A 70,782-nucleotide genomic window follows, 5' to 3' on the forward strand; every position below is an offset into this window, starting at 1 on the left:
GAGGTCAAGCCCGAAGTCCTGAGCCTTGTCGGGGTAGAGCTCACAGGTGTTCTGACCATCTACTACAGTGTAACGAAGAGTTCCAAAGCCGAGTGGCTTGCGGTGGGCAGGGTGATGCCCCCCGCGGACACCCACGAATTGCTGGAACCCGTGAATGGTACCGGCCGGAGGGACTCTGCAGACGGGAAGGTTAAGGACTGTGAGACACGGAGGTGATCCTAGTCACAGGAGTCCTTGAAAGTGGCAGGGGCAAGCGGAGAGCCGGTCAGAGGTGTGTGACGTCGGAAGGCCCACGACTGATGGCCCCGCGGCACGGCCGCCAGCAGCCTGTGCGAGCCGGACCCGCCGCCCCCTTCCAGCCCGCAGGAAACAAAGCCCTGGGTTCCGCAAGCTTCCCGGAGAGGGGTGCGGCCCGCCACCGCCTGGATTTCAGCACGGTGAGACCGCAGCCGACTGCGGAGCCGGGTCCCGGGGAGTCAGCAAGAACTCCCGCCCGCAGGGCGTGACTGGGCTGGGGTGCCTCGGAGGGTCCGCTCTCGGGACCGGCGGACGCTCGTCATCGGCTGGTGACGCGCTCGGAGCGCAGCCGAGGCGGCTGCCCAGGGTGCCCCGGCCTCTCCGCGCGGCTTGGTTTTCTCACGGTCCGGTCACCGCGCTCCCCGAGGGAGCTGTCCAGGAGGGAGCTTTCCAAGACACCGAGTTAGAAGCTGCGAAAGTCCTTATGAGTCGGCCTGGAACTGTCGCCTGAGGGACAGAGAGAGCACAAGCAGGGGGGACGCGGGGAGAAGCAGGCTCCCCGCGGGGCAGAGAGCCTGAAGGAGGACTCGAGTCCAGGCCCCTGGGAACAGGACCTGAGCCGAAGGCAGATGCTCAAGGACTGAGCCCCCCAGGCCCCCCAGGCAAGACAGTTTATTGTCTGCAGACCTGAGAGCAGGCAGCTCGGGGGACAGAGAGCTGCCCTCCCTGGGGTTGGGGCTGCTTTCTTTCATGAACAGCTGTTCACGAGGGGGCAGAATAGTCATTACCTGAGATGACGGATTTCTTGAAAACAAACTTACATGCCTGTCTTCTGGTTACTCCCCCCCCCACCTTTGGTTAGGGGTTTCTAGTCACGGCACCCTAGGGAGGAGATTTTAGTATGTTAACGTAGCACAATCAAGGGATGACGGGAACTGCGGCCTACTTCGTCAGCCATCCTGGGCCTGGCCGGGGTCATCCAGTTTCTTGCGGCTTTGCTGTGGAGTGCGGCCAGGACCGGCCTCTGACCTTCCCCACGGCGGGTTGTGGCCGCCTCCTTGCTGGCCTCTGGGCATCCTGTTAGAGCCTCACTAACTGCCTTGTCTAGCAGAACTGTCACAGGGTCACTTCAGTGACATTCCATTAGGTGAGTCCAGATCCGCTGGGACTGGGCTACAGGGTGTGACCGTCAGGTCAGTCTCCCGGGCTATTACACAACGTAGGTCTCCTTTCTCTCAGCCTGTGCACCTTGGACTCTCTCCTGGGGTCTAGTTGAACTAGTAACTAGTGATTTTCAAGGTGGGTTTCCCTGGCAACCGGTGCCCTTCCACAGAGGACCTAGAGCTTTCCAAAATCACCCCATTAACATAACAAAGGCACCTCTGTGGCTCTCCTCACTGAGGAAATTCCAAGGACTGTTGGAGCTCTGCACCAGGAACACCACAAAGACCGAATATATATTTATCATTGTTAAAAATGAAAATCCCAGGCTCCAGATGGTGTCACTGAGGCCAAGTCACCCAACCTGGGCTTAATACCTAACCTGACTACAGTGTCCACCTCCCCCAGAAATGAAAGTCTTAACAGGTCCGTGGGGAATTTTCTGAAATGTACCAAAGAGATAATCTGTCACATGGGCCTTCTCCAGCCTCAGGAAGGAAGGTGACGTCATCCACCAATTAAGACCCTCTGGCCCCTTCTCCTCCGGGAAGGCTGACTTCTGTGGGGGTGGGCGGGTGTCTCTCAGGCACGCTACCTCACTAGTGCCCATCAGGAGATTCTCAATTGATTGGTTTAAGATTCTGTTTCTGGCAGAGCCAAAACTGTCCTTAAGTCTTGGTTTGGTGATATGGGGCTTAGCATAAGTGACTCCATTTGGGGCCTGTGTTTTGTTTTTTTTTTAAACACTATCCTATGGTTGGCCTTTAGGTTTTGCCCACAGGGAAGGGTGGTGTAGTCGGTTGGGACTGGAAGAAACTCTTTTTACTCGCCTACCATCCTGGAGATTCCTACACTCTGCCGTGGGCCTTTCCCAAAACAGTAAGGCCGCATCACATTTTGTAAATACTGTTGCAGAGGAATTGCACTGTGTGAGAATTGTACAATCCAGGACAGATTTGCAACAGGTCTGAGCTTCAAGTTTTTTCAGGGACTTCTCACACAAAAACCTGGATGTGAATGTTCTTATTGGATTGGACAAAAGACCTGAAGAGAGATCTCACCAAAGAAGATACAGAGATGGCAAATAGGCAGCCGAGAAAGGTTTCAACATCGTTAGCCACTAGGAAAAGGCAAATCACAAGCACAAGGACATGCCATTGTCTACCTATCAGAGTGGCCGAAATAGCTCCCGCCAGCCGGGTGGGGCTGCCGCTGGGAGTCTGAAGCCGTGCAGGCTCTCTGGAAAGCAGCCGGGCAGTTTCTTTAAAAACCAAACGTCCGAGTACCATACCGCCCAGCGGTCGCACTCCTATTTATTCCAGAGAGACTCAGGCTGGTATTTACAAAAACAAAACAAAACAAAACAAGAAAACCCTGTACACAGTGGTCTACAACAGCTTTATTCACAAGAGTAAAACTCTGGAAATGACCCCGATGTCTCTCAGTGAGAGGGTGTTCACAGTGGTAAATGCATAGCACAGAACAGGACTCATCAAGAGGAAGGAAGGGACGCCTGCCCTGGAAAACCTGGGCGGATCCCCGGAGAACTACAGTGAGAGCCGAAGCCCACCTCCACATCTCAACAGGGGACATGCTGGGCGAAGCCATTGACACCCCCCTCTCGAAATTGCCAAGCTATGGACATGGAAAAGCAGATCAGGGGTTGCCACACGGGGGAGAGGGGCAGGAGCAAAGTGGACGTGGCTAGGAAAGGTCAAATCGGGGATCCGTGATGGTGGTGAAGGATGGGTTTTGTACCTTGACTTTATCAGAATCAGTATCCTGGAAGTGCTGGTGCTCTGACGTTTGGCAGGATGTCACCACTGGGACCCCAAGGTAAAAGGGGCCTAGTTGGGATCTCTGTGTATTATTTATAACTGTGTGTGAATCTACAGTTGTCTAACAATTAAAGATTTAATTCAAAGAAGATGGAGTTCAGGAGCTGAAAAGGAGCCATTTCTAAAGGGTCCATACAGGAGGGGGAGAGGACAGTCAGAGACAGGGCCAGAGTGCAGAAAAGACTGGCGGGAGCGGCCGGAGGAGCACAGGAACTGCTCCAGGAAGGAAGCGTTGTCTGTCCTTTGCAGCCTGCACACAATTAACTTTAGGACCACAAAGAACAAGGCATCTGAAGGCTGGGAAGTGGAGGGTCCTATTCTCCTGGGACTGGAAGGCACACCTCAGCGGATCGGTGACCCAGGAAGGAAAGGAGCGGAGACCAATGCTTTTCCTGCAAGCTTGGGGGTGGGTGGAGGGCGCGTCTGGGCGAGAGTCGTGAGGGCAGGACGGGAGGCCTTGCGGTCTGTCTTTGCCGTCCGAAGAGGGACGGTTGGGCGTTCTGGACTCTGAAGACAGGGAGGGAAGGGAGAGCGATCGCAGACAGGGCAGAACAATGGGGAGGGCATTCCAAGGTCAGACGGCGCCCTGGAAAGAGGGAGCACTATTGACTCCTGGAAAGCGGGAGCACGGTTCCTTCGAGTAGAAGGAAGGCGAGACTGGGATGTGTGCAGAGCCGGAGGATGAGGGGGCGGGGGAGGAGGAAGGCTGGGGCAGGGTCCGGTCCCTCCCCTCCCGCCGCCCCGCCGCCGGCCCGCGGGGTTCCGGTCTGACGGCGCCGCGCCCAGGCCCCCGCGCCGCCGTCCCCCCGGCGGGCCTCTGTCGCGCGTCGGAGCTGCGGGGCTCCTCCTACTCAGCACCCGCTCGCTGAAGGCACGTGGGGCGCGGGGCGCCGCGGGGGCGGGGTCCCTCACGGTGACCTTCCTCGCCCCGGCTCCCCGGAGCACGGGTCCCGCCCGCAGGGGACTGGGGGACGGGGGTGGGGTCGGAACGGCCGTGGGGCTGCTGACTGCGGCCCCCGGCGGCTGGGAAAGCTCGGTGCGAGCGAGAACGGCGGGTCCGCGCGCAGGAGCGCGGGGCGGGCGGCCGGGGCCGGGCCGGAGCCCGAGATGCTGCGCGTCGCTCGGCTCGGAAAGGGGCTCCCCTCGCGCTCGCGGCCTCCCGCGCCCCTGCCCCGGGGCCACCCTCGTCCCGCACAGTCTTCCCGTGTCTTCTCTGTTTGGGAAAAAGGCCGCGCTTTTTCTCGGGTCAACGAGTATTTTCACATTTGCAGGCGAACTCCGTGTTTTCACGATTACAGGCTCCAAAAGACGGTCCTCCTGCCGAGACCCGGGATCGAACCAGGGACCTTTAGATCTTCAGTCTAACGCTCTCCCGACTGAGCTATCTCGGCTCCGCGCCCGGCCCCGCCGTAACGCGGATGGCTTCGTCGCCGGGGCCGGTCCACGCGCGGCGCGACGAGCGCCCGGACGGTAAGTCCGGCGGCCGGTTCCGCCTTGGGGCGCGCACGGGCCGCCACGGGCAGGAGGACGCGCGCCTCGGCGCCGTGAGGACCGCCGGGGCCGTCCCCGCCGCGGTGCCCCCTGGCCGGCCGGCGCGGGGAGGTGCAGCCCGCGGCGCTTGCGGACGCTGGAGGACGGGCCAGGCGCGTCCAGCCCATAGGCCGCCGCAGAGGACGGCCTTGCAGCCTCCCTGGTGGTCTAGTGGTTAGGATTCGGCGCTCTCACCGCCGCGGCCCGGGTTCGATTCCCGGTCAGGGAAGGGTCGTTTTTTTCCTCCCCCGCCGGTCTTTTCGCCGCCAGGCCGGGCGGAGGATCCTGTAAAGACTCGGCCTTGGGTTCTGGAAGAGTTAACGCCTCGTTTTCACACGAGGTGCCTTTTGCTTAGAAATTCTCCGACAGTGTTGATACTCCAAGTGTAAACGACGGGCAACGGAGTTACAGAGCGCGCCCCCCCCCCCCCCCCGGCGGACCGCGGTGCGGGCCATCTCAGGTCGGTTGATGGCCCCCGGGGCGGGGAATTTCGGACCGAAGCGGCCACCCGCAGGGTCGTTCCTCACCCGGCGAGCAGCCGCAGGACGGTTAGGAGAGGAGGGGCCGGGAAGTCACGTGGCGGCGGCAGCAGGTGCGCGCGGGGTCGCCCCGCAGCACCCCCCGCCCCCACCCCGGTCCCAGCCCCGCCCGGTCCCAGCGCAGTCCCGGCTGCCGGTGGCTGTAGCTGTCGGATCAGGGGTCCCGGGCGGGGAACTGCGGGGGACCCCCGGACGCTGGCGCGCGCGGCCCCAGCATGCCGGACCGCGCACCCGCGAACGCAGATTGTCACCGGCCGACTCTGTCCAGGCTCCGGGTGTCTGTGCTGCCTGGGTCCCGGCCGAGCGCCCTGGCCCGAGTCTTTGAGACTCCGTCCGTCTAAGCAGGGGCCACACTGCATTGCTTATTTCCTTCTCATTTCTCTTAAAAGTTCCAAGCACGTCTGACCTCTGCAACCCGCCACGCAAGCACCGTGGTGCCTCTCATCGCGCTTCACCAGCGGACGGGGACACGATCTGTCCATGACCGTGTTAAATGAAGCCGCAGTCTTCTGGTTAATTGCACATCCCCTGCCTTCCCGCCCCCCCCCCCCGCCCCCATATAAAATTCATGATTTCCAAAACCTCTGTGAGCTGGGACACTCCTTTGTCATCTGGTCAATCCTCTCCTTCAGTTAGTAACTTTGACACGTATAAGATTAAGTTGTCTAAGAAATTTGCCCATTGTGGACCTGGACACTAGCTTGGCACTGAGTGTATGTAGGAAACCAAAATCCACAAGGAGCAGTCTGGCGGGCGAACAGGGCCAGGACCCACTGTGCTAAGATACAGCTTAGGGACATTTTTTTCTCTGTGGAGAAAGAGTACCAGCTTATTAGAGAAGGAGAAAAATCATACAGCTTACAAAGGAGAGTCCCTTGTCTCTAATCTGATGAGCTTTATGTGGAGGAGTTACCAAAAAGAAAAAAAAAAAAAAAGCATTAAGCACATTCAGGTGTCCCATCCAGACTGCTTCCTAAAAAGAAATGTAAAAAGAAATGAAGCAAAGGACTGTTGTAAATACAGAGAAGACGGAATACGGCGGTGCTCGGGAAGCAGTTGCCATCGGCCTGGAGCCCTGATTTCCAGTGAGAGGTTAGGCAGAAAGGCACAGAACAGCTTCAGTATATCCAGCAAGTTGACAGACTATACTGTCTGTAGCTCGCACTTGGTCAGTCTTGCTGAATGAGTGAGTGGACTGCTGATACAATCACTTTCTCTCACCGTATGTCCTCATCGTTCTGTACGTTTCCCCCTGAGCTCATCATGCAGGAATGCAAACACGAGAAAGAGAAAACTGGTTCCTGGACTGATGTCTTGAGGGACCACGGTGAAGTCTGTGAAGCACCGACTCAACACCCAACAGGAGGGCACTCTTGCTCTGTGTCTCTAAGCCTAAAATGGTCACCAAGTGCCTGGTCTGTACCAAGCTCTGCCTATCTTGCCCTCAGAGATCCAGACCCCCTGGGAATATGCAGTCCCAACAGTGGAGCAGAGTCTGCTGCTGGGGTGAGGGATTGAGGGAGAACCAGACAGAGCCCAGGCGAGGACAGCAGACACCGCAGGTGAGGAAGGAGGCTCCCACTTGGGGATACATGGTGGAACAGGTAACAGTGAGGCTTTGGCAAGGAAATCGGGAAGGGGGTGACAGTGTTGCTTTTGCTCTCTTGATAGAAGATTCTCTCTCCCCAGGAAAGAACATCTGGGAATTGCTACAGTGTCGCAACTGAGAATGAGGAGACACCCGTGAATCACTTTGTGACCTTTCACATTACTTATGTATCTATTTATTTGTTTTTTGTAGCAACACGATCACTTGATTGAGTATTCATCCCTCTGTCCTCCCCCTCCCACCTGCTTCCCAAGGAAATCCTCAGTTTCATTCCACGAAGTCACTGGCTGGTTCACAGGCCACCTTCTCTCCACTGAAAGGAGGGTGGAAGACGGACAAACAGGAACCCGTCCCACACAGAGGGGCGTGTGGGGCTCTCTTGGGGCTCTGAGTTGTGATCCCGGGGTTGTTTAAAAAATGGAATGGGAAGAGAGAACGCCACGAGCAGGATGTGAACGGGTGCAATGCCACTGAACTCTGCGCTTACAAATGGTTAAAATGCTAAATTGTAGGTAATGTCTATTTTAAAGCACAACTTAACACAAGAGGCCCTGTCCTGGGCTGGGAGTAAGGGAGTTCCTGGCCCCGGTGGGGGCAGTCCCGTCACCCCCAGGCTGCAAAGCCAGGGTTCGGCCATCCGGGAGAGTCGCCTCCTCCGCAGGCGGATGGACGCTGCGACCGCGGTGCGGGCGCTCTCGGGCCTGCTGGGAGCTCGGCAAGCAACGCGCCAGGCCGCCACTTCCCAGGGGCGTCTCTGGCTCCCTAAGCCAGGCTGTCTGGTCCCACCGGGGGCTGTGCACGTCTCCCGAAGACGGCACTCCGGGGGAGCCCCGTGACCCAGCCCCCGCTTCCGCCGCGGCCTGGGGCTCCTGCGGGGTCGGCGGAGGGCGGAGCCCCGGCCCCTTCAGGCTGCGCGGGAGGAGCTCGGGGTTGAACCCCATCCGAGCCGCCTGCGCCGTTTTAGAGGCGGCGGAGGCCTGCGAAGGCCGAACGGCTGACCGTGAGGGCCGGAGCCGGGCGGGGCGGCGGCCCCGAGGACACCCCGCTTCGGGCGTCCGGAACCCCGCGAGCGCGGCCCGGGGCTGCGGTAGCCGTTACCGCGCAGAGCCGCCCCCCCCCAGCAGTTCGGGGGCCTGTGAGGAAGGCGGGTCTTCACCGTAATGGCCGCTCGCGCCACGGCCTGAACTGCCGACGGAGAAGCGCGGAGCAGCGACCGGCCCCAGCATCGGCCGCGGGAGCCCCGCGCCTGCGCAGAGGAGACGCGGCGTGCACGGCCGACGGCCTGCGCGGTGACGACAGACGGGCCTGCGCGCGGCCGCCCGGCGGCTCGGGTGGGCGGGGTCCCGGCGCGCAGTGCGCGAAGCCGGCCGCGGGTCCGGAAGCGGGGTTCGGGCGGGGCGCTGGTCCAGTCTCTAGGGGCCGAGAGGGAGACTCCGCACCGGAAGTGGTAGCGTGGCCGAGCGGTCTAAGGCGCTGGATTAAGGCTCCAGTCTCTTCGGGGGCGTGGGTTCGAATCCCACCGCTGCCAAGACTTTTCTTTCCTTCGCGCCCAGGGCGGCCGCGTCCTCCGGTCAGTTGTCCTGCAGGGACCGCTGTTTGCGCAGAGGCCGGAGAGGGCCGCCCGGGAACGTTCGGCCTGGAGGACGGGTCAGTGCGGGGCGGAGGCGGCGGGGGCGCAGTCCCACGGCCCAGAAGTGCTTCCAGGACCTCGGAGGGCGGCCGTCCTCTCGGCGCTCGGACCGAGCCGCCCGCGCCCGCGCCGTCGCTCGTCTTCCTGCAGCCGCTGCCGCGGCCTCACTTGCAGATCGGAAGGCGCCGGTGCTGGGCCCACGACTGCGGACCCCCTGCGCCGGGCGCCGTCCAGCCTCGGGTCCCACCCCCCCGCCAGCGCCGGGTCCCCCCAGCCTCGGGCGCCGTCCAGCCTCGGGTTCCCCTGTCCCGCCGGCGCCGGGTCCCCCCAGCCTCGGGCGCCGTCCAGCCTCGGGTTACCCCCCCCCCAACTCCCAGCGCCAGGTGCCCTCGCGCTCGGGGTGCCCCCCACCCTCGGTGCCCTCTGGCGTCGGGGGCCCCTCCCAGCGTCGGGTGCACTCCAGCGCCTACGTCCATCGCCCGCTCTCTCGCCCTCGACGGGCTTTTCTGCTTCCACTCGCCTGCCTGCCGCGTCTCTGCGACCGGCGCTGTGGGGCTCCCTGCCCTGAGCGCACCTTACGCACCCTTGGCGTCTCGTTCTCATCTTCCAGTCGTTAGCTTGGAGGCTGTTTCCTCCCGGAAGCCTTCCCTGGCTCCCCCTCTCCCTCCTGCCAGCTCCAGCGTTACAGTTGGGGGTGGGGAGGGGGTGTGGAGGAGGAGAGCTCAGAGCACCCCGCCCTCACCATGAAGCTCAGGGTCCAGTGCGGTTCCCAAGCATTAGGTAAGTTATTGTGCAAATATGGTATAATTTCTGCCAAAAAAAGATCGTTCTCTGTGTGTGGACTTCGAAGTTCCGGATTTAAGAGGATAGAGAAGTTCAAGAAGAGCACAGGCCGCATGCTGGCTGGAAGGCCGCGCACCCCGTTGTTCCGCGCGGTTACTACTGGAGGGATGGCCGGCAGGTCTTCACCGCGTCTGCTTCTGCGTGCAGGGTGGGGATCCTTATCATTTCCCTCACCAAAACCAATTCTCTGATTCTCTGCAGATACCAACAAATCACACAAGACTGTACCCCACTTTATTTATTTTAAGATTTTTACTTCTTGGGGCACCTGGGTGGCTCAGCTGGTTAAGCGTCTGCCTTGGGCTCAGGTCATGATCCCAGGGTCGTGGGATCGAGCCCCGCATCGGGCTCTCTGCTCAGCAGGAAGCCTGCTTCTCCCTCTGCCTTTCCCCCTGCCTGTGTTCTCTCTCTCTCTCTCTGTCAAATAAATAAATAAATAAAATCTTAAAAAAAAAAAAAGATTTTTACTTCTTAAGTAGTCTCTACACCCAAGGTGGGGCTCAAACTTATAACCCCAGGATGAAGAGGCACAGGCTGTAGGACTGAACCAGCCAGGCACCCACCCCAACTGTAACCCACGTTAGATAGCATTTACAAGTCCCAGATTTCCCTTACTTCTGACTGAGCAGCTATAAATCCGGGGTTACAAAGACCCCCTCCTCAGGTTGGATAAGAGGCCCAGGGCAAGCTAGGCGGGGGTTGGGGGTTCCGGAGCTTCCGTGCCCGCCCCAGCTGGGCCGCCTTCCCAGCACCACCATGCCTTCAGCATTTCTGAGGCTCTCCTAATTCTGTCACTTAGGTTATTATTAATTTTTTTAAATGGACAGTTTTATCGTGTAGACGTGACAGGTTGTAATCCCCAACCCCTCTCCCCTCCTGGGAAGGTTGGGGAAGGAGGTGATGCTGGACGTTCTAGGCTTCTAACTACGGCTTGGTCTTTCAACTACTAGACTCGTTCTGAAAGTGTCTAGGAATCTACCCAGCATGGCCTTGTTAGAATAAAAGACGCTGCTGGCACGCAGGAAATTCCAAGAGACGTAGAAGCTATGTCAGCAACTGGGGACAAAGACCAAATATATCTTTCTTCTTATTCCACAGAGTCCGTAACTGTCCTTTGTCCTGGACTGTCTTCCAAAGATATGCATATAAAGAACAGCCTTGGAAGACAGAGATGGTGTCTCTGGTGCGAAGGACTGGGGTTCTGAGCTCCCTGTGCCCAGGCTTCCTGTCCTGCGACACTACGCCCTCCGTGTGCAGCATCCGTCTGACCCATCCGAGGCACCTTGTGGGAATGGGTGCTTTTGAGGCATCTGCAGGGGGGCTGATAATGTGGCTCCTGTTCTTACCTGAGAATAAAATGTCCTTTATCTTGGAAGGGTGGCAGAATATGTCACTTTGGCATAAGAATTATTTCGAGCTAAAGGCACTTAACAATACAGGTGCAAGAAGGGTGATCTGACCCTGTCCTTTTCCTTCTGGAAAGCAGGAGATAAAACCCTTATGTGGAAGATGTCCTCCTTATGTACCAAGATGTAATTTTCTTAACATCCAGGGTAGGAGGTCGAAGCTGGAAGGATTCCTTACCGATCTTGTTAAAATAATTCTTCCTTTAGCCTCCTCATCTGTTTTACTTGTCCACCATTTCCTCTCTTTTGTTCAACCTCGTGTAAAAGCAGTTCAGTTTTGCCACTTTTCTGGATATTCGTTTCCTTCTGAGGGTTCACTTGTCATGTAAAACTTTCATGAAGTAAGTTTGTATGGTTTTCTCTTGTCCATGTCCCATGTCAGGCCCCGATGAAAATCCCGAGAGGGTAAGGTAAATTTTTTTTTTTTAAAGATTTTATTCATTTATTTGACAGAGATCACACGTAGGCAGAGGGACAGGCAGAGAGAGAGGAAGGGAAGCAGGCTCCCCACTGAGCAGAGAGCCCAACGCGCGGCTCTGATCCCAGGACCCTGAGATCATGACCTGAGCTGAAGGCAGAGGCTTAACCCACTGAGCCACCCAGGCGCCCCTCCCTTAGGATTTTGAAGGCATTACTCTGCTGTCTGTCATCTTCAAGTGCTCTTCTTTATTATTCCAATGGTAATTTATTTTCTTGTCCTTTATCTTTGACTTTTCTTTTTCCTGCCTGAAAACTCTGATGTCTTTCTTTTATCCACAGTATCTGTGCAGATGTTTTGCCATTCATTGAACCACGTGCTTGGCAGGCCTTTCCCTGTAGGAACCGATTTTCTCACACGATGAGATAATTTCCTGTCTCTCTTGATCATTTCATTCTTTTGGAACTTCTGCTAAATGGGATTCCTTCTCTAGATTTTTTTGTTTCCCTTTTATTTTATACTTTTGACAAGATATGCAAGTATAAACATTTTGAAGCACAATATCAAAATGAGCACTTTTGAACAGATCACTCAAAATGTAGAACTGCGGTGTCCAATATGGTACCCACGAGCTCCAGGTGGCGAGTTAGCACTCCAAACGTGGCTCATGTGACTGAGGAAGTGAATTTTTAATTCTATTTAAAATTAAAATTTGGGACGCCTGGGTGGCTCAGTTGGTTGAGCAGCTGCCTTCGGCTCAGGTCATGGTCCCGGCGTCCTGGGATCGAGTCCCACGTCGGGTTCCTTGCTCCGCAGGGAGCCTGCTTCTCCCTCTGTCACTCTGTCTGCCTGTGCTCGCTCTCTCTCTCTCTCTCTCTCTCTCTGACAAATAAATAAAAATCTTTTTAAAATTAAAATTTAAAAAGAACATTCTGCATTCTGTTACTGCAAAACTTTCTTTTTATTTATTTTTTTAGTAACATATAATGTATTTTTTCCTTCAGGGGTACAGGTCTGCGAATCATCAGTCTTACACAATTCACAGCACTCACCATAGCACACACCCTCCCCAGTGTCCATCCCCCAGCCACCCCAGCCCTCCTCCCAGCCCCCAGCAGCCTATCAGAAAACTTCTTAGTATGTTAGGGACAACTTGATTTGTGAATTTATTGTTTCAACTGTAAGTTTTATGAAACCCAAGTACAGACCTAAGTATAGTATTTCTAATGAAAATGTAGCTGTAAATGTAGAATACAGCAAAAGAAATACAATACTTCGTTAATATGTTTTTGATTGTATATTGAAATGATAGTTCGAACATAGTGGGCCACTTTGAAATACACAACTAAAATTAATTTCTTTTCATTCTTTTAACGAGGACCTTTTAAATTATGTTTGCGGCTGGCATTACGTTTCTGTTGGACAGGTCAGGGCTAGAATATTACTAAGACATTTGCGTCAACTTAGGTGCCCCTCTCCTATCCCATCACTGTGACTCCTTTTCAGAGGTAACCCCTATGCTGAACTGTTTATCGTTCCTTTACTTACACAGATAATGCACTTGCGAAGAGCTCCGCAATCAAGGTACGACTTGGTCTTCCTCGCTTCTGAACGTCATACAAACGGCACCAAAGTGCACGTCGCCCTCCGGGCCCTGCCCTTCCCGTCCGGACTGTCCACTCTCGACCCGCGTTCCTGTGTGGATAACGCGATTCGGTCGTTCACGTTCGTCTCCGCGAGGCACCCGTTGTTTCACTGGGGCAAAATCCGTGCTCCTACTTCCCGCTGCTGGACATTTGGGTGGTTGCGGGGTTTTGCGGTGACGAGCGAGAGCTCCGTGGGAGCCGTCGCACCGGCCGTGAGCGGAGCGCGCCAGCGCGTCTCGGGCCGTGTCCCGAGGGACGATCTGTAAGGTGGGGACCGGCCAGCTTTACGCGACAGCATCCGTTCGTTTTCCAGAGCGGCTGCGCGAGTTCACGGCCTCAGCCGCAAACACGGCAACTTCAGTCCAGGCCAGCACTCGGTGGGGCCCGTTGTTGTCGTCTTTCTCAGTCTAGCAGGAGTCTCGCGCTGTCCCTGTGCCGAGTTCCTTATCATGGAGACTGGACTCCTTTCTGTGTTTAGTCATCGCTGTTTTCAAATTTTCTGTGAAGGACTTCTTCATGCTTTCTGCCTTTTTTGGGCTTGTCTTTTGCTTATTGATTTAAAGGAAAATTTCTTTGAAGATTTTATTTATTTATTTGACAGACAGAGATCACAAGTAGGCAGAGAGGCAGGCGGGGGGAGGGGGAAGCAGGCTCCCCGCTGAGCAGAGAGCCCGATGCGGGGCTCGATCCCAGGACCCTGAGATCATGACCTGAGCCGAAGGCAGAGGCTTAACTCACTGAGCCACCCAGGTGCCCCTAAAGGAATTTTTATAGAAGGTCAAATCATTTTAAACTGCCACGATTCAACCTTTAGATACAGTAATTCATGAGACTCAACCAAAAATATTTATTTACCTATTTTTGAGAGACTGTGAAGGGGGGAGGGAGGGGCAGAGGCAGAGGGAGAGAATCCTAAGCAGACTCCGTGCTCAGCTCAATGGCTGATGCAGGAGTGGCTCTCCCAACCCCAAGATCATGACCTGAGGCGAAATCCAGGGCTGCGTTATCAACGGAGCCAGCCAGGTGCCCCCAACCTAAAATATTTTAGATGACAATTATTTGCCAAGTGTGTGTGTTCAAAATTTTTTTCAAGTCATGAGAAAATTGTATTTTCCCTCTTTTTGTGGTGAATTTGATTAAAGAAATTCATTTTAATCTAGCTGTATTTATCAGAAAATTTTCTTTAAAATTAACCTTTTTTGATGTCTTGAGAAATCCTTTCTTAGCCTGAAGGTACAAATATTATCCAGAGTTTACTCATAGAAGGATAAAAGGTTGCCTTTTGTAGGTCTTGGCTAGGAATTGCACCGCAAAATAAATTTTAGCGTCAGTTTGTCATTGTCCACAAAAACGCACCCTGGGGATTTTTTACTCAGGTCGCAATGAAGCTATTGATGAATTCTGGGAAGAGCTGACATCCTTATAACACCGAGTCTTCCCTCCACGGACACATACAGCCTTGACCAAGAACAGTCAAATCGGTCTTGAAGAAGAAAAAGAAATAGGACTTAGAGATTTTAAAGCTGTGGTAATTAACCAGGTCGGCGCCATGTGAGGACAGACAGTAGACCAAGGGAACAGAAGGAAAGGCCAAGACTTCGTGACATGACCCTCACAAACCCGTCTTCCACTTGGCCACTGTCTTCCTAGAACACCGCTGTGACCCAGACACCCGCTGGGGGGACTGTAGGCTCTCGGGTCTGCAGCGAGAAACCCCAGACGCTAGCTTCAGCTCCGGGAATCTTCAGCCGTTTTCTGAACATTTTAAAATAAAGAGTGAGAAAGCATTAAAGAAATTTCAGGTATTTTGCCTTGTGGAAAAAGAAGTGCTTCATTTGTCTTGAAAATTTCGAAAGACTGTTTTGTGGGCAGTGAGTGAAACTCGCTCTGGGGGGTTGGCAGGACACCCAACTGCTCCACGTGTAGAAGCCGCAGAACACATCTCTGCTCGTGGGTGGTTCAAAATCTGAAACCTGGATCTTATTCCACTTCTGAAAACCGAGTGAAGTGCACACTCCCTACTTCCGTTGTGAAGGTAAAGTGAAAACAGTCTCATTGTATCGATGTTCAGTGACATATTTCTCAGATTTTGCATTAAGGTGATGAGGTTAAAAATTTCTAAGTGGTTTTTTTTTTTTTTTTTTTTTTTTTAGAGAAGGAGGGAGACAGAGAGAAAGGAGAAAGAGGAGAGAGAGGGAGGATCTCCAGTAGACTCTCCACCAAGCGGGGAACTCAATCTCACAACCCTGGGATCGTGATCTGAGTTGAAATCAAGAGTCTGACACTTAACCAACTGAGCCACCCAGGTGCCCCTGGGATTTTCAATGTCTAATTAACAGCCTTGTTGGCTGTGGTTATTTATTTTAATTCTGTCTGTAAAAAATACTTGTAACGTTTGAAAGAGAAAGGGTGTCTGTTAAGAGATACTGAAAGACTTGGAAAGATAGATGCAAATTTCTCATACATTTGAAAGAGCATTTCATATATCATGCAAATAAATACAGCAAATTTTAAGAAATCAACACATTGACATTTTGATGTATTTATAACAAAGTGAGACGGGCTTCATGGTCTTTCCATATGTAAACTGTTACAGGAGTAGCGCATAGCTAGATCCCACTTATCTATGATTTCTAAATCTGCCCCGTCCTATCTTCCTTTCCCATCCCGGTCTCAGCAATTCTGATCCCACATGGAAAAGTACCATTCAGTCTTTAAGTTAAAACAAAACCAACCTTGCTAAAATTGATCAATATTTTATGAACTAAAACGTGCTCCGTGCGGAACTGAGCTGTAACCTCACATCTAAGAGATGTTGCAGGCGTACTGGAGGGGTGCAGGCCGGAGCCTGGCGGGGCGGGGTGTGTGTGCAGAACTTAGTAGCTAAGTGATCCTCTTTTTATGCCCTTACTTCCCCATCCTGTAGGGATGTTTTATGCAGTCAACGAGTTGGCACTGCACAGCCCTTAGAAGAGTGGATGGCATGCTCCGAGGCTAGGAGATACCTGGTATCATTACGGACCGGCATTCCCGACTGGCAGTGCAGGTGCTCGTCCCAACACCACCCAGCGCGGTCAGGCTCCGGGAAGCTCAGTCGGGGGCAGCAAGCCGGGAAGAACCAGGCTCCGGGGCGGAAGGAGAACGGAAAGCGCCACCACAGACGGCACCGCAGGGGCTGCGGGTCAAACCCCGCCTACGGAGGAGGTCGGACAGGTCCCGGGGAAGGGGGCCTTCCCACCCTCCCCGGGCGCGTGGCCTCGCCATCCTCGATGTCGCCTCTTCTTGTGTCCCGTGAGGTTCGCGCTCACCCTGAAGGCTTTCCCGCACTGCTCGCACGCATACGGCTTCTCCCCCGTGTGCACCCGCTGGTGCCCGACCAGGGCGGCGCGCTGGCGGAAGGCGGCGCCGCACTCGCGGCAGGGGTAGGGCTTCTCCCCGCTGTGGATCCGGCGGTGCTGCGTCAGGCCCGAGCGGTGGTGGAAGGCCTTCCCGCACGCGTCGCACGCGTACGGCTTCTCGCCGGTGTGGATCCTCCGGTGGTTGGTCAGGTTGGACTTCCCGCGGAAGGCCCTCCCGCACTCGGGGCAGGCGAACGGCTTCTCGCCGGTGTGCAGCCGCTGGTGCACCGCCAGGCCGTGCCGGTCGTGGAAGGCCTTGCCGCAGTGCGCGCACAGGTGCGGCTTCTCGCCGCGGCGCGCGCGCTCGGGGGCCCCGCGCCGTCCCCGGGGGCGGCCCGCGCGGCCGCACCGCCCACACGGGTAGGGCTTCTCGGGGGCGTGGGCCGTCGGGGGGCGGCGCGGCCCCGCGCGGCCGCCGCACTGGGGGCAGCCCGCGGCCGGCTCCCGCGCGTGCGTCCGCGCGTGCTTGCGCAGGTCGGAGCTCCGGCGGAAGGCCCTCCCGCACGCGCGGCACGGGTACGGCCGCTCCCCGCTGTGGATCCGGCCGTGCTTGGCGAGGTCCGAGCTGCCGCGGAAGGCCCTGCCGCACTGACCGCACGCGTACGGCCGCTCCCCGGTGTGCGTGCGGCCGTGCAGGGTGAGGCAGTGCCGGAAGCGGAAGGCCTTGCCGCACACGGCGCACTCGTGCGGCCGCTCGCCGCTGTGGACCCGCTGGTGCCGCCGCAGCCGGCTCGCGCTGCCGAAGGCCTTCCCGCACGCGCCGCAGCCGTGCGGCCTCTCCCCGCCGTGCGCCTTGCGGTGCCGGCAGAGCGCCGACGGGCTGCTGAAGGCCTTCCCGCACTGCGCGCAGCGGAAGGGCTTCTCCCCCGTGTGCGTGACGCGGTGCACACACAGCTGCTTTCTGGTCTTGAACGCTTTCCCGCACTCGTGACACGCGTGGGGCTTCTCGCCAGCACGGCCGCGCCCGTGGAGAAGCGCCTCCGGGTGCCAGGGGAAGCTCGGGCCGCGCGCGGCACCTGGGCGGGGGCTCCGTGCGGTCAGGGCTCGGGTGCGCGGGGTGCACTTGGAGTCTGCGCTCAGGTTGTTGGCGAGCCCCGCCCGGGCCCTTCCTTCTTCGCGGGTCCCCTTCTCCTCTCCCAGTGTCTCCATCCCGGCCGGGTCCCCTGCATTCTCCGACTTGACATCCTGGGCACAAGCTCCTCCAGGCTCAGGGCGCCCGGACAGGACGCCGCCGACTTCCCCACCCTCAGACACCTCCTGCTCTGAACTTGCCCTCTCAGTCCCGGGCCGGGTCCGGTCCGCTGACACTAAGGAGACAAACACGGCAGATCGGCGAGGTGAACGGGTGAAGCCCTTGGAAGAGGACATGACTTTCCCAGGCTGGGAGAGCGCTAGGTCGTGGCCGAAGGCCGGGGCAGCTTGGTATAGTGAGAAGTACCAGGATAGCTCGGACTCTGCAGACTTTACAGAAGCCCCTAGCAACCTGCATGTCCTCGAGACTCTCCCGGGGTAGTGAACGGCAAATTCATACGCCTGGTCACCCGGGTCAGGAGACTGAGTCACACCCAACCCTCTCCCTCCCTCAGACTTGCTCAGCTGACCTTTCACAAATTCCACCTGAGACATGGCCCGCGGTCTACCACCCCAGGGACCCGTCTGCCCTGCTCCGCAGTGTAGCTCTGCCCTCCGGGGTGCAGGGCACATCCGGTCTGGGCTGTCCCTCCCCCAACCAGGCCAGGTTCTCTATGCTTAGACTCTGGATCCAGGCTCTGACCACAGCCGGTGCTGGGGGGATGGCGCACGGCTCGGGGAAGGAACATTCTGCCGCAGCCCAGCAGCCAGCGGGACAGTCTCCCAGGAAGGAGGGACGGAGACCTACTGAGAGGCAGAGGGGACAGTGGGGCGAGGGGCCTGATGTCCCCCTGCTCTTAGCTTCCAGGACATCCCGAATAATAAATTCTCATTGTTTTGCTCAAGTTAGCTTGAGTTAATTTCTGCTGCCGGCAACCAGAGTGTAAATCACTCCTCTCTTCATCTAGCTCTACCCCTTCCTCTCTTTTTCCTGCCAGGGCATTCTTGCTCCCTAACTGCCACGCCACCACCCTTTAAGTGTCCTTTAACCTGGCTCCCTTTGAATCTATGCTCTACTCTGCTTCCAGATTTTTCTTTCTAAAAATCTTTCTAAAAATCAAATCCTCTCGTGCCGCGCCTCGGCTTAAGTATCTCAGGGGCACTGCACGTTAAGCAGCGTGCAGGCCAGAGTCCCAGCTCTGGAGTGGGCCCTCCGGGCTGAAACCCGAGCTCTGACCCCTACTGGCTGTGCAGCCTGGGAGGACGACCGCAGGACCCTGGGCCTCCGCGGCTCATCTGTGAGACGGGATCAGTACTGAGGCGCATGTGTCTGAAGCGCTGGCACACGGCCGTGCATGCTTCGTCAGCGTCCGCTACGACTGTCAGGATGAAGTTCGAAGTCTGCAGTTTATAAAAACCCTCTGAAAAACGGGTCCCCACACCGGCCTCCCCGGGCCCTCTGCTCTGGTCATGCAGCTCGCACTTCACGTTTTCCCTCCTCAACACTTGCCCACATTCCCAGAATGCCTCTCCCCTTCTTCCACAGTCAGTGGGTCCCAGGTCAGGGATAGATGCTTCTCTTCTGTGTTCCATGTCCCAGGTACGTATCTGTGACTCTCACTATTCTGTGCTGTGCCATCACTCACTACCTGCCTTCCCTACCGGGCAATAACATGGCCGCCATCTCTAGTTCCTTGTATAGTGCCTGGTATACAGCAGTTGCTCAATAAATGTTTGCAGGATGGCAGGAGGGAGGAGAAAGGAACAGCAGTTATTGTGATAGGGCAGTTGGGTTGGTCTACAAATATGGGGCGCTTCTTTGAAGGACGAGTGGGGAAACAGTTTGAATGAGGAGCTGGGGCCTGTTTCACAGCTGACCCGGTAGGCGGTCGGGGAGCGTGAGAGGCATCGTGAGAAAGAGGTGGACCCAAGTACAGACACAGCGAGGGCTCTGTGGAGACGGGCTGCGGGGAGACGAGTTTGCCTCTCCAGAGGCCAGTGCGCTACCCAGTAGACACCAGGGGTTAGAAGCGAGAGTGCTGGCCGGGAAAGGGGAGAAGGGAGCCGCGTCCACGCAGCCGGCCCCTGCCGCGGAGCTCGGAGCTGGGGCCGTGAGGGAATAGAGAAGGGCAAAGCGTCAGAGGCCCGCGGCTCAGTGTGGGGAGGGTCCTGAGCAAACACCCAGGGCACAAAAGCAGCGTTCCCTGCGCACTGGGGTGACTGATACCCAGCAGGGAGATGAATTCGCTGAGCTGTTTCTGGGGCCAAACTGCACGGCCTTTAGATAGGCACCGAGAGGCAATTAGATGACGACAGAGTAACCGCTTGAGTAGTTTGCTGCTGTTCGTCTTCTCTGCGTTCGGGTGCCTGGGCAGGTGCGGACGGATGACCCAGCCCCAAGAACACTGTCTGACCATCGGCCCCAGGGCACCCAGCAGGAGGACTCACCTGGGAAAGAGCGGCTCCGGGGCCCCCAGTCCTGCAGATCGCGAACACGGGGCTCCCCCCGCTCCAGACAGGAGATGAGAGGCGGCTTGGGGCCGGCGAAGCCTGGTTGTGGAGAAGGAATGAGTGCGCAGAGCAGCATGACAAGGGTCCTCGCACCCGGCCTTGACCCCTCTGCGCGTGCAGGGAAACAGGAAAGAAATGGCCACTGGGTGGAGAGAGGGTCCTCGGGGGTCTGGTCACATGGAGACGCGTGTGCGAATGCTCACAGAAGAGTCGTTCTCAGAAGGCGGAGGCGGAGACCCCGTGGAACTGCCCCCGCCCTGGCGACTGTTCTGCTCGGTGACAGGGGCGGTCAGGGGGCCCGGCGGGCGTCGCCCAACAACGCAACTGAAGGGAGAGGAGAGGAGGCGGCGCCCAGCCCCGCGGGGACGTCCTTACCGAGCGAGACCAGGAGCCCGTAGTTCTCCAGCATGACGGCCGCGTAGAGGCGCCGCTGCGCGCGGGTCAGACGCCGCCACTCTCCGCCGCTGAAGCGCACGGCCACGTCCTCGAACGTCACCGAGTCCCGAGGCCGCCCGCGCCCGCGGTCCTGCAGGAAACCCGGCGGCGCGCTCAGACGCGGGCGCGGGAGGCCTCGCGGGCGCGGGTTCGCAGAAACGAGAGCGGGTGCCTGTGCGCGCGTCCGGGCTCCGGTGGGAGGAGTGGCCACAAACGGCGGAGGAACCCCAGGGGAAGGAGTGTCACCCCTGCACGGGGCCGGGGACGAGAGAAGCGGGCGGGGCTGCGCTGTCAGGAGGGGCGAGGGCGGGAGGGCGGCGGCTCACCCGTGCGCTCGTCGCTCCTGGCGGGGCTGCGCGGCCTCCCTCCGGGGCAGACGCACGGTGCTGCGGCGCCGGTGGGGCTGAGAGAGAAAGCAGGCGGGTCAACGCGGCACGGTATTACCGAAACCCCCGCTTTCTTCCCGTCTTCCCCGACGAAGAAGCTTCTCAAGCTCCGTTTTCCGCGTCGTTTCTCCAGCCTCGGCTCGTGTCGGGCAGCAGGCCGTGGCACCAAGGCGGGCGCGTGGCCAGCGCCCTCCCTCACCTCGCGCGTTTCCTAGAATGGCCTCACCCTCCCCGAGCCCACACCACTGACTCCTGGCTCCTGGGATAACCTCTCTTCTAGTATTCGAACGTTCCAGTCACTTCTTCCAGAGACCTGGGGCGCGGACGGGGCGGGGAGCAGAAAGGAGGGAAGGCGCGGAGCGGACGCACCCGGGCAGGCCCGAAGCTTATTCCTTTCACTAACTTAACGGCTGCTCTACCTCCAGCTCGTTTCTTAGAGGAACACCACCTTCCCCCTGCGATTCGGAACGTCTCCTAGCAACCCCCGAGCATAAGCCCTCCCGCCACACCACTGCCGGACAGCCCACTGCAGGGCCCTCATTCCTTGCTGGGGGCCCGCTCAGCCTTTCTGCGGCTTCGGCGTCGGCGGCGACCAAGCCTTCCAGAGCGTTCATCAGCACATCCCAAAGCCGGGTGGGAAGACTCCAGAGGGGTTAGTCACCAGTTGGTGAGACCCGACGATTACCCTGTGGCCTTAGGTCCCCCAAATTTCATTCCAATTTTACCAAAACTTCAATTTGGGAGCAAACTGGTTTTTTTCCCAGAGAAACTTCCCACAATTCTTCTTCGGTTTAGGCTACTCTCAGCTTTTGACCAAGACCTGGGCTGCTTTAGTCCTTGTGGGTCCCCCCATCACTCGCTCTGTAATTCTTGGTCGCACACCGTCCCACACCCACCAGGCCTGAGCACAGCTCACTGAGCAGCTGCTCATTCTGCTCGGCTCTTTGTGGCATCAAAAACAGAAACCCTCCAACTGTATTTTTTTTTTCGATCCACATTTTGTCACGAACATTTTCAAGTATAGAGAAAAGCTGGAAGAATCGTTTAGTAGGCAGTCACACACTCACCTAAACGTTTGGAGTGCGTGCTCGATCACACATCTCAGCCCTCTATTAGCCCACTTTATTTTTTGCTGCATTTCAAAGTAACTGAAGATATCAGCATACTGCACCCCGAAACTCTATATGGCACATACCATGAACGAGAGTTCAGTATCTGTTTACCTTCCTGTTGAGGAGAAAGTTCCTACAGTAAAATAAACAAGTCCTGAGTGTCCCACTGGATGAGCTTTGACAAAGCACACCCTATTTAACCCAGACTCCCCTCCGGGTATATCGCAGCGGAATCTCTACCATACCCCCTTCACAGACCGGGAGTTTTGTGAACGCTCAGTGGTTCTTCTTCTTTTTTTTTTAAGTGCTCCTCACATTAAGAATTTTTTTGAATTGTGGGGAAAAAATGTAACAAAATTTACCACGTTAACCATTTTTAAGTGTACAGTTGAGCAGTGTTGACAACACTCACAGTGTTACGTAATCTTGAGAACTTCTTCATCCTGCAAAACTGAAACTCTAGGGGCGCCTGGGTGGCTCAGTGGCTTAAAGCCTCTGCCTTCCACTTAGGTCATGGTCTCAGGGTCCTGGGATCTTCCCCCTCCCCCTCTGCCTGCCTCTCTGCCTACTTGTGATCTCTCTCTGTCAAATAAATAAAATCTTAAAAAAAAAAAACTAAACCTGAAACTCTATACCCGTTACATAGTCGCTGTTTGTCCCTCCTCAATCCCTGGTCACTACAGTGATTCTCAGGCTTTGTTCTTTAGCTTCAGATTTTGAAAGGTCAATTTCTGTCCTCAAGTTAAACATGAACTTGGGAGACAGGCTATGTGCTCAAATGGCATGAAACTACCTTTGCCAACTCAGGCCGCCGTAACAAAATACCCCAGAACGCGTGGCTTACATATTGGAAACCTACTGCTCACGGTTCTGGAGGCTGCAAGCCTGAGATCCAGGAGCCGGCACGGGCTCTGCCTGGCTTGCCGTCCTTCTATCCTCACCTGGGGGACCCCACGGATGTTCTGGTCTCCTCCTCTAATAAGGACACTAATTTCTTCATGCGGCCCCACCCTTACGTCTTTCTCTCAACCAAATTACTTCCCAAAGGCCCCACCTCTAAATATCACAATGGGGGGTAGGTCTTCAACATGTGAATTTTGAGGGACACAAACATTCAGTCGGTAACTATTTGTTAAAGCAGTGTATGGATACAATCTAGGATGACATTCATCCACTTATATTTTATGTCAGATGACTGTGAACTTTATGGTCCTCACAATCCCCAATGGGAAGAAAATTTAAGGTCTTATGAAAAAAGAGGACCGGGAGACTCAGGTCAGATGTGAACCATAAGAAGTGTGTACAATTTTATATTTAAAAAAAGAAATAACACCCAAGTTAAGCAATGTTGATTATCTTCTACCTCTTGAATTTATATCAAAGATGTTCTATATTTTTAATTTTCATTTATGATTCCTTATACGGTGGAAATTTCAGGATTTCTCCTCTGGAAGTTCCAATAATATACTTTTCTTCTTTTTAGATAATATATACTAAAAGCCTACTTTTGAGGTGCCCAAGTGTCTAGTCCTCTGCCCAAAAGTCTGTGTCTTTTAGGGTGTGACTGGGACTCCAGAACTGCTGAATGTCGTCTCCTAGGTTTTACCTCCATCAACCACTTCTCCACAGTCTAGACCACTTTGCTTTTCACACGTCACCACTCAGCACCCCTAAAGCCCAGCCTCACATTTCCCCATCTTCCTTTATTTTCCCAAAAGCTTCACGACAAAACCTTTGCTCCTTCTTTGCTACTGTTTTATCTTGTTTCTCAGGGACTCATTCTATACTTTTAAAATCTCAGGGTTCCAAAAAGGTCTACAGAACTAAAATTATATACGCTCAACATGGACACGCTGGCAAAACTGGTGGGGTAGGAGTTACCGAATGATACCATACGTTTCATGTACACATATGTAAGTTATTTATCATACACGTCAAGTTGTACATGTCGTTAAGTATATATAATAAGGTATACAATTCTTTGATAAGTTGCTCTGTAGGATCTTTTCTTATGATTCCGTTTTCCAAATTGGATGTAGGATGAGGGCAGAAACTGAATATAGTTCCTCTCAATACTGACCCAAGCCTGGCATAGAAATAACAGAAGACATCCAGCAAATGCTCAGTAATGAGTGGATTTCCAGGCTCCAGGAAGCATGTTCTCCCTGCCCCCACCCACTGCCCATGCCACGTCCCAGCTATTTTCAGCTGCCGTCCTCCTGGCACAATACCCTGTGTGCCTCACCTCTTTCCTGCAGGAGCTCAGCATCAGGGGTCCCAGGCAGCTGGCGTGGAGGGCCTGGACTCTCATGTGACACCATCACCTATTACGAAGCACAGAAAAACTCAGGGAAGTTACGGAAGGGAGGAAAACAAGCTCTAACCAACTATGAAGCTTTGTCCGTGGAAATCAACTCCCAGACATTCTGGGCGGGGAGGGGGTGGTGGTGGTGGTCGTGGAGAAATTCAGGGACTCAGTCCCTGATACACTTTATGAAAAACAGAGAAGTCTTCCAATTCCTATCACTGGAAAGCTTTCACAGTCACAAGGCCGTCCAGCAGAAGTATTTTGAAGTGGGAAACTTCCACCACGTCCCTCACTGCTTTCCTTTTCTGTCCTTGCTTCTCCTTCCTCCTCCTCGAGAAGTGTCACAGACCCTCCTTTCCTTACCTGCTGCATCTTTTGACGCAGCTTTCTTTACAGTCTTCCACCACAGTCCAGTTCTTCCCCGCTGTTTGGGTCAAAATCCCAGAGTCAGTTCTGGCTTTGCCCAGACAAGTCTGGAAGTGGCCTGGGGGATGCCAGCCAAAGGGCCCCTGCTGACCCACAGGGCAGCTGGTATTTGGCCCGATGTGTCACACAGTGCCCTGGATTTGGGGTTTCTCAGCAGCATTGAGCTAACTGTGGTCTCACACCTTGTCTTCCTGAATATTCCACGAAAAGGAAAAGAGAGGCCAGCGAACACAGGGAGGAGTCGCTGGGGATTATCTGTGGGAGAAGAGGGAGCAGAGGAAGACAAACTGAAAATGTTCGGCATCTGGAATAGAACCTCCACAGCTACCATCCGGGTGCAGGCCGCCATCCGCCGCCTTGCTCTCATTCTTACTAGCTGGTGTCCCTATGTCTGTCTTTCCCTTCTGCCTCTTCTCATACAACGGTTGGACGGGTAGGCTTAAAACTAAGCTGGATTATTTCAACTCCGTTTAAAGCCTCCCAGTCCCCAGTTAACTCAAAGCAGTGGTGTACAAAGCTGTATAAATGTGCCCATCCCTTCTGACCATCTCTGTCGCTTGTTCAGAATAAAAGCTGGTCTCCCAGGGGCATACAAGTCTACAGAGGGGCCGAGTACCGCTCCTACTAGTCTCCTGGTTCAACCGACCTCACGCACACAGACCCCTGGCTTCCGGCTTAGGGCCTTTGCACCAGCTGTGCCTGCACCTCAAGCAATCCTCATGGCAAAGGGTCTGTCTTCTTCCCGAGATCGACTCTAGGTGCCCTACTAAGGCCGCCACCTGCTCTCTTTCCAGCCCAGACGCCTTACCTGGCTTTACCTTTCCTCTTTTTTCCAACAGCGCTCGCCCGCTTCCCGACACGGTAAATTACTCTCGTCCCGCGTCTGTTACGTCTGGTCGGTCCCTCCGTCCCTAACTCTAGGCTCCCAGGCTCTGCAGGGCAGGGAGCTCTGGCCGCTGTGTGCACGGCGGTGCTTGCAACGCCCCAAGCAGCGCCTGCACCGGCGGCTCAGCGAATGAGCGCAGGCGCGGACGCCGGGGAGCACAGTCGACGGGATCAAAGACGGGACGGGGCCGCTGGGAGCGAGAGCGGGAGCGGGCCGGAGCACCGGCGGGAAAGCCCGCTCTGCGGGGCGAGCCGGCCGCGGAGCCCGCCCCTCCCGCGGAAGACCCTGCGGTGCCGGCTGGCCGCTCGGGAGCCCGCGGCTGAGCGCCCGTCGCGCACCGGCTGCAGGCGCAGGCCCTCCCGCCGCCCTCCCGCCAGCAACCGGAAACCGGGGACCACTGCGCCTGCGCCGCTCCCCAGTCCTCCACCACCCACTTCCGGTGGCTTTCTAGGAAACGCGGCCCCCTCGCTGGTCCGGGCCTCCCCGGCAATTCCTCCGGGCCCTCTCGCGTGCGTCCCGGGCGTTCGCGCGAGTGTCTCAGGGCGCGAGGGGCGCGGGGTCGCGGCGTCCGTGCGTCAGCGCCGCGGCCCCTTGCCGCGCGGGCTCGCGTTCCGCGGCGGCGCGCGGGGTTTTCTGACGTAAAACAAGAAAAAGTCACTTTAAAAATGAGCCAAAAGCACGAGGTAAATGACGCAATGGTCCTTCTTAGAAGTTAAGAAAGTGGTTCTGAGCCGTTGCCCCGACACGACCGTGGACAGACGCCCCGTGAGCCCGCAGCTGCTCTGCGCTCGGGCGCGACGCCCCGTGAGACGCCGCCGCGCCCGCCGGCCGCCCCAGCCCCGGGCTGGCGGCGGGAGCGTCCGAGGCAAACCCGGGGCCGTGGTCCGGCGGTCGTGGTCCCGGAGTGCGTTTGGGCGCTTTCGGCGGGACGCGGGGCCGTTTTCCCACCAAACCTGCTCCGTGACGACCCCCGGTTCCGCGGGCGGCCCTGCTCGTCCGAGTGCCCGGAGCGGGACCGGCGGCCGCAGGGGCCCCGCTCGCCCGGGAGACGCGCGCGACGCGCTCCTGCGAGCCCAGACAGTCTCGGCGCTCGTTTTGGGTCGTTTCTCTTCCTGTTCCTTTAGTTTGGACCTAGAGTAGCTGCTCCTCCGTCTCTCACCCTCCTCCCCGCGGTGGAACGAATCGGTGGTTTGTCCGGGGGCTCCCACGTGCTGGTGTGTCCGTCCGCGTCCTCCGCGCCTCGGGCCTTGACTGTCCGTTAGCCGGAAGTCGGCCCGAGAGCTTGGGGCGAGGCCGGTTTCCGCTCACGGGCGCGCTGCTCCGGGCGCGGCGTCCTCGCTTCGCGTCGGGAGGCGCGAACGTCTGACCTTCACCCCGCGCGACCCGAGCCCCGCGACGCCGCGCCCTTCCGGAGAAGTTCCCCGGCACCCCTGCGTTGGCTGCTTCCCCCTACTGATCTTTGCCCAAACCATCCATTGCACTCGGGTTTGCAAAATGGTGATTTTTCTCATTCAGTGATTTTTGTCCTATCTACGAACAGGAATTTCTTTTAAAGGACTTTTTTCTCATTGGCATATGCATTTAGGGCTGTTTGGTTATCCTGAAATGCAGTACATACGGAAAAGACCATGAATGTTTCCTTTTCAATTTAATTGCCGGTGTTCAGAGTAAATGGTCGCTTGGCCCAGGTCCCGTGACCAGCCATGTGTTGGCCATCCTTGGAGGTGGCCAGCCACGAGCCCTGCCTTCCAGGATTCATTCCGTGCATAGCTCCCTTGCACACTCCCTTGCACACTGTACCGGAGCTGGTGTGTGCGACCAGTTGAATAGGGCAGGAGTGATGTTATGTTGCTTCCAATGTTAAGTTATGAAAGAGACTGTGGCTTTCAGCTTTGTCTCTCTTTCTCCCTCCCTCTGAAGCCCCCGTCAACGGCCATAGGAGTGAGTTTAGAACTGCATCCTCCAGGCCCCGCCAAGGCTTCGGATGACTGCAGCCCAGCGCAGAGACCCCACACCAACAGCTAAACTGCTCTCGGGTTCCTGAGCTACAGAAACTGTGAGGTAATAAATATTCGATGTCCGATTCTACATTTTGAGGGTACGGTTTTATGCAGCAATTGATAACTAATCTTTTTGAACCTCATTACAAGCTCATGGATTTTTCATTTTTATGTATTTATCTTTAAAAAAGGTTTATTTATGTGAGAGAGAAGGAGAGAGAGAGTGAGAGAGGAGAGAGAGAGCAGGAGCAAGGGTGAGGGGCAGAGGGAGAGGAAGAGAGAGAGAGTCCTCAAGCAGACTCGTGGCTGAGCACAGAGCCCGATGCACGGCTTGATACCAGGACCCTGAGATCATGACCTGAGCCGGAATCCAAAGTCATCCACTTAACTAACTGAATCACCCAGGTGCCCCTACAAACTCATGGATTTTTAAAAAAACACATTCGGGTCATTATTTTTGATGTTCAGATGATTCCATCTTTGGGGGGTGGGAGTGCCTCTGTTTTGTCTCCTGTGCCCTTTTTATGTAACTCTGAGAGTCTTTGTTAGCTTTTTTATTCTGTAGCAGGACAAGATATTTCAGGCTTATTTGGCATATTTCCTGCTTCATTTCTCCAAGGTGTAATCAATTTCTCTAGGAGTCTTGGTTCCTTTCAGTGGGTTGAATGACTGCATATCTTTGTGAATGGTCACAATTAACTTCACTTAGCACATCAAAATTAAACCAAATTTACTTAACTATGGGACTGAACTCAGGTTAACTCACTTGGTTCCTGTGTGTGTGAGACCCTGACCAAGTTATACCTTACGTCCCAGTTTCCTCATCTGCCAAGTGGATCCTGTCTAAGTACCTAACTTTTAGAGTTGTTCTGAGGATTAAATGAGGTAATGTACTGAAATCACTTAATATGTTGCCTGGCATCAAATTTAATGATTAGGATAATAGAATCGCAAGTCTGGATGGTACATTGTGATCACAAAAAAGGAATAAGTACAATTCCTTCGTTTCACATTTGAGAAGATTGAGGCCCAAGAGATCAAAAAATGGTCTAAAATTACAAAGGAGGATAAAGAAAAGAAGAGAAACCAATGACTCCAGAGTCTTGGATCTCAAACCTAGGTTATTTTGCATAGAAACAGAGTCTATCCAGCCCAATCAGGGTTTCTGTTTATTCAGAGACAAGGAGATTAGGCATCACAATCCTGGACTTAAAGCTTTATTGTAAAGCTGTAGTCATCAAGACAGTATGGTACGGGCAAAATAACAGACACAAAGATCAGTGGAAGAGAATAGAAAACCCAGAATGGACCCACAACTAATATGCTCAATTAATCTTTAACAAAGCAGGAAAGAATACCCAGTGGATATTCAACAAATGGTATGGAAAATTGGACAGGGGGCACCTGGGTGGCTCAGTGGTTTAAGCCTCTGCCTTCGGCTCAGGTCATGATCTCGGGGTCCTCGGATCGAGCCCCGCATCGGGCTCTCTGCTCAGCGGGAGCCTGCTTCCCCCTCTCTCTGTCTGCCTCTCTGCCCAGCTCTGATTTCTCTCTGTCAAATAAATAAAATCTTAAAAAAAAAAAAAAAGAAAATTGGACAGCCACATGCAGAGGAATGAAACTGGACCACTTCCTTATACGATACACAAAAATAAAATCAAAATGGATGAAAGACCTAAATCTGAGAAGGAAACCATCGAAATCCTAGAGGAGAACATAGGCAGCAACCTCTTTAACCTTGGCCATAGCAAGTTCTTACTAGACACATATGTCTCTGGAGGCAAGGGAAGCAAAGGCAAAAATGAATTACTGGGACTTGATCAAGATAAAAAGTTTCTGCACAGTGAAGGAGGTAACACAACTAAAAAACAGCCTATGAATGGGAGAAGATATTTGCAAATGTCATTACAGATAAAGGGCTGGTATCCAAGATCTATAAAAAACTTCTCAAACTCAACACCCAAAAAGCAAATAATCCATCAAGAAATGGGCAGAAGACACGAACAGACACTTCTCCAAAGAAGACATCCAGATGGCAACAGACACATGAGAAAATGCTCCACATCCCTTGGCATCAGGGAAATACCAATCAAAACCACAGTGAGATTCCCCCATCTTAACACCACTCAGAATGGCTACAATTAATAAGTCAGTGAACAACAGATTTTAGCAAGGAAGCAGAGAAAGGGGAGCCCTCCTATACTGTTGTTGGGAATGCAAGCTCGTGTAGCCAATCTGAAAAATAGCATGGAGGTTCTTCGAGATGTTAAAAATAGAGCTACCCTACGACCCAGGAATTGCACTACTTGGTATTTACCCCAAAGACACAGATGTAGTGAAAAGAAGGGGAACATGCATCCTAATGTTCATAGCAGAAATGTCCACAATAGCCAAACTGTGGAAGAAGCCCAGATGTCCATTGATAGGTGAATGGATAAAGAAGACGTGCGCACGCACACGCATGCACACACACACACACACACACACACACAGAGTGGAATATCACACAGCCATCAGAAATGAAAATTTTCCATTTGTAACGTCATGGATGGAACTAAAGGTATTATGCTATGTGAAATAACTCAATCAGAGAAAAACAATTATCATATGATCTCACTCATATGTGGAATTTAAGAAACAAAACAGAGGAGGGGCGCCTGGGTGGCTCAGTGGGTTAAGCCGCTGCCTTCAGCTCAGGTCATGATCTCAGGGTCGTGTGATCGAGCCCCGCATCGGGCTCTCTGCTTAGCCGGGAGCCTGCTTCCCCCCCCCCCCCCCGCCTCTGTCTGCCTCTCTGTCTACTGTGATCTCTCTCTGTCAAATAAATAAACAAAATCTTAAAAAAAATGGGGAAGATAAAAAAAAAAAGAAACAAAACAGAGGATCATAGGGAAACTGAGAAAAAAATAAAGCAAGTTGAAACTTGAGAGGGAGAAAACCATAAGAGACTCTTACAGGATACAAACTAAGGGTTGCAGGAGGGGAGGTGGTGGGTGTGATGTAACTGGGTGATGGACATTAAGGAGGGCGCATGATGTAATGAGCACTGGGTGTTGTAAAAGGCTGATGAATCACAGACCTCTACCTCTGAAACCAATAATATATGTTAATTAATTGAATTTAAATTAAAAAATTATTTCCCCCCCAAATAAATTACTGTTCACTCTGCACTAATATCTGAATTTTTATATATGCTATTTTGTTAATTCTCATTGAATCAGGTGAGAATATATTTGTTCTGTCTCCCTAACATGAATGTAAAGTCTTTTCTAGCCTAGATTCCACTTACTCTATGAATAATGTCTTCATCAAAATCCAGAATAGAGTTTACCTTCAGTATCTGTATGATATAAAATATATCGCCCAGTGAGGAAGCCATCAGTAGATGCGATACAGCCGTGCCAACTGAAATAAGGGAATAGTATACCCTGGGCTTTTTCGGAGCTCACATAACAAATGTTTATGTATCATGAAGTCCATTCCACTGTGTTCTGGGGGTGACCAGTCCCCCACGTCAGGAAGCACACAGTCTAGTACCGTGCTGCTTAAACATCAGTGGGCATGTGAACTGGGGTGCCACCGAGAGTGCAGATTCAGTCCTGCGCCCGGTGTTAACTGGGAGGTCCAAGTGCTACTCAGGAATCAGTATTTGTGATGAACACTCCACTGACTCAGTTTCACGTGGTCCTCCCACATCACTCAGGGAAGTACTCTCCAGTAGATCGGTATGCCTTTTGAAAACAAAGCCAAGAGGACATCAAGGAAGACTGGTTTGAAAATCCCATTATACCCCAGTAACTGGCCAAGCCGGGGGGAAGACGAAGGTTGTGGGTTAAGAGCGTGATAAGAGGGGATTACACACCTGTATCTACGGCGATAAAAACAGAATGGATCCAAATATAAGGGATCCATGTGCTTTTTGAAGGATAGGTTGTAACTCCAGTGTGCAGTTTTTCTGTATATTTTTTCTGGAAGGTTTTAAGTGTAAGATTCATAGTTGGGAGTACTCTACGAAATGTCCTGAAGTTGCTAAGATAAAGAAAGACGACAGCAGAAACTCTGAGTCTTTAGGACTCACCTGCACAGAAGCTTCTGGGGCTTTCTCAAGTCTGCTGCTCCCGGATCAGAAACATGAGCCCTCTGACCTCACTCCAGCGGGGAGGTCAGAGCATGTCTGGGAAACTGCAGTGCTCCTTGTAGGGAAGGGAACGGGGCATGATTACCTAAAGAGTAAAATAAAGCCACCTCAAAGCCTGGTCCTACCCTTCTGGTCAGCAAGAGACTAAATGACAGATGGATTTAAAATATTCTGAGTATCCAAAACTTATAAATAACTCCTACAAATCAGTCACCGGAAGGCAGACAACTGAGTAGAAGTGTGGCAAAAGAAGAGGCACATCACAAAGTAGTCTAAATAGCCAGAGAATGTTTCCAGAGGCTCAGCTTCATTAGTGAACAGGGACGTGCCAGTGAAGACCTCAGGAGCCCTCACTGCACGCCTACTGCGGTGTCTATAAGGAACAGGGCGCTCCGAGTGTTGGCAGGCTTGCCGAGCAACGGTGTATTTTCACATGGCTGCCGGGACGGCAAACCATACAGCTGCTTCGGGAAACTCCCACCCTCTCCAGCCCAATAGCTCCTAGTGACGAGCACAGCAGAAATGCATACATGGTTTCACCAAGAGACAGGTTCCTACCGCTCACAGCAGCACCCTTTGTAATAAGCAAAACTGGAAATAACTCAAATGTCCATCGGTGAAATAACAAAGTTTGATATTACCACGTGGCACAACACATACACAATTAGCTGTGACTAGTGACAGAAGCCAAACACAAAAGCACGTATACTGCTTTGTTCCCTTCATATAAGATCAGAAACAAGCAAAAGTAGCCAATCGGGTTAGAAGCCAGGAAAATTACTACCTCAGGTAGAGGTGGGAGGCAGGGAGACACTGCCTGAAGGGGGCACAGAGGAGTAGGCAACCGAGGTGCACAGAGTGTAGTCACGTGGGTGCTTCTGCTTCATGAAAATTCATCCCGCTGGACGTTTAACCATTTGCACACTTTTCTGCACACCTTATACCCAATACGATTTCACCCCCACCCCCCAAAAAACTCCCACAAATATATAAACATGTTGTAGCAAGAGGGAACTAAATCAGATAATCAGCTTTCTGGTCCCAGAAAGGCAAAGGCACATTTTACTGGACTGCTTTGTTTCTGCTGAAGGAAAAGATTGTTTCTGATGGAGTGTGTGCAGTGAGATTCTGCAGCAGTCTCCCTCAGATCTAGCGGAGCTGGCCGGGATTAAACAGTGAGTCTTAGTCCTTTCAAAGAACCAGCTCCTAGGGGTGCCTGGCTGGCTCAGTTGGTTAAGCCTCTGCCTTCAGCTAAGGTCATGATCTCAGGGTCCTGGGATCGAACCCCATATCAGGCTCCCTGCTCTGTGGGTTGTCTGGTTCTCCCCCTCCCTCTGCTTGCTGCTCCTCCTCCTTGTGCTCTCTGTCTCTGAGTCAAATAAATAAAATCTTAAAAAAAAAAAAATCAGCTCCTAGTTTCATTGATCTATTCTACTGTTCTTTTGGTTTCTATGTCATTGATTTCTGCTCCAATCTTTATTACTTATTAAGGTTGTGTAGTTGAGAACTTTCTTGTTCCTTTAGAAAGGTTTGTATTGCTATATACTTCCCTCTTAGCCACCTTTGCTGCATCCCAAAGATTTTGAACAGTTGTATTTTCATTTTCATTTCTTTCCATGAATTTTAAAAATTCTTCTTTAATTTTCTGGTTGACCCATTCATTCTTTAGTAGGATGCTCTTTAGCCTCCATGAATTTGGGTTTTTTCCACTTTCCTCTTGTGATTGAGTTCTAGCTTCAGAGCACTGTGGTCAGAAAATACGCAGGAAATGATCCCAATCTTTTGGTACCAGGATGTGATCTATTCTGGAGAATGTTCCATGTGCACTAGAGAAGAATGTGTATTCTGTTGCTTGGGGATGGAATGTTCTGAATAGATCTGTGATGTCCATCTGGTCCAGTGTGTCATTTAAGGCCCTTATTTCCTTGTTGATCTTTGGTTAGATGATCTGTCCGTTTCAGTCAGGTGGTGTTAAAGTCTCCTACTATTATTGTATTATTGTTGATGTGTTTCTTTGATTTTGCTGTTAATTGGTTTATATAATTGGCTGCTCCCATGTTAGGGGCATAGATATTTAAAATTATTAGATCATGGGCGCCTGGGTGGCTCAGTGGGTTAAGCCTCTCTGCCTTTGGCTCTGGTCATGATTTCAGGGTCCTGGGATCGAGTCCTGCATCGGGCTCTCTGCTTAGCAGTGAGCCTGCTTCCCCCACCCCTCTCTGCCTGCCTCTCTGCCTACTTGTAATCTCTCTCTGTCCAATAAATAAATAAAATCTTTGAAAAAAATAAAATTATTAGATCTTCTTGTTGGACAGACCCTTTAAGTATGATATAGTGTCCTTTCTCATCTCTAATTATAGTTTTTGGCTTAAAATCTAATTTTCTGATATAAGGATCACCACCCCAGCTTTCTTCTGATGTCCATTAGCATGGCAAATTGTTTTCCATGCCCTCACTTTATATCTGAAGTGTTTTTGCGTCCAAAATGAGTTTCTTGTAGACAGCTATTGATGGGTCTCGTTTTTTTTTTTTTTTTTAATCTAATCTGATACCCTGTGTCTTTTGATTGGGGCATTTAGCCCACTTACATTCAGGGTAACTATTGAAAGATATGGATGTAGTGCCATTGTATTGCCTAGAAGACGACTGTTACTGTATATTGTCTCTGTTCCTTTCTGGTCTGTTACTTTTAGGTTCTCTCTTTGCTTAGAGGACCCCTTTCAATATTTCCTGTAGGGCTGGTTTGGTGTTTGCAAATTACTTTAATTTTTGTTTGTCCTGGAAGCTTTTTATCTCTTCTATTTTCAATGACAGCCTAGCTGGATATCGTATTCTTGGCTGCGTATTTTTCTCATTTAGTGCTCAGAATATATCATGACAGTCCTTCCTGGCCTACCAGGTCTCTGTGGGTAGGTCTGCTGCCAATCTAATATTTCTCTGTTGTATGTCACAGACCTCTTGTCCCAAGCTGCTTTCAGGATTTTCTCTTTGTCACTAAGACTTGTAAGTTTTACTATTAGATGATGGGTTGTGGACCTATTTTTATTGATTTTGAGGGGGATTCTCTGTGCCTCCTGGATTTTGATGCTTGTTCCCTTCACCAAATTAGGGAAATTCTCTGCTATAATTTGCTCCAATATACCTTCTGCCCCACTCTCTCTTTCTTCTTCTGGAATCCCAATTATTCTAATACTTATGGTATCACTTATCTCTCGAATTCTCTCCCCTTGGTCCAGTAGTTGTTTTTCTCTCTTTTGCTCAGCTTCTGTATTCTCCTTCATTTGGTCTTCTATATCCCTAATTCTCTCTTCTGCCTCATTTATCCTAGCAGTAAGAGCCTCCATTTTTTATTGCACCTCATTAATAGCTTTTTAAACTTCAACTTGGTTAGATTTTAGTTCTTTTATTTCTCTTGAAAGGGATTCTCTAGTATCTTCCATACTTTTTTCGAGTGCAGCTAGCACCTTGATAATCATCATTCTGAACTCTAGTTCTGACATATTACTAATGTCCATATTGATTAGGTCCCTAGCCATTGGTATTGCCTCTTGTTCTTTTTTTTTTTTTTGAGGTGAGATTTTCTGCTTTGTCATTTTATCCAGATATGAATAGATGAATGAGAGAACAAAATACTAAAAGGAGAGCAATGACCCCAGAAAAATATACACTAACTAAATCAGAAGAGACCCAAAACTGAGTGGAGAAGAAAGGGGGAAAAAAGAAAACATATATATATATATATATATATATATATATATATATATATATATTAGACTAGTGAATAGAACAGAACCACACATTTGATTTTGGGTGTATTTTGGTCTGTTAGAAGAAACTACCTCCCAAAATTTTCAAGAAAGAAAAACTTATATATGTATATATACACACACACAAAAATAAGGGTAAACGTGATGAAGCAATGGAATATGACTGTAAAGATGAAAACTTAAAAAGATTCTAAAAAAGGAATTGATAAGATAAGTTGGTTGAAAAAAGAATTTAAAAAAAGAGGGAAGAATGTGATCAGGCTGGACTAGAACAGAGCTGTGCACTAGATTTAGGGTATATTTTGATCTATTAGAAGAAACTGTATGCCAAAATTTTAAAGAAAAGAAACCCTGTATGTATACAAAAAATAAGATTAAATACAATGAAATATGACTTTAACAATGAAAATTTAAAAAGATTTTTAAAAAAGGTATTGCTAAGATAAAGTAGTTAAAATCGTTAAAATATGAAAGAGGAAAAATTAAAAAAGAATAAGAGAAAATAAAATAAAAAAATTTAACTTTGAAAGACTAAAGGATCATGGGAAAAAAGCCATGAGTTCTGTGTGTTGCGCTCCTGTATCTCTGGAATTCCGCAGTTCTCGTTGATCAGTGAACTTGGTCTTGGCTGGATTTCTTGGTGATCTTCTGGGGGAGAGGCCTGTTGTAGTGATTCTCAAATGTCTTTGTCCGAGGCGGAACTGCGTCACCCTTGCTCCTCCCCACTGTGGTCTGTCTTCCCGTAGGTTACCTCATATTCACTTTTCTGCATGTCCTACTTTCCATAAAGTGGTCACTTTTCTGTTCCTAGAATTGCTGCTCTTCTTCTCTTCTATCTCCTGTCGAGTTTGTAGGTGTTTGGAATGGTTTGATAACTATCTAGCTGAACTCCTGGGACCTGATGATATTTGGGTGTCCTACTCTTCGGCCATCTTTCTCCTCTCTCTGTATGAAGCTTCTTTATGTGTCTGTATCTCTTTCTCCTTGTAATTTTTATCTCTCTCCTATTTATTTACAAAGTCAGTACCTACAACAAATCTTGGTATGTGGTAAACACCCATTAAGAGCTCTTTGCATAAATGAATCAGTTCATCTTCTGTTGGTAAAGGTCAGTATTATTTCCTAGCTCTCTTCCATCTAACTCACGACTTGGCTGACCATTTTTCTACATGTAATATTCTCTTTACTGCGCTCTTTACATCTTTGTTTCTTAAAGTATAGATCAGAGGGTTAAGGCTGGGTGTGATGATTGCATAAAAGAGAGTAAGGAACTTCCCCTCATCTTGGGATGTGCTATTCTGTGGCCTCATATACATGTAAATGATTGTTCCATAAAACAGAGTTACTACTGTGAGGTGGGAACCACATGTATTAAGGACCTTACGCCATCTTGCCTCTGACTTGATCCTCATGACAGCTTGGGTGATAACTCCATATGAGATAAGAATTAGTGATATAGGTGCTAGAAGAAATACCACTCCAAGAGCAAAGACAGTGATCTCAATTACTTTTGAGTAGACACAAGCCATCTTGATCAATGCTGGCATCTCACACAAAAAATTATCCACCTCCCGGTGCCCACATCTTGGCAAATTCAAAGTCAAGGAGCAAACAATTAAGGCACTGCCAAGACCGCCTAACCAGGCGGTGAGCACCATCTTCTGGCAAAGTTGAGGGTGCATTATTACCGTGTAGTGAAGAGGTTGACAGACAGCAGCATAGCGGTCATAGGCCATCACAGCCAAGAGAAGACATTCAGTGGATCCCAGGTCAAGGGCAAAGAAGAATTGGAGCACACACCCTCCATACGTAATAGACCTTGTCGGACCCCATAGATTTACCAGCATCTGGGGGATAATGCTAGTCGTATAGCAGAGATCCAAAAAAGACAAATTGGATAAGAAGAAATACATGGGCGTATGGAGCTGGGTGTCTAGGTAAGATACGAGAATGATGGTTGTGTTTCCTACCAGAGTCACAATATAGAAGATGAAGACCACCCCTGAGATGATGGGTTCTAATTGGGGTCGATCAGAAAAGCCCAGCAGGATGAAATCTGTTGTGGAACTTGCATTGTTTGTGTCCATGGCTCCTTAGGAAAGTCTAGGAGACAAGATCGTGGTAATCAAAATAGCATCAGCCCTAGGCAGAAATAGCTTGCCATGTAGCTTGCCATGAGTATCCCCAATTCAGTTGTTTTTGCTCTCTCCCATTTGGACCACTTCTGTTAACCTTTCTTGTGTTCCGTGCCAAAAGCAATTGTAAATCATTGAAAGGGTTTAATATACCATGACCCCTATGGTTCTGTGTATTTTGATTAATTAAGAAATCCATGAAGTAAATGTTATAATTAAAGAGCGGGATATATTTTGAGATGTTGTTCCTTCTTGAATGCATGACAAATTTTTCCCTTGTCCTTACGTTTATCTTAAACTCCAGAGGAATGGAGTTTAAGATAAAAAGTTAAATGACCCATTTTCTTGGACTAAGCTTCACTCTTTGGTAGCAGGATCACTTTCCATATTCACTTGTAGAGGTGGTAGCCATTGCTACCACCATCACCACAGCCTCCTCCTCTTGTCTCCCCTCCTATTTGTCATTGCAGACACTGCTCTTCTGTGTATTTTGGTGTTCCCAATTATAGTGATCTTTTTTGGCACCAGGAAAATATTGTCTTTCCTTTTAACCTTCATTTCCATGTACAGAGGCCATGTGTTTCTTGGAATACTTTTCATGACTGCTATCACACCATATAAACAGCCTACTGACTTGTTTTAGAGAACGGATTCCAGAAACACTGGCTACCACTCACACACAGCAGCCACCTGTGTCAGCTCCTGCTCACCTGACCGTTAGCAAGATCGGTAACTCGAACAAGATGTAGCTCAGTAAGTAGTCAGTGAGTTGTTTCTCAGCATGGCCTTTACCAACTATCTGAGTCAGTCGTCTGGTTGCTCTGGAACTCTATAGGTAAAACCTCATTTCAATTCTGAAAGATTACAGAAAAGGGATTAGGAGAACATAAATTTCACTATTTCTGAATATCGTATCATTAAATAGATGGAATGTTTAATCATTGAATTATTCATAATCTTTTAAGTTTTTTTTTTTTGGTTTATAAGTGTTTTATGCATATAATTTCTTTTTTTAAAAAAATTATTTATTTATTTATTTGACAGGAGAGATCACAAGTAGCAGAGAGGCAGGCAGAGAGAGAGGGGGAAGCTGACTCCCCGCTGAGCAGAGAGCCCTATGTGGACTTGATCCCAGAACCCTGAGATCATGACCCGAGCCTAAGGCAGCTGCTTAACCCACTGAGCCACCCAGGCGCCCTATGCATATAATTTCTGACCATGAATTTCAGACCTAGGGTACTTAGTATTCATAGTGTGTTTGGGGACAAGGACTAATAAATTTATTTGCTGCAGTTATAGTAAAGTAAGGTAAATTAAATTACCTGCAGTATTTGATTGTTGCAAGCAGTTTAGTTAGAACATGAAAATGTTATAATCATGAAAAGGAGCTGTTATTACTAAGTCGTATGAGATAGGGATATATTTTTTCTCAATACAACATGGAAATTTAATGTATTTATGTGGTAGATGTCAGCTAAGTTGGGCATAGTGCTTAAGTGCACAGATTCTGGACTTGGAGCTTGGTGTCAAAGCCCAGGCTCACTACTGGGCAGTAACGTGTCCTCGGGCAGTTATGAAGCTGTTTGCACATCAGATTTCTCTGTATGTTCAGTAAAGACAATAATATTCCTCAAAGAGAGGTGTTGTGGATTAGTATTTGTGAAAACACTAGGAACAGAACTTGGTTTATATTTAATTCTCAAAATTAAAAATTGTATTCAGCTACCCACAAATTATTACTATTCTGTCTACCCCTGCTCTCTTCATTTTTCATAGTGGTGATACTACTGTCTCTTAGGTTTATGTTTCCATAGTAAATGTTTGATGGCTGTCAGCTGCTCCTAACACTGTATGATGTTTAATTACCAGGCTTCTTTGGTTGTGATCGATTGGACTTACCGTGGCTTACTGAATGCCTTCAGTTAGCGAGTTGGGAAGTGAGCACGTCCTCTAGGTATGCTGTACAACTGAAGAAGGCTAGGAGCATTCATAATGCACGTACAGTTTCTATAACACATGTTAGCTAGGTTTTGCAGGGTCAAAGCATCACTGGCTCAGTGTAAGCTTTGGGTCACATAAGGTCCCAGGAATCCTGATTAAATGTGTCAAACCTGAAATTACACATTATGTAATTTAATGTTGCGAATCAAAACATAGGACTTTTCCTTTATGGTTGTAAACATTTCTATATTGGTTTAAGGCTTGGGTCTCAACTTTTAGCTATTTTTGTAATTTTAATACACAAGTGAACTTAATATTAAAAAGGAGAGTGGGGGCCTGGGTGGCTCAGTGGGTTAAAGCCTCTGCCTTTGGCTTGGGTCATGATCCCAGGGTCCTGGGATCGAGCCCCGCATCGGGCTCTCTGCTCAGCGGGAAGCCTGCTTCCTCCTCTCTCTCCGCCTGCCTTTCTGCCTGCTTGTGATCTCTGTCTAGTAAATAAATAAATAAAATATTTTAAAAAAGAATTATAAAAAAAAGGAGAGAGTGCAAGCTGAAGAAATGGATGTTAAAAAAGAGGCACATAGGGACGCCTGGGTGGCTCAGTTGGTTAAGTGGCTGCCTTTGGCTCAGGTCATGATCCCAGGGTCCTGGGATCGAGTCCCACATCGGGCTCCTTGCTCAGCGGGGAGCCTGCTTCTCCCTCTGCCTCTGCCTGCCTCTCTGTCTGCCTGTGCTCACTCTCTCTGACAAATAAATAATAAAATCTTTAAAAAAAAAAAAAAGAGGCACATGATATTTCAACTGAAACGGATTTTCAGTTTTAATGGTATGGACTTCAGTTTCTTTCTTTCTTTATTTCTTTTTTTTTTTTTTTTAAAGATTTTATTTATTTACTTGACAGAGAGAGAGATCACAAGTAGTCAGAGAGTCAGGCAGAGAGAGAGGGGGAAGCAGGCTCCCTGCTCAGCAGGGATGCTGAGGCAGATGCAGGGCTCGATCCCAGGACCCTGAGATCATGACCTGAGCCGAAGGCAGCGGCTTAATCCACTGAGCCACCTACGCACCCCTGGACTTCAGTTTCTAATAGCATAGCATGGTATGGACTTCAGTTTCTTTCTTTTTTTTAAAAAGATTTTATTTATTTATTAGAGAGAGAGAGTGAGTGAGAGAGCAAGAATGAGGAAAGCATGAGCAGGTGGAGTTGATTTGTGTATCAACTCAGGCAGATGGAGAGGGAGGGGACAGGCTCTCCACTGAGCAGGGAAGTTCCAGGCAGGGCTGGATCCCAGGACCCTAGGATCATGACCTGAACTGATTCGGCACATGCTTCCTGAGCCATTCAGGCACCCCCGGACCTTAGTTTCTAATGTTCCTTTTTCCAGTGAAATGTAAGAGAATAGAAGCAAATGTATTTAAACCTAATTTGAAGTATAGAATGGTGTGGAGGGAAAACTAGAAACAAAACTAGATCACATTTACCTTTCAGGAGGGAAGAATTCACAGCTGTTGGTTTCTCATGTAGTCCGTTGACACCCATGTTCCCATGATGGTGAGCCTTCATTTCGTGGGTAATCAGAAGGATTCTTGTTCGGCAAGTTACTGAGTCCGTGAAATACTGATTAGCTCCCACTCTCTTGTACCAATACCACAATCACATTTGCATTGAAATGCACCAGCTGAACTAAGATTCAGTGAATTCTTTAATGTGGATGTTGGAGAAAAACTATGTGTGGGACTGGTGGAAAATTTGATGAATTTGGTTTGTTGAATTTTTTTTTTTGGTGGGATATTTGTAGTCTTTTGTGTACACTCCTGTTGGATACATTTGTAGGTGGGTCTCTGCCCAATTAAACCAGGAGAGCCCTCTGCTGGTCTGAGTGTACTCCAGGAAGTGTTTATGTAGGAATGTAAATGTTAATGTGCTGTAGACCTGGGAACTGGTGCCCCACAGAGGTGATTAACAAATCTTAGACCATGGTCAGAGGCTCAGCCAAGCAATTATTTTAGGAAACCTTCCCTTAAGACATCGGGTTTCACTTGTTCTTTTTTTTCTTGATTTTTCCTTTTAGATTTCCTCCATGGAAATTAATTTCAGAGATGAACTTATTTATGTATGAAATTTACTATTGAAGATTGAACATATAATGTAAACCATGTCTATAAAAATAAACACATTTAATTGAACTTTTAAATTGGAGAATAGTAGGCAATCATCTAGGTGTTGTGTTTGCAGGAAAGAAAATGTTTTTTTTTTAAATAATCATAAACATGTAAATAATCATAAACATGTGAGTCATAAGACATATCATCCTTGTTCCGTTTTCAGTGAGTTAAAAATAGTAACATGAGCACATGTAGTGTACCACTCAGCTCGGGAGCTGGGATCTTACTGCGAGCCTGTAGCTACCTCTGTGCCTTTACACTCTCTTGTTCCTACCTGACCCCCAGGTGATCTTGAGTTTTGTGTTCATCACGCACTTGAATTAGAATGTGATTTGTATATCAACTCATGCGCATCCATATGTCACTGTCTGATATCTAAGTGGCATGTATTTTAAAGATTAGTTTGTTTGAACTTCCACAAAAGGTATCACATCTTATATGTGCTTTTGGGACTTTCCTTTTTTCACCCAACATTTTGTCAGTGCGGTTATCCAGTCTATTTTGTGTAGGTGTGGTTCATTTATTTCTACTACTGTGTGATATTCCATTTGTGACTAAATTACAGTTATTATGTCTTTTCACGTTCTGGTTACAGTTCTTGGCTTATATGAAAGGCATTGGGAGGAATGATTTTTTTTTATGTCTCTCGGGTCCTGTATGCAGGAAGGTCTTTTGTGTGTATGCCTAGGACAGGGATTGCTGGTTAGGAGATAAGCAAACTTCAGAAGGCATTTTCCTCCAGAGGGTTCTATCAATTTATCATATGCTAGTTTTGTATAAATTATTTATTTTTCTCTGATTCACTTATTTTGATTAGCATAATACCCTCTAGTTCCATCCACATTCTTGAAAATAGCAAGACTTCAACCTTTTTGATGGCTGCATAGTATTCCATTACACACACACACACACACACACACACACACACACACCCCTACCACATCTTTTTTTTTAATTTGAAAAAATTTTTTAAATTTCTTTTCAGTGTAACAGAATTCATTGTTTATGCACCACACCCAGTGCTCCATGCAATCCGTGCCCTCCATATTACCCACCACCAGGCTCCCCCAACTTCCCACCCCCCACCCCTTCAGAACCCTCAGGTTGTTTTTCAGAGTCTACAGTCTCTCATGGTTCACCTCCCCTTCCAATTTCCCTCAACTCCTTTCTCCTCTCCATCTACCCTTGTCCTCTATGTTATTTGTTATGCTCCACAAATAGGTGAAACCATATGATACTTGACTCTCTCTGCTTGACTTATTTCACTCAGCATAATCTCTTCCAGTCCCGTCCATGTTGCTACAAAAGTTGGGTATTCGTCCTTTCTGATGGAGGCATAATACTCCATAGTGTATATGGACCGCAGCTTCCTTATCCATTCATCTGTTGAAGGGCATCTTGGTTCTTTCCACAGTTTGGCGACCGTGGCCATTGGTGCTATGAACATTGGGGTACAGATGGCCCTTCTTTTCACTACATCTGTATCTTTGCGGTAAATACCCAGTAGTGCAACTGCAGGGTCATAGGGAAGCTCTATTTTTAATTTCTTAAGGAATCTCCACACTGTTCTCCAAAGTGGCTGCACCAACTTGCATTCCCACCAATAGTGTAAAAGGGTTCTCCTTTCTTCACATCCTCTCCAACACACGTTGTTTCCTGTCTTGCTAATTTTGGCCATTCTTGCTGGTGTAAGGTGGTATCTCAATGTGGTTTTGATTTGAATCTCCCTGATAGCTAGTGATGATGAACATGTTTTCATGTGTCTGATAGCCATTCGTATGTCTTCATTGGAGAAGTGTCTGTTTGTGTCTTCTGCCCATTTTTGACATGATTATCTGTGTGTGTTGAGTTTGAGAAGTTCTTTATAGATCCTGGATATCAGCCTTTAGTCTGTACTGTCATTTGCAAATATCTTCTCCCATTCCGTGGGTTGCCTCTTTGTTTTGTTGATTGTTTCCTTTGCTGTGCAGAAGCTTTTGATCTTCATGAGGTCCCAAAAGTTCATTTTCGCTTTTGTTTCCTTTGCCTTTGGAGACATATCTTGAAAGAAGTTGCTGTGGCTGATATCGAAGAGGTTACTGCCTATGTTCTCCTCTAGGATTCTGATGGATTCCTGTCTAATGTTGAGGTCTTTTATCCATTTCGAGTTTATCTTTGTGTACGGTGTAAGAGAGTGGTCAAGTTTCATTCTTCTACATATAGCTGTCCAGTTTTCCCAGCACCATTTATTGAAGAGACTGTCTTTTTTCCACTGGATATTTTTTCCTGTTTTGTCGAAGATTATTTGACCATAGAGTTGAGGGTCCATATCTGGGCTCTCTACTCTGTTCCACTGGTCTATGTGTCTGTTTTTATGCCAGTACCTTGCTGTCTTGGTGATCACAGCTTTGTAGTAAAGCTTGAAATCAGGTAACGTGATGCCGCCAGTTTTATTTTTGTTTTTCAACATTTCCTTAGCAATTGGGGGTCTCTTCTGATTCCATACAAATTTTAGGATTGTTTGCTCTAGCTCTTTGAAAAATACCGGTGGAATTTTGATCGGAATGGCATTAAAAGTATAGATTGCTCTAGGCAGTATAGACATTTTAACAATGTTTATTCTTCTGATCCAAGAGCATGGAATGGTCTTCCATCTTTTGTATCTTCTTCGATTTCTTTCAGGAGTGTTCTGTAGTTCCTTGAGTACAGATCCTTTACCTCTTTGGTTAGGTTTATTCCCAGGTGTCTTATGGTTCTTGGTGCTATAGTAAATGGAATCGATTTTGTAATTTCCCTTTCTGTGTTTTCATTGTTAGTGTGTAAGAAAGCAACTGATTTCTGTACATTGACTTTGTATCCTGCCACATTACTGAATTGCTGTATGAGTTCTAGTAGTTTGGGGGTGGTGTCTTTTGGGTTATCCGTATAAAGTACCATGTCATCTGTGAAGAGAGAGAGTTTGACTTCTTCATTGCCAATTTGGATACCTTTTATTTCTCTTTGTTGTCTGGTCGCTGTTGCTAGGATTTCTAGTACTATGTTGAACAAGAGTGATGAGAGTGGGCATCCTTGTCATGTTCCTGATCTCAACAGGAAGGCTGTGAGCTTTTTCCCATTGAGGATGATATTTGCTGTGGGTCTTTCATAGATAGATTTTATGAAGTTCAGAAATGTTCCCTCTAGGGGTGCCTGGGTGGCTCAGCGGGTTAAGCCTCTGCCTTCGGCCCAGGTCATGATCTCGGGGTCCTGGGATTGAGCCCCGCATCGGGCTCTCTGCTTGGCGGGAAGCCTGCTTCCTCCTCTCTCTCTGCCTGCCTCTCTGCCTACTTGTGATCTCTCTCTCTGTGTCAAATAAATAAATAAATAATCTTAAAAAAAAAAAAAAGAAATGTTCCCTCTATCTCTATACTTTGAAGCGTTTTAATCAGGAACGGATGCTGGATTTTGTTAAATGCTTTTGCTGCATCAGTTGAGAGGACCATGTGGCCCTCTCTTATTGATTCGTTCTATCACACTGATTGATTTGCAAATGTTTATCCATTCATCTGCAAATGTTTATCCATTCATCTGTTAATGTTTATCCATTCATCTGCTGATGGACATCTGGGCCAAAGCCAGGTCCTTTGGGTGGTTCAGTCAAAGAGGTAAGACCTCCAGCTGGCTCACAAGAGAAGTGTCCACTCCTTGGCCCAGGTTTTGGAACTTTGCGGGCTTTGAGCTCATCAATAATTTCTTCGATATCCTTAGGTGTCAGATCCTCAGAGTAGTTGTCATTTATTTGAACCATTGGTGCATTTACACAGGCCCCTAAACATTCCACCCCTATAAGAGTGAAAAGTTTATCAGGTGTAGTCTCCCCAACTTTTATTCCAAGTTTTTTCTGAATGGCCTCCAGTATGCTGTCAGAGTTTCGAAGCATGCAAGGTGTAGTAGTGCAGACCCGAATGTGATACTTTCCAACTGGCTTTCGATTATATGTTGTATAAAAAGTTGCTACTTCATATACTGTCATTGGAGGTACTTGTAAAACTAATGCAACCTTGTTCATAGCCGAGATGGGCAGCCATCCATTCTGTCTTTGAGCTAAATCCAGGACTGGGAGCACAGCTGCTGCTTTTATGTCCCTCTGGATAGTTTTTTACAATTGCTTCAATCCTCTTATAGTTTTCTGGCATGAAATCAAATGGAGTATCTGGGCTATTCGCAGGAGTATCTCTGTGCACAAATAAGGCTCCTCCAGCTCCATTTTGTACAGCTGACTTATGTAAATTCCTTATACGTCTCCCCTACTGGGCCGTGAGACCAGCCGCCTTGGCCCGGAGCACGGCAGAGAAGCTCTCATTGCGGTTTTGATTCATAGTTCCCTGATGCTGAGTGATGTTGAGCATTTTTTCATGTGTCTGTTGGCCATTTGTATGTCTTTTTTGGAGAAATATCTATTCATGTCTTCTGTCCATTTCTTGACTAAGTTTTTTTTTGGGGGGGGTGTTGAGTTTGATAAGTTCTTTATAGATTTTGTATAGTAGCCCTTTATCTGAGAAGATATTTGCAAATATCTTCTCCCATTTTATAGGCTGCCATTTATTTTTGTTGATGATTTCCCTTGCTATGCAGAACCTTTTAATTTGATGAAGTCCCAATAGTTTATTTTTGCTTTTGTTTCCCTTGCCTCTCGAGACATGTCTAGTAAGAAGTTGCTACGGCCAAGGGTCAAAGAGGTGCTGCCTGTGTTCTCCTCAAAGACTTTGATTTGTTTCCTGTAGCACCTTTAGGTTTTTCATCCATTTTGAATTTATTTTTGTGTGTGGTGTAAGAAAGTGGTCCAGTTTCATTCTTCTACAAGTTGCTGTCCAGTTTTCCCAACACCATTTGTTGGAAAGATTTTCCATTGGATATTTTTTCCTGTTTTGTGGAAGATTAGTTGACCCTAGAGTTGAGGGTCCACTTTTGGGTTCTCTATTCTGTTCCATTGATCTGTGTGTCTGTTTTTGTGTCAGTACCATACTTTCTTGATGACCGCATATTTGTAATATGGCTTGTAGTCCACAGTCATGATGCCTCCAGCTTTGCTCTGCTTTTTCAGGATTGTTTTTGGTATTCAGAGTCTTTTGTGGTATCATACAAATTTTAGGATTTTTTTTCTAGGTCTGTGTAAAATGCTGGTGTTATTTTATTGGGATTGCATTAAATGTGTAGATTGGTTTAATGTAGTTAAAAATAGACATTTTAACAATATTTGTTCTTCCAATCCATGAGCATGGAATATTTTTACATTTCTTTGTGTCACCTTCAATTTCTTTCATAAGTTTTCTATTGTTTTTAAAGTAGAGATCTTTTACTTTTTTGGTTAAGTTTATTCCTAGGTATCTTATTGTTTTTGGTAGCATTGCAAATGGGAGTGGTTCTTTGATTTCTTTTCCCCTGCTTCATTTTTGGTGCATGGAAATGCAAAAGATTTCTGCACATTAATTTTGTATTCTGCAACTTTGCTGAATTCATGTATTAGGTCTAGCAATTTTTTGGTGGGTTCTTTCATGTTTTTTACATAGAGTATCATGTCATCTGCAAATAGTGAATATTTGACTTTGCCTCCCTGATTTGGATGCTTTCATTTCTTTTTGTTGTCTGATTGGTGAGGCTACGATCTTCAGTACTATGTCAAATAACTGGTGAGAGTGAACATCCTTGTCTTGTTCCTGCCTGTAGAGTTAGACTGTCTGTTTTCCACATTGAGAATGATATTAGCTGTAGGTCTTTCGTATGTGGTTTTTATAAGTTGAGGTGTGTTCCCTCTATCTCTACTTTGTTGAGGGCTCTTATGAAGAAATGTTGCTGTATTTTGCCAAATGCTTTTTCTCCATCTGTTGAGAGGATTATATAGTTCTTATCCTTTCTTTTATTTATGTAACATATCACATTGAGTGTTTTGTGAATATTGAACCACCTTGTAACACAGGAATAAATTCCACTTGATTTGGTGAATAATTTTTAAAAAATATTTAATTTATTTATTAGAAGAGAGAGAGAAAGAGAGATAGCATAAGCAGGGCGAGTGGCAGAGGGAGAGAGAGAAAAAGGGAGAGAGAGAGAGAGAGAGAGAGAAGCAGACCCCCTGCTGATCAGGGAGCCCAATGCGGGGCTCGATTCCAGGATCCTGAAATCATGACCTGAGCTGAAGGTGGAGGCTTAACTGACTGAGCCACCAGGTGCCCCAGTGAATGATTCTTTTTATTTTTTTTTTTTTTAATGATTCTTTTAATGTACCATTGGGTTCAATTAGCTAGTATTTGTTGACAATTTTTGGATCCATGTTCATCAGGGACATTGGCCTCTAGTTCTCTCTCTCTCTTTTTTTTTTTTTTTGAGGGGGAGCTTTGTGTTGTTTTGGAATTAGGGTTTTTCTGGCCTCACAGAATGAATCTGGAATTTTCCCTTCCATTTCTATTTGTTGGAATAGTTTGAGAAGAATAGGTATTAACTCTTATTTTAATGTTTGGTAGAATTGCTTGTGAAACCATTTGGCCCTGGACTTCTGTTTGTTGGTAGGTTTTTGATAACTGAGTCAGTTTCTTTGCTCATTATCAGTTTGTTCAAGTTTTCCATTTCTTTATGTTTTAGTTTAGGTAGTTTACATGTTTCTGGTAATTTCCCCATTCCTTCTAGATTGTCCAGTTTGTTGGCATATGATTTTTCATAATATTCTCTTATAATTGTATTTCTGTGGTGGTAGTTATGAATTAACCTCTCTAATTTGTGATTTTGTTTATTTGGGTTCTTTCTCTTTTCTTTCATGTCTGTCTAGGAGTTTATCCATTAATTTTTTTTAAAGAAACATTTCCTGCTTTCATTGATCTGTTCTACTGTTTTTTCTTTAATTTCTGTAATATTGATTTGCTTTAAAATTTATTATTTCTCTTCTGTTGACCTTTGGCTTCATTTTTTTCTTTTTCCAGTTCCTTTAGGTATAAGGTTGGATTGTGTGTTTAAGATTTTTCTTGCTTTCTGATGTAGGCCTCTATTGCTGTTTCCCTCTTGTGAGTGCTTTTGCTGTATCTCAGAGTTTTTGGACCATCATATTTTCAATTCCATTTGTTTCCATATATTTGTTAATTTCTTCTTTAATTTCCTGGTTGACCCATTCATTCTTTAGTAGAATGTTCTTTAACCTCCATGTGTTTGTGGTCCTTCCAAATTTCTCCTTATAGTTGACTTCAGTTGCATATAGCATTGTGGTCTGAAAATATGCATGGAATGATCTCAATTTTTTGATAATGGTTGAGACATGATTTTGTGACCCAGTATGTGATCTGTTCTGGAGAATGTTCCATGTACCTTCGAAAACAATATGTATTCTGCTGCTTTAGGATGAAATTCTCTGAATGTATCTGTTCAGTCCATCTGGTCCAGTGTGTCATTCCAAACCCTTGTTTCCTTGCTGATCTTCTGTGTAGATGATCTGTCTATTGCTGTAAGTGGGGTGTTAAGGTCCCCTCCTGTTATTTTATTACTATCAATGTATTTCTTTAATTTTGTTATTAATTGGTTTATATATTTGTATGCTCCCATGTTGGGGGCATATATTTGTATAGTTGTTAGATCTTGTTGGGTAGACCCCTTTAATTATGATATAGTGCCCTTCTTCATCTTGTGTTATAAACTTTGGTTTAAAATCTAATTTGTCTTTATGTTTTTAATTATATTTTTTCAGTGTTCCAAGATTCATTGTTTATGCACCACACCCAGTGCTCCATGCAATATGTGCCCTCCTTAATACCCACCACCAGGCTCACCCACCCCCCACCCTCTTCCCCTCCAAAATCCTCCGTTTGTTTCTCAGAGTCCAGAGTCTCTCATGGTTCATCTCCCCATCTGATTTCTCCCAATTCACTTTTCCTTTCCTTCTCCCAATGTCCTCCATGTTATTCTTTATGCTCCATGAGTAAGTGAAACCATATGATAATTGACTCTCTCTGCTTGACTTATTTCACTCAGCATAATCTCCTCCAGTCCTTTCCATGTTGATACAAAAGTTGGATATTCGTCCTTTCTGATGGCTGAGTAATAGTCCATTGTATGTATGGACCACATCTTCTTTATCAGTTTGTCTTAGGTAAGTATTCCTACTCTGGCTTTCTTTTCATGTCCATTTGCACAAGAAACATTTCTCTGTCTGCTCACTTTCAATCTGCAGGTGTCTTTACATCTAAGATGAGTCTCTTGTAGGCAGCATATAGATAGGTCTTTTTTTTTTTTTTTCCTTTTAAATCCATTATGACACCCTGTGTCTTTTGATTGGAGCGTTTAGTCCATTTACATGCAGAGTGATAATTGATAGATAGGAATTTGGTGCCCTTTTATTATTTGTTTTATTGTTGTCTCTGGAGATTTTCTTTGTTTTCAAGGCTTTGTAAAATTTGGCCTTTCTTTCCTAAACTGAGATTGTCCCCTTTATAATTTCTTGCAGGGCTGGTTTAGCGTTCATGAACTCATTTTGGTTTTGTCTGGGAAGGTCTTTTTTTTTTTTTTTTTTAAAGATTTTTAAATTTATTTATTTGACAGAGATCACAAGTAGGCAGAGAGAGAGAGAGGAGGGGGAAGCAGGCTCCCCGCTGAGCAGAGAGCCCGATGCGGGGCTCGATCCCAGGACCCTGAGATCATGACCTGAGCCGAAGGCAGAGGCTTTAACCCGCTGAGCCACCCAGGCGTCCCGGAAGGTCTTTTTTATTATCCGTTTATCCTATTCTTCTGCTCTGATAGCCTTGCTCAATAGAGTATGCTTGGCTGCGTATTATTCCTGTTCTGTATGTTGAATATTTTATGCCACTGTCTTCTGGCCTGCCATCTTTGGGAGAGTTCTGTGTGCCTCCTGAATTTGGATGTCTATTTCCTTCCCAAGATAGGGAAGTTTTCAGTTATAATTTCCTTGAGTAAAGCTTCTGCCCTGTTTTACCTTTCTTCTTCCTCTGGGACTCCTGTGATAGAAATGTTATTATTCTTTAGGGAGTCACTGAGTTCTGTAAGTCTACTTTTGTGGTCAAGGTTTTTCTTTCCCTCTTTTGTTCACCATCATTATTTTCCGTAATTCTGTCTCACATATGACTTTCTCATTTCTCCAGTTCTTCCATCTTTGTGGTTATTACATCCAGTTGGTTTTGAATCTCAGTTATTCCATTTCTCATTTCAGCCTGCTTAGTTTTTAGCTGTTTTATTTCTGCAATAAGGGACTCTGTTGTCTTTTATGCTTTTCTGAAGCCCAGGTAATATCCTTATGATTGTTGCTCTAAATTCTGGATCAGGCATATTACTTATGTCTGGTTCTATTAGATCCCTCTCGGTGACCTTTCCTTTTCTTTCTTTTGGGATGAATTCCTCTGTGTTGGCATTTTGCCTAGGTCTCTGTCTTCTTCTCTGTGTTAGGAAAGCCTGTTATGTTTCCTGCTCCCGAGAGTAATGGCTTTGTAAAAAGAGGTCATATACTGTCCAGAGCCTGGTGCTTCAGGAAGTGTCTCTGGTGTGTGCTGCTTACACCCTGCTGCTGCGTTGTGGGGCTCTATCCCTCAGGTCAGTGAAGTACAGAGTTTCTCCTTGTCTGCAGTGGGGAGTGTTTGAGCCTTGGCCAGAGTGTGGTGAATTTTAACTTGGTGTACTCTGGTCTGCTTGTTAAAAGAACCCTGATGCCGTTTCCACTAGAGCTGTAGCTTTGCAGAACTCTGTGGTGTGTGCGGGGGATTGTGCTGATCTTCTGGGGAAGGGGCTCACTGTACTGGTTCTTACACACGCTTGCCCTAGAATTGACGTAGTAGCAGAGTGCCGTGGGGTGCTGCTTGGTGTCAGCCAACACGGTTGGTGCTGTGCTGCTTACCCAAGTTAGTTTATGCTAAGGGTCAGGGGAAGGAGTGCCACGAGCCCTCTCCCTCCTCTCCAGCATCAGGCATTCATACTTGTTGCCATCAGGAAAGGCCTCCTGGAAAAGTAAGTTCCCTTTGTGTGTCCTAGGTATTTTTCAGATTTCTGTTTTCACCCTGTGCGTATCTGGGTTGTGTGCCTGCCTGGAGCAGTGCGGTGCATTTTGGGCTGTAGCCCAGCCAGGACAGCTGAGTTTTCAGACTCCAAACACTAGGGAACCTGGACTTCTGGAGGGTGCTTTTGCTGTGCTGGGATTGATTGCATGCTTGACCCAGATGGGCAGTGACACCAGAGCACAGGAGTATGGGGTTTGGAGCAAAGCGCATTGAAGAGCCAGGGTCCAGGTTAGCCACACTCCATCGAGGACTCTGTGCCTATGCTCCGGGGCTGGAAAGGGTAATGGTGCCGGCCAGCCCTTTTGTCCTCAGGGAGTCTATGCCACCTCACTCAGTCATGCAGCAAGAAGAGGAAGCAGTCTCTCCCGAAGCATCTTAGCCATTCCTCAGATCGCACCGTCTGACCCTAGGTTCCCTGCCCGCCTTCCCTGCAGGGGCACTGCGTCACCTTCAGGGCTCTATGCCGGCCGCTCTGCAACTCCAGTCCTTGAGCCCTGCTGGTTTAAGAATTCACAAAACCCAGCCCCTCTTGTTTTCACAGTTAGTGTCTGGGGAATGGTTTGCCTTTTGTGATCCTCTGTATGCCCCCCGCCCCCTGTCCCATCTCTCCACAACCAGGGCTCCCTCTCTTCCACTGTACGCATGATCCATTTCTCCCTCAAACCATGTCTCTGCGCTTCCTACTTTCCACGGTGTGACCTCTTCTCTCCCTCTGGCTGCGCAGTGTGTTCTCTTAGTCATCAGACAGATTTCCTGGGTGCTCAGTATGGTATGATGTTTATCTAGTTGTGTTTGGTGGATGAGGCAAGCTGAGGGTTCTCCTACTGCACCATCTTAGCTCCTCCCCTGAAATGCTTTTTTAATTTTTCGCGTATAAGCAAATGTACTTTTACAGTGTTTCCTCATTAATGCAGGAGAAAAATTGTGTTAATGTGAGAAAAAATGACGTGTTACTTAAAAGTCTGATATATCCTTTAAAAGACTGATCTTAATGTTGCTAGATGTTCTTAGATGTGTTCTTAGATGTGACAAACAGAACAGTCAGTGAGAAATCACCATGATATTTTAGATGTAGTTTTACAGATGATGTTTCTTTCAAAAGTCTTACAGTGTTTGGCATAGCTGCTAGTTTTATGACTAAAATTGATCCATGATATCTAAATTTTAATTGATAATAAGGTAAAACTGTATTTTATACAAAATATTAGAAGTCATCCTGAAACTTACTGTAAAAAATAAAATTTTGTATGGTGACTAAAATAACACAATGAAAAAAAAGTGCTAAAAAACAGCATCTGGAATATAAGAGTTCAGTAAGTGTGAGTGACCTGAAATGCTTTATTTTTTTTAAATAAGATTCTTATTTATTTATTTGACAGACAGAGATCACAAGAAGGCAGAGAGGCAAGTGGAGAGAGAGGGGGAAGCAGGCTCCCCGCTGAGCAGAGAGCGTGATGTGGGGATCGATCCCAGGACCCTGGGATCCGAGCTGAAGGCAGAGGGTTTCACCCACTGAGCCACCCAGGCGCCCTGTACTCTGTCTTTTAAATCTAAAACTATGTACATTTTTGCGACTGAGTAATATTCCATCATATGCATACATATACGTAGATATATATACTACAACTTCATTATCCGTTCATCTATCAATAGACAGTTGGGTAGCTTCCATATCTTGGCTCTTGAAAATAATGCTACAATAAACATAGGGGCCTATATCTTTTTGAATTAGTATTTTTGTTTTCCTTTTGGTGTTTTTTCTTTTTTTCCACTTGTCGTGATAAGCACTGGGTGATGTATGGAATTGTTGAACCACTATATTGTACACCTAAAATTAACGTAACACTGTAGGTTAACTATGCTAGAATTAACAAAATAAGGTAACATAAAATAAAATAATAAAATAGAAGTGTTTTTGTTTTCTTTGTTTAAATAGCCAGTAGTGTAAATACTGGATCATATGCTATATATAACTTTTTGAGGAACATCCATACTGTTTTCCTCAGTAGCTGAACAATTCACATTCCCACCAGCAGTGCAAGAGGGTTCCTTTATCTCCACATCCTCACCAACACTTGTTACTCCCTTTCTTTTTTATTTTAGCCATTCCGACAGTTGAAAGGTGACATCTTATTGCGGTTTTCATTTGCATTTCCCTGATGACTGGTGGTGTTGGGCATCTTTTCATGTGTCTGTTGGCCCTCTGGATGTCTTCTTTAGAAATACTATTCAGGTCCTTCACCATAAAAAAGAATGGTATCTTGTCATTTGTGACAACATGGATGGACCTAGAGAGTGTAATTCTGAGTGAAATAAGTCAAATGCCATATGATTTCATTCATCAGTGGAATTTATGAAACAAAACAAATAAAGAAAAAAGAGACAAAAAAGAAAATAAATACAAAAAACAAACTAGTGATTGCCAGAGAGAAGGAGGGTGGGGTGTTGAGTGAAATATATAAAGGGTATTAAGAGTATACTTAGGGGTGCCTGGGTGGCCCAGTGGGTTGAAGCCTCTGCCTTTGGCTCAGGTCGTGATCCCAGGGTCTTAGGATCGAGCCCCACATGGGACTCTCTGCTCGGCAGGGAGCCTGCTTCCCCCTCTCTCTCCCTGCCTCTCTGCCTACTTCTGATCTCTCTCTGTGTCAAATAAATAAATTAAAAAAAAAAAAGAATACCCACTAGGTCCATCTATATTGTTGTGAATGGCAAGATTTCAATCTAAAAAAAAAAAAAGGGAACAAACAAAACCAGAAACAGATTTATAAATACAGAAGAAAAACGTGTTTGCCAGAGAGGCAGGTAAGGGGGATGGGTGAGTAGGAGAAGGGGATTAAGAGGCAGAGACTTCCAGTTCTAAAATAGGTCACAGGAATGAAAAGTACAACATAGGGAATATAGTCAATAACATTGTAATAACATTGTATGGTGACAGTGGTGACTACAGTCATCATGGTGAGCATTTCATAATGTATATGATTGTTGAATCACTATATTGAACACCTAAAGCTAATGTAACATTGTATGCCAACTGTACTAAAAAAAAAAAAAAAAGGATTCCAGGGCTTTGGTGACTTGTATTTTTCTTGCCTTTTTTCTGTCCTCTAAGTGAAAAATAGAGTTGATTCTTAATCCCTAAATAAGTACCTTGTTTACCCATAATACAGTTATGGTCTAGAAGGGTAGAGAGGAATGACCACAGCACTTTGGTTTGATTTATTGATGGTGGCCCCACTATTTTCTGAGAAGCCAGAGACCTGTGGCATTTGCTTGTCCTTTCTCCCAGAATGGTGAGGATATCTCTGTGCACCTGGTTAAAGAGCAGTGTTTGTTGTTTAAAGTTAGAAATGTAGTTAGAGAGATTCTCAAAGTACACACTTCCTCCTGAGTAGGAAGGCAGACCCTGGGGACCTCATTATTGAGCTGGCTGAGAACAGGGACTGATAGTGAGGAGCTCATTTGCCCCAGGTCCCCAAGGACTCTGTCATACTTGGAAGGGAGACCTGATGAGATATTTCGTCCCCATACTCAGTACAGCTATTGAAATTTCCAATATTTCATTTCTGTTCACATGGCAGTGTAACCTCTGGGGTCGTCTCTTTCAGAGAAGAAAGAGACAATTAAGGACTGTTTGTTGTTGAAGGCTAATTGAGGCCATCCCCCTCCCTGAGCCTGTCCCCTCGTGGGCCCTGCCCTGAGTGATGGTGCCACCGGGACACCGCCTCATTGCCGCTGCACCTCAGTCCTCAGACGTTGTCAGTAATCAGCATTGTTCACTCCTTCAGAGTGGCAGCAGGTGAAGGATTTGGAAGGAACCTCTGTGAGAATAGGTCCTAAAAGGGGCAGTATGTTTTTGTACAGTCCAGAGATAATGACCACAATGATCTTTAATGCACAATTATTCTTCTTAACAGGACTTGAAAACACCAGCTGAAAAAAAAACACATATAATGCCAGACATTTCAAGCTTAAATACCCACAGCATCTTATTTTGTTTTATGTCGAGATATATTACTATTTAATAAAATAAAGAACTCTAAGGATAAAACAAAATCCATAATAGTGATCACCTTTGAAGAGAGGGACTGTAATTGTGCTGGAGTAAACATGATACTCTTACTGTATAGATGATATTGGGCTTTGTTTCTCAAGTAGAGCAGTGTGGGAAGGTTTGTCCTTAAGAAGAATGAATGGTAACAGGGTCAAACCTCAAATTCAGTAACAAATTCAGCTCAAATTCAGCTGTCTCAATTTTAACCATGTCTGCACTTTGATATCCTATGTCTACTTTTATTTTTTAGATTTTATTTAATTTCAAGTCAGTTAATATATAGTGTATTAGTTTCAGGGGTAGAATTTAGTGATTTATTACTTGCGTATAATACCCAGTGCTCACTACATCAAGTGCCCTCCTTAATGCCCATCACCCAGTTACCCCATCCTCCCACCCACCTCCCCCGCCCAGCACCTCTGTAGAGTTAAGGGTCTCTAATGATTTGACTCCCTCACTGTTTTCATCTTATTTTATTTTTCCTTTCCTTCCTTTATATTCATATGAGTGAAATATATGGTATTTGTCTTTCTCTGACTGACTTACTTCGCTTAGCATTATAGTGTCTAGTTCCATCCAAATTGTTGCAAATGACAAGATTTCTTTCTTTTTAATGGCTGAATGATATTCCATTGTATATACATATACCACATTTTCTTTGTCTGTTCATCTGCTGATGGACCTCTGGGCTCTTTCCATATTTTGGCTACTATGTACATAGCTGCTATAAACATGAGAGTGCATATGCCCAGTCAAGTCACTGTTTTTGTATGCTTTGGAAGAATACCCAGTGGTGCATTTGCTTGGTGGTAGGGTAGTTCTATTCTTAACTTTTTGAGGAACCTGCATACTGTTTTCCAGAGTGGCTGTACCAGCTTGCATTCCCACTAACAATGTAAGGGTTTCCCCTTTCTTTGTATCCTTACCAACATCTGTTGCTTTCTGACTTGTTACTTTTAGCCATTCTCACTGATGTAAGGTAGTATCTCACTGTGGTTTTGATTCATATTTCCCTGATGCCAAGTGATGTTGAGCATCTTCTCATGTTTCTGTTGGCCATCAGAGTGTCTTCTTTGGAGAATGTCTGTTCATGTATTCTGCCCATTTCTTGATTGGATTTTTTGTTTTTTGGGTGTTGAATTTGAGAAGATCTTTATAGATCTTGGATATTAGCGTTTATCTGGCAAAACATATGTAACTATCTTCTCCCATTTGGTAGGTTGCCTTTTTTTTTTTTAATTTCTTTTCAGCGTAACAGTATTCATTGTTTTTGCACCACACCCAGGGCTCCATGCAATACATGTCCTCCTTAATACCCTCCACCTGGCTCCCCCAACCTCCCACTCCCCTGCCCCTTCAAAACCCTCAGGTTGTTTTCAGAGTCCATAGTCTCTCATGGTTCACCTCCCCTTCCAATTTCCCTCAACTCCCTTCTCCTCTCCATCTCCCCATGTCCTCCATGTTATTTGTTATGCTCCACAAATAAGTGAAACCATATGATAGATAATTGACTCTCTCTGCTTGACTTATTTCACTCTGCATAATCTCTTCCAGTCCTGTCCATGTTGCTACAAAAGTTGGGTATTCATCCTTTCTGATGGAGGCATAATACTCCATAGTGTATATGGACCACATCTTCCTTATCCATTCATCTGTTGAAGGGCATCTTGGTTCTTTCCATATTTTGGTGACCGTGGCCATTGGTGCTATGAACATTGGGGTACAGATGGCCCTTCTTTTCACTCCATCTGTATCTTTGGGGTAAATACCCAGTAGTGCAATTGCAGAGTCATAGGGAAGCTCTATTTTTAATTTCTTAAGGAATCTCCACACTGTTCTCCAAAGTGGCTGCACCAACTTGCATTCCCATCAACAGTGGAAGAGGGTTCCCCTTTCTCCACATCCTCTCCAACACACGTTATTTCCTGTCTTGCTAATTTTGGCCATTCTAACTGGTGTAAGGTGGTATCTCAATGTGGTTTTGATTTGAATCTCCCTAATGGCTAGTGATGATGAACATGTTTTCATGTGTCTGATAGCCATTTGTATGTCTTCATTGGAGAAGTGTCTGTTCATATCTTCTGCCCATTTTTTGATATGATTGTCTGTTTTGTGTGTGTTGAGTTTGAGAAGTTCTTTATCGATCCTGGATATCAGCCTTTTGTCTGTACTGTCATTTGCAAATATCTTCTCCCATTCTGTGGGTTGCTTCTTTGTTTTGTTGACTGTTTCCTTTGCTGTGCAGAAGCTTTTGATCTTCATGAAGTCCCAAAAGTTCATTTTCGCTTTTGTTTCCTTTGCCTTTGGAGACATATCTCGAAAGAAGTTGCTGTGGCTGATATCGAAGAGGTTACTGCCTATGTTCTCCTCTAGGATTCTGATGGATTCCTGTCTCACGTTGAGGTCTTTTATCCATTTCGAGTTTATCTTTGTGTACGGTGTAAGAGAATGGTTGAGTTTCATTCTTCTACATACAGCTGTCCAATTTTCCCAGCACCATTTATTGAAGAGACTGTTCTTTTTCCCCTGGATATTTTTTCCTGCTTTGTCGAAGATTATTTGACCATAGAGTTGAGGGTCCATATCTGGGCTCTCTACTCTGTTCCACTGGTCCATGTGTCTGTTTTTATGTCAGTACCATGCTGTCTTGGTGATCACAGCTTTGTAGTAAAGCTTGAAATCAGGTAACGTGATGCCGCCAGTTTTGTTTTTCTTTTTCAATATTTCCTTAGCAATTGGGGGTCTCTTCTGATTCCATACAAATTTTAGGATTATTTGCTCCAGCTCTTTGAAAAATACTGGTGGAATTTTGATTGGAATGACATTAAAAGTATAGATTGCTCTAGGCAGTATTGACATTTTGACAATGTTTATTCTTCCATCCAAGAGCATGGAATGGTCTTCCATCTTTTTGTGTCTTCTTCAATTTCTTTCATGAGTGTTCTGTGGTTCCTCGAGTACAGATCCTTTACCTCTTTGGTTAGATTTATTCCCAGGTATCTTATGGTTCTTGGTGCTATAGTAAATGGAATCAATTCTCTAATTTCCCTTTCTGTATTTTCATTGTTAGTGTGTAAGAAAGCCACTGATTTCTGTACATTGACTTTGTATCGGTAGGTTGCCTTTTAAGTTTTGTTATTTCCTTTGGTATTCTGAGGCTTTTTGTCTTGATGAAGTCCCAAGAGTTTATTTTTGCTTTTGTTTCTCTTACCTCTGAAGATGTGTCTAGTAAGAAGTTGCTGGGACTGAGATCAAAGAGGTCAGTGATTTTTATGGATTTCTGTCTCACATTTAGGTCTTTCACCCAGTTTGAATTAATTTTTTTGTATATTAATTTTTTTGTGTGTTTGAGAGTAGTCCAGTTTCATTCTTCTGCATGTGGCTGTCCAATTTTCTCAACACCATTTATTGAAGAGACTTTTTTTTCCATTCGCTATTCATTCCTGCTTTGTTGAAGATTAGTTGACCATAGAGTTGAGGGTCCATTTCTGGGTTCTCTATTTTATTCCACTGATCTATGTGTCTGTTTTTATGTCAGTACCATAGTGTCTTGAAGACTAGAGCTTTATAATATAGTGTGAAGTCCAGAATTGTTATGCCTATAGCTTTGCTTCTCTTTCAACATTCCTTTGGCTGTTTGGGGTCTTTTCTGGTTACATACAAATTTTAGGATTGTTTGTTCCAGTTCTGTGAAAAATGTTGATGATATTTTGATAGAGGTTGCATTGAATGTGTAGATTGCTTTGGGTAGTATAGACATTTAACAAAATTTGTTCTTCTAATCCATAAACGTAGAACATTTTTCTATTTTTTGTTTCTTTTTAAAAAAATATAAATAATTAACTGATTAATTAAATTTTTTGGACAGTTTATAACTTTCTTTTTTATTATTATGTTCGATTAGCCCACATATAGTACACCATTAATTTTTGATAAAGTGTTCAATGATTCAGTAGTTGCATATAACACCCAGTGCTCATCGGATAGGAAATAACCTCTTTGACGTCAGCCACAGCAACTTCTTTCAAGACACATCTCTAGAGGCAAGGGAAACAAAAGCAAAAATGAACTTTTAGGACTTCATCAAGATCAAAAGCTTCTGCACAGCAAAGGAAACAGTCAACAAAACAAAGAGGCAACCCACGGAATGGGAGAAGATATTTGCAAATGACATAACAGATAAAGGACTGGTATCCAAGATCTGTAAGAACTTTTCAAATTAACACTTAAAAAACAAATAATCCAGTCAAGAAATGGGCAGAAGACATGAACAGACACTTCTCTAAAGAAGACATTCAAATGGCTAACAGACACATTGAAAAATGTTCAATATCACTAGCCATCAGGGAAATATAATTCAAAACAACTATGAGATCCCACTTTACACCAGTCAGAATGGCAAAAATTAACAAGACAGGAAACAACCAATGTTGGCGAGGATGCAGAGAAAGGGGAACCCTCTTACACTGTTGGTGGGAATGCAAGCTGGTGTAGCCACTCTGGAAAACAGCATGGAGTTTCCTCAAAAAGTTAAAAATATGTGCACTGGGTGTTATACATAACTAAAGAATCGTTGAATACGACATCAAAAACTGATGATGTACTATATAGTTGCTAACTGAACATAATTTAAAAAATCTAAAAATAGAGCTACTTTATGACCCAGCAATTGCACTGCTGGGTATTTACCCCAGAGGCACAGATGTAGTAAAATGAAGAGGCACGTGCACCCCAGTGTTCATAGCAGCAATGTCCACAATCGCCAAATGGGGGAAGGAGGTGAGATGTCCTTTAAGAGACAAATGGATGAAGAAGATGTGGTCCATATATACAGTGGAATATCACACAGCCATCCGAAAGGATGGACCCACCATTTGCATCAACATGGATGGAACTGGAGGGGATTATGCTGAGTGAAATAAGTCAGCCAGTGAAGACAATTATCATATGCTTTCACTTATATGTGGAACAGAAGGAAAACTGAATGGGAAGAAGTCAGAGAAGGAGACAAACTGTGAGAGACTCTGGGCTCTGGGTAACCAGGTCATTCATAGAGTTATTAGGTTTGGCCTGATTAGATCTCATTTGTGCCATTAGAGATTATGTATTGTCACTAATGCTTTTTTCAAGCCTAGCTATTGACGTTATGATTGCTCTCCTGAATTCTTTCTCTGACATTTGCTTGTATCCATATCAATTAGCTTTGTGGCAGAGAACACTGCCTCTGGTTCTTTTTTGGTGTGAGTTCCTCCCTCTTGTTATTCTGTCCAGAGAATGATGGGTGGGTGAAGGAGTCCAGTATATTAACCATGACCCAAGCAGGATGCACCCTAGCAAAATCCAGAGTGGTCGGAAGCCATCACAGAATAATAAAGCCAAAGTGAAACACAAGAATAAAATTTTAAAAAAGGAGGGGAAGGGGGACTATAATCTCACAGTGTGAACAAAGCAGGGTGAACAAAACAAGGGTCACCCTTGTTCCTGGGTGAATTTTGGTCTGCGTGTCAGAAGGCACTACATCCCAAAATTGCAAGGAAAGTAAAACTTTTATATATATATATTTTATATATATATCAATTTATATATATTTATCAATTTTATCCATATATATATATGGATAATTTTATCAATTTTATCCATATACATATATGGATAAAATTGAGTAGAGTGACGAAAGGACTAATGAAGCATATATCTATAAAAATGTAGGTGTGAGAAAATACAAATTAAAAAGCTACTGTGAAATATAACTTGGTATAATAAGTATCGAAGTGAGAAATAGTTGAAATGAGAAGAATGTAAAAATGAAAAAGAAAAAGGGTAAGAAAAAGAAAAAAAAGAATAGGAGAATTTTATCTGAAAAATAAATGAGTCGTGAGGCAAGACCTGGAGCTCAATATACTATTTTCCGATGGTGTTGGAATTTTAGTCTTATGGGATCCACTGGATTGCTGTCAGCCTGTTCTTCCCGCCTGTCCTCTGGGAGAGGGGCCTGCCTCGCTCTTTCTCAGGTATCCCCGCCGGGGCAGAGCTGCCCCACACCCTGTCGGGGGACGGGCTCCGTGGAAACCAGTCCTCCGCGTGGCTTTTGTTCCCAGGAGGCTTTCTGAGCCTCTTTAGAGATCAGAGCAAGGGTGGCCACACCCAAACCGCTGGCCCAGAGCCGAAAATTCCGTCTGCCAACAGTCTCCACGTCTGTAGGTGCCCCAAACCATAGTCTCTTGTGGTGCGTGCCCACTGCAGCTCCCTCAGAGGTAGTCCCAGGGTCCTGGGAGTGCCATTGCCTTTTTGTGACTCTGAAACCATGAGTGGCAGTGGGCTTGCGCGCACGGGCACCTTAGACTCCTGGATCGTGTCTGGGTGCCTCTCTAATGTCCTGTCTTGGGCTGCTACCACCTGGTAGCTATTGCCTGGTTGGGCACAGGTTCTAGACTTTTTCAGCCTGTTCAGGAAAAGAGTGATTCACCACCAGTGCAGCTCGAGGTTTATGGCGATCTGAGCTGACAGCCCCCTCCTGGGCTTGCTGACCATAACCTGCTTCCTCTCTCCTCTGCTGGGGCAGGGCACTGGTTCAGACACCCCCTTCCACTCTGTGGCTCTTCGTATCCTGAGACCACAGTGCTCTACCTAGAATTCTGCCTTTTCATTTCCAGAGCCCCTTTCGGAGAGGGATGTCTGTCCTAGAGCAGATGTCTACGGGCTATGATTTTGCACTCTGGTGTTCTGTCACTTTCCAGGAGCCGGCTTATGGAGGCTCCCTCCCCCTTCTGTTTATGTTCCAATATCTCCCCGCGATTCACAACTCTGCACGTCATACCTTGCAAAACGCAATCGCTTCTCTGCTTGTAGAGATCCAGATATGTATTCTTACATCTCAGGATGATTTTGTTGGTGTTCAAATTGGTTCAGTAATATCCAGCTAAATTCTGGGGACCCGTTGAAATGAAGTCCTCTACTCCTCTCCCATCTTGCCTCTTCCCCTTTTTTTTCTTTCTTCAAAAAAATTTGTATTTAAATTCCATCTAATTAACTTAGACTGCAAAAAGTTTCAGGTGTACAATTTAGTGATTCAACACTTCCATACAACACACATCAAGTGTGTTTCATCACAAGTGCCCTCCTTAATATTCCTATTTAATCTATCCTCCCATCCACCGCCACTATAGCAACCGTCAGTGTGTTCTCTGTAGTCAGGATTCTGTTTCTTGGTTTGCCTCTCTCTCCCCTTTTCCCCTTATGCTCATTTGCTTTGCTTCCTGTCTCCACGTATGAATCAACTCATGTGGTATTTGTCTTTCTCTGACTGCCTTATTTTGCTTATCACAATATGCTCTACCTCCTTCTGTGTCATTGTAAATGGCAAGATTCTTTTTTATGGGTTATTACTACTCAACTGATGGATGTTTAGACTCTTCCCATAATTTAGCTATTGTATCTAAATTAAATATAGCAGCAAATGCTGCTGTAAACATCAAGATGCATGTATGCCTTTGAATTAGTATTTTTGTATCCGTTGGGCAAATACTTAGTAACACAATTGCTGTGTTCTGTTGTTAACTTTTTGAGGAACATCCATACCGTTTTCCAGAGTGGCTGCACCAGCTTGCATTCCCACTAAAAGTGTAGGAGGGTTCCCCTTTCTCCGCATCCTCGCCAGCATCTGTGGTTACCTGACTTCTTCATTTTAGCCATTCTGACTGGTGTGAGGTGGTATCTCATTGTGGTTTTGATTTGTATTTTCCTGATGCTGAGTGATGTGGAGCACTTTTTCATGTGTCTGTTAACCATCTGGATGTCTTCTTTGGAAAAATGTCTATTCATGTCTTCTGTCCATTTCTTAAGTGGATTAGTTATTTTTGGGTGTTGATTTTGACAAGTTCTTTACATATTTTGGATGCTAACCCTTTTATATATCTCATTAGCAAAACTCTTCACCCATTCCTAAGGATGCCTTTTTTTTTTAACTAAAGATCAAATATTTATTCATAGCTTTCTTTTCTGAGTTTGCTTTAAAACAAAAATACTCCCCCCCCCAAAAAAAACCTCCCCGACTCCCTCCAGTAGGACTTCTCAGAACTCAAGATCTTGCCACACTCCTTATGATAGATTTCTCCCCAGTATAATTCTGCAGTTCTGAAATAAAGCAGAAAGTCACCCTCTATTCAGTTCATTTATAGGGTTGCTTTTTCTCTTGAGAGTATTTTCAAACTTAATAAATATTGCAGGGTACACAAAAACATTGCCAAATCGCTTCATTTGCATGACTTTGCTTCATTAGGAATTTTCTGATGTCCGGGAAAAAGGGAAACAACTCTTGCCCACGCACTCTGTCCACGTGCTCTGTCCTGTTTGGGCTGACAGATGCGGCGCTGGGGCCGATTTCTCAATAAAAACTTCCTCACATTTATTGGCCATGTGTCCTTCCCTGGTAGGAATTTACAAATGTCAAGTGAGGGAATCAGACCAGATGAAGTCTTCTCGGTACTGATTTCATCTTCTGATGTTACAAAAAGAACGTGCTCATGGCTTTCCGACACATTCCCGGGCTTCTATGTTCCAGGATGTTGAATCAAGTATAACCCACCTTCTTCACATTCAACATATTCACTTAAGGCTTCTTTCCAGGAATCCTCTGAAGTCAAAGTAAGGCATTAACTGTTTCTGCTTTTGTTTTGAATCCGTACGTTGTTAGGTTTTCTCTGTAGTGCGAATCCCGTTGTGCTCAGTAAGGAATGAGTGATAACGGAACGAATTCTCATGCTCATAGGGGTTCTCTAGGCTGTGTGTTCTCTGATGTTTGGCCAGGTTTGAGCTCCAGCTGAAGGACTTGTTGCACACCTTGCACACATAGGGTTTCTCCCCAGTGTGAGTTATCTGATGCAGAATGAGGGAGAAGCTCACACTCAGTACACGCGTACGGCTTGTCTCCAGTGTGGATTTTCACATGCTGTGTAAGGGAGGCATGCCACGTGAAAACCTTGCCACATTCGTCACACTCATAGAGCTTCTCTCCAGCGTGAATTCTCTGGTGTTTAATAAGGAATGAGTGGCAGCGGAAGGCTTTCCTACATTCATTACACTCATAGGGGGTTTTGGTAGTGTGGGTGCTCTGATGCCGCGTAAGGTGTGAGGAACGGCGAAACGCCTTCCCACATTCAATGCATTCGTAAGGTTTCTCTCCGGTGTGTGTGATCTGGTGGCGAATAAGTTCTGAGCCACTGCTAAAGGCTTTCCCACATTTCCTACAAATACACTGTTTCTTTCCTATATGAATTCTCTGATGTCGTGTGAGGTTTGAGGCACGGCTAAAGGCCTTTCCACATTCCGTACATTCGTAAGGTTTCTCCCCAGTATGTGTTCTCTGGTGTTCAATAAGGAACAAGAGGTCACTGAATGTTTTGTTACAGTCCTTACACGCGTGGGGTTTCTTTCCAGTATGTGTCATCTGATGTTTCACAAGGTTGGAGATCTGGCTAAAGGTTTTGCCACAGTCTGAACATATGTACGGTTTCTCTCCAGTGTGAGTTCTCTGCTGTAACACAAGGGAGAAGCGGCGACTGAAGGTTTTTCCACATTCATGACATCCACACGGCCTCTCCGCGGTACTGACACTCACGCGCCGCGACAGTGCTCCTTGATGAGACGCTGAGGCTTGGCGGATACATCCCTGATTTCCTTGCATCTGAGTGTCCTCCTCACATTTCCAGCCTCCTTTCAAGCTGGAATATTCAGGGTCTTGGTTTAGGATTCTTTCCACTGCCAAATACTGGGACGGGCCATCTTCATATATGACATTTGGAGAAAACTCTCTGATCTCACCATTGGACTCTGGAAACAGGTCTCTTCTCACATCTCCTTTCTCCAGCCAGGGGTCTCTCCCTTGCTCCAATAAGGAAACCACATATGGCTTAGAAATGTTAAGACCCAGTGAGACCAGGTGGCCGTAGTTCTCCAACATCACATGTCCGTACAGGTCCCTCTGAGCAGGCTGGAGCACTCCCGCTCCTCCTGGGAGAAGTCAATGGCCACATCTCTGAGTGTCCCTGACCCCTGAGGCATGGCTCGCGGCTGGCGCGGGGACCACGGGACCGGGACCCGGCAGAGCTGGCACCGAGAGAACGAAGCCCTGAGCGCGGGCCGGTGGGCCGACCTCGCCCCACAGGGGCCCCTCTGCCCCCCAACCACGGCGTGCGTCAGGGGCGCCCGGAGCTCACCCACACCCCTGCACCCCTCCGCCTTTAACGGGGTCACAGGACGGCGCGCTTCCTCGGTGCCTCTGGCCCGGTGGGCGAGGCGGTCTGGAGCCCCGGACGGAGCCTTCGGTCCAGGCGCCCCTGGAGGGGAGCGTGGCGCGGGCAGGGAGGGCCGCTCTACATACCTGGGGCTGATGCGAGCCCGACTTTCAACTCCTAAGGTTGCCTTTTAGTTTTTTCGACTGTTTCCTTTACTGTGCAGAGCCTTTTTATCTTGATGAAGTTCCAAAAGTTCATTTTTGCTTTTGTTTCTCTTCCCTTTAGCGATGTGTCTTGCTAGAAGTTGCTGCAGCTTAGGTCAAAGAGGTGACCGCCTGTGTCCTCCTCTAAGATTTTGATGGATTCCTGTGTCACATTGAGGTCTTTCATCCATTTTGAGTTTATCTTTGTATATGGTGTAAGAAGTCATCCAGTTTCTGCCTGTTGCTGTCCAGTTCTTCCAACACCATTTTTTGACAAGAGTGTCCTTTTTCATTGGATGTTCCTGCTTTGTCCAAGAGTAGTGAGCTACAGAGTTGTGCATTCATTTCTGGGCTCTCTGTTCTGTTCTGTTGATCTGTATGTCTGTTTTTGTGCTGGTACCCTACTGTCTTGATCTCCACAGCCCTGTAATGTGGCTTGAAGTCCAGAATTGTGATTTTCTTTTCTTTTCTTTTTCAAAATTTTGCTTTGGTTATTTGGGATCTTTAGTGATCACATACAAATTTTAGGATTGTTTGTTCTTGCTCTCTGTAAAATGCTAGTGGTATTTTGATCGGGATTGCATTAAGTGGGTAGATTGCTTATGGCAGTATAGTCCTTTTAACAACATGTGTTCTTCCAGAACATGAGGATGGGATGTTTTTCTGTTTCTTTGTGTCATCTTCAATTTCTCTCATAAGTGTATAGTTTTCAGAGTACAGATCATTTACCCCTTGGTTAGGTTTATTCCTAGCAGTCTTATGGTTTTTTTTTTTTTAAATGTACAGTAAATGGAATTAATTCCTTGATTTTTCTTTCTTTTTAATTTTTATTATTTTTTAAATTTTTTATTTCTTTTTTTTATTTTTTTATTTTCAGCATAACAGTATTCATTGTTTTTTCACCACACCCAGTGCTCCATGCAATCCTTGCCCTCCCTAATACCCACCACCTGGTTTCTCCGACCTCCCACCCCCCCACCCCTTCAAAACCCTCAGGTTGTTTTTCAGAGTCCATAGTCTCTCATGGTTCACCTCCCCTTCCAATTTCCCTCAACTCCCTTCTCCTCTCCATCTCCCCATGTCCTCCATGTTATTTGTTATGCTCCACAAATAAGTGAAACCATATGATACTTGACTCTCTCTGTTTGACTTATTTCACTCAGCATAATCTCTTCCAGTCCCGTCCATGTTGATACAAAAGTTGGGTATTCATCCTTTCTGATGGAGGCATCATACTCCATAGTGTATATGGACCACATCTTCCTTATCCATTTGTCCACTGAAGGGCATCTTGGTTCTTTCCCCAGTTTGGAGACCGTGGCCATTGCTGCTATAAACATTGGGGAACAGATGGCCCTTCTTTTCACTACATCTGTATCTTTGGGGTAAATACCCAGTAGCGCAATTGCAGGGTCATAGGGAAGCTCTATTTTTAATTTCTTGAGGAATCTCCACACTGTTCTCCAAAGTGGCTGCACCAACTGCATTCCCACCAACAGTGGAAGAGGGTTCCCCTTTCTCCACATCCTCTCCAACACACGTTGTTTCCTGTCTTGCTAATTTTGGCCATTCTAACTGGTGTAAGGTGGTATCTCAATGTGGTTTTAATTTGAATGTCCCTGATGGCTAGTGATGATGAACATTTTTTCATGTGTCTGATAGCCATTTGTATGTCTTCGTTGGAGAAGTGTCTGTTCATATCTTCTGCCCATTTTTTAATATGATTGTCTGTTTTGTGTGTGTTGAGTTTGAGGAGTTCTTTATAGATCCTGGATATCAGCCTTTTGTCTGTACTGTCATTTGCAAATATCTTCTCCCATTCCGCGGGTTGCCTCTTTGTTTTGTTGACTGTTTCCTTTGCTGTGCAGAAGCTTTTGATCTTTATGAAGTCCCAAAAGTTCATTTTCGCTTTTGTTTCCTTCGCCTTTGGAGACATATCTTGAAAGAAGTTGCTGTGGCTGATATCAAAGAGGTTACTGCCTATGTTCTCCTCTAGGATTCTGATGGATTCCTGTCTCACGTTGAGGTCTTTTATCCATTTCGAGTTTATCTTTGTGTACGGTGTAAGAGAATGGTCGAGTTTCATTCTTCTACATACAGCTGTCCAATTTTCCCAGCACCATTTATTGAAGAGACTGTCTTTTTTCTACTGGATATTTTTTCCTGTTTTGTCGAAGATTATTTGACCATAGAGTTGAGGGTCCATATCTCGGCTCTCTACTCTGTTCCACTGGTCCATGTATCTGTTTTTTATTAAACTGTCCATTCACTTAATCATTCTCCAGATACTTACTGAATATCTAATTCATGTCTGAAGCCAGTATAGACACAGCAAAACCACACATGAATAAGAGTTTCTATGTTGAAAAGCTCCCCAATGCCTTTCCTCAAACATACATACAAACAAATATATAAAGTGAGATAATGCCAAAATAGTGACAGGGACAGGTTTTGGAAGGAATTCAAAGGACATATTGATGATCTTACCTCTCTCACGAGTAAGATTTCAACTGAGTTTAGGAGTCAAGTAAAACTTTGTAGGTAATAAATCACTAGTTTTTCAAGACTGAAGGAGAGCTTTTCTCACAAAGAACAGTAGATACTCATTTCCAGGGGTCACATTTTCATCATTCTGTATGTTCTCCTCCCAAAGTCCTTACAATACCATGAAGTTTATATTGTCTCTAGGGCTTCCTGTCTTTGGATATCATCATCACCCTCTCTGGTTCCTTATTATTTCCAAGGCCTACACACCTGGAATATTAAAGTTACCTGAAGAAAGGAATAAAAATAAAGGTATAGTGTTTTCTCTGTGGAATGCCAGGAGCCACAGGGTCTGAGGATGGGAGAGAAAAGACCATTAACCCTGACATCCCCCAGCACCCCACCCAAACATTCCAGGTGGTTGGTGACTTGATGGGACTTGAGATCACAGAGCAGGGGCGCCATCGATGTGAGGACTCTCACATGCAGAGAGGGATCCCAGTCTCTGAAACGGTCATCTTTTTTTTTTTTAATTAAATTTTTAATTTTTTTTAATACCTTTCAGTGTACTAGAATTCATTGTTTATGCACCACACCCAGTGCTCCATGCAATATGTGCCCTCCATAATACCCACCACCAGGCTCCCCTAACCTCTTCAAAACCCTCAGGTTGTTTTTCAGAGTTCCATAGTCTCTCATGGTTCACCTCCCCTCCAATTTCCCTCAACTCCCTTCTCCTCTCCATCTCCCTGTATCCTCCATGTTATTTGTTATGCTCCACAAATAAGTGAAACCATATGATAATTGACTTTGTCTGCTTGACTTATTTCACTCAGCATAATCTCTTCCAGTCCCGCCCATGTTGATACAAAAGTTGGGTATTCGTCCTTTCTGATGGAGGCATAATACTCCATAGTGTATATGGACCACAACTTCCTTATCCATTCATCCGTTGAAGGGCATCTTGGTTCTTTCCCCAGTTTGGCGACCGTGGCCATTGCTGCTATAAACATTGGGGTACAGATGGCCCTTCTTTTCACTACATCTGTATCTTTGGGGTAAATACCCACTAGTGCAATTGCAGGGTCATAGGGAAGCTGTATTTTTAATTTCTTGAGGAATCTCCACACTGTTTTCCAAAAGTGTTTGCACCAATTTGCATTCCCACCAACAGTGTAAGAGGGTTCCCCTTTCTCCACATCCTCTCCAACACACGTTGTTTCCTGTCTTGTTAATTTTGGCCATTCTTACTGGTGGAAGCTGGTATCTCAATGTGGTTTTGATTTGAATCTCCCTGATGGCTAGTGATGATGAATATTTTTCATGTGTCTGATAGCCATTTTGAAACGGTCATCTTATAGAAAAAGGGAGTAGTTTTTTCTCCAGCATAGAGATTCTCAGAGTTAGAATGTATTTACCAGTAAAACAAAGAAAAAAAATTTGGGGGGAACACACATGAGATTGCCTGATTTTTGTTTTGTCAAATAAGAGCATCAAGCCCCTTTCAGGTATTACCATTACTACCACCATAATTCATAAGAGAATGAACATTATAAAACTGAAGAACTAAGAGGAGGGCACTTGATGTAATGAGCCCTGGATGTTAAATGCAACTGTTGAAGCACTGAATTCTACCTCTGAAGCTAATCATACAGTATATATTAACTCAATTGAATTTATTTTTTAATTTAATTTCATTTTTTCAGTGTTCCAAGGTTCACTAAATTGAATTTAAATAAAGAATTAAAAAACCTAGCAGCCAAAAGATAGTATTAAATAACGAATAACCTTTTATATTGAATTCTTTTAGGCAAAGCTCTTCATTTCCTTCATTTCTCTTATTTAAGAGACCTGAGAAACTGTTACCCACCTCCTTTCACAGGTGTATAGAAAGGAAATTAACTCAGATTCCTAAAACCATGTTATTTTTCTGTTTAGAGACTTAAAATCTCCCTATTCTCTTTAACAGTGGTTCTCAAACTGTTGTCTGATCACCTGTAGTGTTTGTTAAAAAACGTCAGTTGCTAGGTCCATGCTCAGATGGTTGGCTCAGTCGGTCTGAGGTGGGCCCAACTGTGTCCATTTCTGATAAGGGGCCAGGTGATGCTGTTGCTGCTTGTTGAAGGACCATGCTACCTTCAGCAAAAAAGCCCAAACTCCTTATCAGGCCATGGAGGGTAAAAGTGAAGCTACTCTAACAGAGAGACCTCAAAATAGAGTGGTTTAATTTTAAATGATGTAGAAACTTTTTCTCCTGTAATCGTGTGGAGGCGTTAC

General features: G+C 46.8%; 3 protein-coding genes across 5 annotated transcripts; all 3 read right to left on the reverse strand.

Moving 5' to 3' along the window:
- Positions 1–15,184: 15,184 nt before the first annotated feature.
- On the reverse strand, positions 15,185–26,666 carry ZNF311 (zinc finger protein 311). Of its 3 annotated transcripts, none has more exons than XM_080806133.1 (7): positions 25,313–26,666; positions 24,442–24,759; positions 24,016–24,094; positions 20,599–20,675; positions 20,213–20,363; positions 19,775–19,876; positions 15,185–17,562 (listed from the first exon to the last, which is right to left on the reverse strand). In XM_080806133.1, exons 2-7 carry the CDS (start codon positions 24,448–24,450, stop codon positions 16,040–16,042), a joined length of 1,941 nt encoding a protein of 646 aa, XP_080662259.1. In that variant the 5' UTR covers positions 24,451–24,759; positions 25,313–26,666; the 3' UTR covers positions 15,185–16,039. The 3 variants fall into 3 exon arrangements, with proteins under 3 accessions (XP_080662259.1, XP_080662260.1, XP_080662261.1); XM_080806134.1 differs by having other exon boundaries at positions 24,442–24,502; positions 25,313–26,650; XM_080806135.1 differs by lacking the exon at positions 24,442–24,759 and having other exon boundaries at positions 25,313–26,650.
- Positions 26,667–36,437: 9,771 nt separating this feature from the next.
- LOC308344805 (olfactory receptor 2W1-like) lies at positions 36,438–37,382 on the reverse strand (the record flags this gene model as incomplete). The annotated part of the gene is made up of 1 exon (XM_080806609.1): positions 36,438–37,382. The coding sequence occupies one exon, from the start codon at positions 37,380–37,382 to the stop codon at positions 36,438–36,440; it is 945 nt and encodes a 314-aa protein (XP_080662735.1).
- Positions 37,383–45,090: 7,708 nt separating this feature from the next.
- Positions 45,091–45,704, reverse strand: LOC308344457 (NADH dehydrogenase [ubiquinone] flavoprotein 2, mitochondrial-like; the record flags this gene model as incomplete). The annotated part of the gene is made up of 1 exon (XM_080805998.1): positions 45,091–45,704. The coding sequence occupies exon 1, from the start codon at positions 45,559–45,561 to the stop codon at positions 45,091–45,093; it is 471 nt and encodes a 156-aa protein (XP_080662124.1). The 5' UTR covers positions 45,562–45,704.
- Positions 45,705–70,782: the final 25,078 nt, after the last annotated feature.

This window comes from Martes martes (genome assembly GCF_963455335.1).
Source record: "Martes martes genome assembly, chromosome: 6".
Classification (NCBI taxonomy): Eukaryota; Metazoa; Chordata; class Mammalia; order Carnivora; family Mustelidae; genus Martes; species Martes martes.

Excerpts from the sequence above, each read along its gene's own strand:
- ZNF311 (XM_080806133.1), bottom strand. Across the intron at positions 20,364-20,598 it reads CAGGAGCGACGAGCGCACGG|GACCGCGGGCGCGGGCGGCC; the intron begins GTGAGCCGCCGC and ends GGTTTCCTGCAG. Across the intron at positions 19,877-20,212 it reads CGGGCTCCTGGTCTCGCTCG|GCTTCGCCGGCCCCAAGCCG; the intron begins GTAAGGACGTCC and ends CTCCACAACCAG.